At 42.3% G+C, this 72,089-nt stretch overlaps 1 protein-coding gene across 3 annotated transcripts; it reads right to left on the bottom strand.

The window, feature by feature from the left end:
- Positions 1–37,527: 37,527 nt before the first annotated feature.
- Positions 37,528–69,616, bottom strand: TMEM38B (transmembrane protein 38B). 3 transcript variants are annotated; one of them, XM_063129151.1, is made up of 6 exons: positions 69,485–69,616; positions 58,116–58,272; positions 48,685–48,869; positions 47,581–47,668; positions 41,224–41,341; positions 37,528–39,626 (listed from the first exon to the last, which is right to left on the bottom strand). In XM_063129151.1, the coding sequence occupies exons 1-6, from the start codon at positions 69,594–69,596 to the stop codon at positions 39,426–39,428; spliced, it is 861 nt and encodes a 286-aa protein (XP_062985221.1). In that variant the 5' UTR covers positions 69,597–69,616; the 3' UTR covers positions 37,528–39,425. The 3 variants fall into 3 exon arrangements, with proteins under 3 accessions (XP_062985221.1, XP_062985222.1, XP_062985223.1); XM_063129152.1 differs by having other exon boundaries at positions 69,473–69,559; XM_063129153.1 differs by lacking the exon at positions 58,116–58,272 and having other exon boundaries at positions 48,685–48,792.
- Positions 69,617–72,089: the final 2,473 nt, after the last annotated feature.

The raw sequence follows: 72,089 nt of genomic DNA, 5'->3' as shown, positions 1-72,089 counted from the left end.
AATGCAAAGGCCTATCACTTGCGCCCCAAAGTTATTTGACTAGTAAACAGGTGCAAGACTGTATTGTTCCAGGTCCAAAGTGTACTTATCAATTTCGCTTATCAAAGTATTCACTTATCAATTAATGAGCCAAAAATATTGTGAAAGGTACACACATCAAAATTACAGACTCAAGTTCAATTGGCAAACTTGAGTGAGGAGTTATCTTCCCAAAGGTATAATTCAAAATTGATCTTATCTAAACAGAAAAGTGTACATGTAAGCCTTTATGTATTTTCTATTTTTTAAAGAATGTTTAATAACGAGATAATTAAGGTGAACCCTAATTTATCGCACAGTTGATAATATTAGTTATGAAATAATTTCTACACAAACAGTATAAATATGTGCCGATTTTACAATGCAGGAGCTTTTAGAAGCTCACCAGGCCTGTTCAGCTAAACAGCTTTTTCAGTAATGAATAGGGAACTTAGTACTTAGCTTCAGATCTTTCCCTTTTAAGATGTTAAGACCAGAAAACTAAGAAGAAGACGAAATAGTTAATTCTATTTCTTGTAAAGTTAATAATACAGACCTTTTTCTGTTTTATAGCAGAAATGTTTTGTGTTATTTTATGCAAGTTATTTTTTTATGCAATGTTATACGTATATTTCTAATAAAAATAATAAATGGACCAAGAAAGATTTTCCTTTACTAATTCTTGTTGGTACAAAATCTGGACTGCAATCCACAAAACAATCCTAGGTGTACACTTTCTTTAGAAGTATTTAATCCGCTATAGATGGTAAACAGGCAGCGAAATGTTCCCAAAGTACTGAATTATAGGCAGATAGCTGAAACAAAGTCCAAACTGTAACAACACCCAACAGTAGTGCTACCTACCAACAAAGAAGCAGCCACTTCTGCAAGGAGGACATACTTTGCAGATTATAGAGTACAACATCCATCAAGCATTTGGTTTTTCAAGAGCACCACACACACATACATACATACACACACACACACACACACACAAGATTTATTTGTTTATTTATTTATTTCATTTCATTTCTATACCGCCCAATAGCCGGAGCACTCTGGGCAGTTCACAAAAATTAAAACCATTCAAAATATAAAACAACAGTATAAAACCATAATATAAAATACAATATAAAAGCTCAACCAGATCAAAATTACAAATTTAAAACACCGAGTTAAAATTTATTTATAGACTGTTAAAATGCTGGGAGAATGAAAAGGTCTTCACCTGGTGTCTAAAATCATATAATGTAGATGCCAAGCGAACCTCCTTAGGGAGCTCATTCCACAGCCGGGGTGCCACAGCAGAGAAGGCCCTCATCCTGGTAGCCACCTGCCTCACTTCCTTTGGCTGGGGCTCGCGGAGAAGGACCCCTGTAGATGACCTTAGGGTCCGGGCAGGTACATATGGGAGGAGGCGTTCCTTCAGATAGCCTGGCCCCAAGCCGTTTAGGGCTTTAAATGTTAATACAAGCACTTTGAATCAGGCCTGGACCTGGACTGGGTGCCAATGAAGCTGGAAAAGGACTGGCGTGATGTGGTCTCGTTGGCCAGTCCCTGTTAGTAATCGTGCTTCCCTGTTTTGTACCAGTTGAAGTTTCCGGACCATTTTCAAAGGCAGCCCCACGTATAACACATTGCAGTAATCCAAACGAGAGGTTATCAGAGCATGGATAACTGTAGCTAGCCTATCTCCGTCCAGATAAGGGCACAGTTGGTATATCAGCCTAAGCTGATAAAAGGTGCTCTTTGCCACTGAGTTCACATGTGCCTCAAGTGACAGTTCTGGATCGAAGAGCACCCCCAGACTACAGACCCGATCCTTTAGGGTGAGTGCAACCCCGTCCAGGACAGGGCAAACATCACCTTGCCAGGCAGATGAACCACCCACTAACAGTACCTCCGTCTTGTCTGGATTGAGTCTCAGTTTGTTAGCCCTCATCCAGTCCATTACCGTGCCCAGGCACTGGTTCAGAACAGCCACTGCCTCACCTGGGTTTGATGAAAAGGAAAGGCAGAGCTGGGTAGAAAAGATGGAGAAAAATAAAGACAGCCATGTACCTTTTGGAGAAGATTTTCACCCATCATCTCCAAATTACGACTTGGCAATTAAGGAAAGCTACCCCTTGACTGCTAATTCTCCATGTCTTGTAAAAGCCAAGAACATGCCACCTGCTGCCATCTTCTACCAGCCATCAAATCTGTACAAGCTTCTTGTGAGAGCAGAAATCAAAACATCAGCAATTCCCAATCACACCATTGTACATCCAGCCATTGCAATACCTGCTCTTATCTGTGTGAAACAGCGATATTAAAAAGCACAACAACTGGACAGATCTCTCTCTTATTAGGCTCATAGTTGTTATAGTGGTTTTAAATGTATGGTTTTGTGGTTTTTAATTTTTGTATATTGTTTTTGAGTGTCTAAATATTATGTAAACCACCCAGAGAGCTTCAGCTATAGGCTGGTATACAAAGAAGAAGAAGAAGAAGAAGAAGAAGAAGAAGAAGAAGAAGAAGAAGAAGAAGAAGAAGAAGAAGAAGAAGAAGAAGGAAGGAGGTAGGTGGGACTCTTAAGGAGGCCAAAAAGTTTTTTAAGTAATTGCTCAGGTGGTCCAGATCATAGGTGGAAACCTGATAACATGCCTCTTTGTTAAGGTCAGCAACATATTACCATAAAGGGCTTTTCTACATGAGGCTTTTAACCTGCACCTTTACTGAGGCTTCTGTTTCTTTGCAAGATCAAGATCAGCTCCTTCACACATTGTTTTTTCCAGGGTTTTCTTTCTCTCCCTTTCTATATGTTCCATTACACAACCACTAGGTTGCACAGTCATATAGTGGAATTGCACATATACACGAGGTTTCAATAATGCCATCGACAAAAATACCAGACTATCCTCATAAGGAAAAAAGCCGCAATCATGGTTGCAAAGCACGGGAGAGGCTTTGGAGGAGGATGCCATCGTGTATAGGACCCACAAACTAGCGTGAGTGAGGTATCACAAGCGCACAATAAAAGCCTCGTGTACAAAGTCTCAAAGTGCACTTTATCTATAATTCACTATTTTCACACATTAGTTTGTACAATTGCTTGTAGAATTCTCATCGGGTCCCCACTTCAGCAGCTTTCTTGGGTTTAAAGTCAACTGTGAAAGGAGACTACTATTTCACCACTGACAGCTGACAATTACATCCTGACCAGCATCACTGGAGATACCACAAATGTTACAAATACTGACCATGTGTATGCCTGATAAATTCTTCCAGCTTCTCTAAAGATATAGGCAAGTATCCTTATCTTGTTCAAATGAAATACATGGACAAAATATGGTGGATTTTACACAGAGAAGTCATTCTATGAAGGATAAAATAAATCCAAGCCAATATTTATTTTAAGTGTTGAGAAACATGTGCATTTACTCTTTCCCCACAGAGAACTGCGGAATTGCAGAGAAGAAATCTTTGCCTTAGGATTGCTTCTGGGAGTGATTAGCAGGTTTTACTTTTAACAATGATTTAATGATAACGTTAACTCACTGGGGATCTTTAACTTTCCCTGTTAGCAGGGGCAAGGCATAAGAACTACTGGGATGTTCCAAGCAGTCTTACAGGTGGAGGAATACAGATTTGTTTTCCTAATAACTGTACATTACAAAACTCGCCAGCACAGTTGTATCGACACCCTACATCAAAATGTGCCTACTTGATCATATACTGACAGTACCAAAAATATGTTTGAATTTCAAACTTGCTGAGAAGCCTGGGATGCAGGGATTACTTTCCCCGAGGGCAGATAAACAAGATGGATGAGCTAAACTCTGAATTGCTTAATGATCAAAATGCAGCAAAAACTGTCATCGAAAGGACTGCTTGGCTCATCAAAGCTGACTCTATGGTTTTTGCTGAGTTACTCCTGCTTTTACTGAAAGTATGGACAAAGTGAGTAATTAAGTTCACAGATCCGGGCTGTTGACCTGACAATTGTCTACCCCGTTAAATGCATGTCAAGTGGCTACTTGGATGTTATAGAATAAATCTTGAAAACAAGAGCATCAAGAATAGCCAAGAACTAGATGTGATAATTGCAGATAAAGTCCAGAACTGGATATGGTCGTAGGAATAAGATTAACATTGTGGATCAATAAAGAATCCAATATAAATTCATTAAGAATTCACCCCCTCTTGTATAATTGATAGCACACTGTACATTAACTTCAATGGAACTTAAAGCTCCATCACACCTACACATTTGTCCTGGTTTTCCCTCGAATTATCCCACTTCGTTTCCATAGTGTATGAAAGCTTGCAAACTTACACCTGTGCGCTTGTATGTCTGTAGCGTGTTGCTGTTATCCCGCTGAGGTTCACTCTCACCTTGTTGTTTTCACCATCACCTCTGCCCATTGATCTCCTTTGTACCTCCTCCTACAGTTCATTGGTTGGTGGTAGCTGGACACCGTGCCCTACCTACCTAGGTTGTTATTCCCTGTTGCCTAGGCTACGGCCGTTCCTGTCACCCTGCCTGGAGGCTTTGGAGTGTGAACACAGTAAAATCAGATGAAGGCTTCTTACCTTTGAGTAAACCCCATTGAACAGAGAGACTTACTTCTGAGTAAACAGAAATAAGACCTCAGAAGTAAGCATGGGGTTGCAGAGCACTTCTTTCCAGTTCGCTGTTTTAAGACTTAAAAAAGAAAGCTTCTGAGAGACCACACTATTAAAAATCAGTTCTATATGTGTTTACTCAGAAGTAACAACTGCAATCACAGCAGGACATGGTCGGTGTCATCTGAGTCCTTTGCATTCAGTTCACCGTGACAGCAGACTATAACGCTGGTGTGATGGAGCTTTTAGTCCCAGGAAAGTGTGTACAGGATTGCAGTCTCAATTCTCTAGTCATGGGAAGTAACACCAAAGGTGTAGTTATTGTTTTATTTTATGGTGCAAGCTCTAATCAGCAGATTAGCCAGCTAAGGTTTTCACTAGTTAATTGGTGAGGGCCAATTTTAATTTGTGAGGGCTCTGAGTTAAGAGTATACCTTTTGGAGGCTATCATGGTTCTGGTTCGTTATAATAAGGAACAGAAAATCATTTGACTACTTTGTAGAATGGGTGACAGCTTCTTAAATTGTAAGTTAACTTACAATTGGATAAAAAAGAAAATATAGGGCCAGACAACACGCTAAGTCATGGTTAGGCCACTAACCCTTCAGTAGTAAATGGTTACTGAGTGTGTTTAAATCGTGGTTATGTAGCCACCATGGTTAGGAATGGTTCACACACAATTTGCTAAGTCATGGTTCACGTGACACGCTAAGCCATAACGTTTAGCTCAAAATGCTTAACCACCGTGGCTTAGCGTGTCATCTGAACAGGGTCTGTGTCAACTAATTAGTTGGTTGGTTTACAGGTAGGTGGCTAAACAACTAAAACATTCTTTAAATCGGTTATCAAGCCTAGTCATTTTATATTTCAACTTGACTAGCACTTTTGGCAGACTTTAACAGCATGTGCTTCACATGAAAATTATTCTACTGCAACCAAAAGGAAGGAGCCTACAATTTAAGGGAAGCAAGGGGGAAAGTGATGGGGAAAGGATATGGGAATAATAACATTTTTAAAAAGAAAGATATATTTTGCATTATTTTCTAAGAAAATTGCACATCCTTAGCCTGGGGGAAAAAACAGTGTTTCCTCCTTCTAGGCAATTACAAACTTGTGGAACTGTAATAACAGAGTGTGGAGCAAGGCACCATCTACCTAAATTGGGGAAAACGGGTGGTGTTTGAATGTGAGCTTTTCACAGATTTAGGCTTTTGACGGACTATTGTTTTTAAGAGAAGCATTGCTTCCCATGGTGTAGATGATTTTTTTTGTCCCAGTATCAACTAGGGATGCTTGAGGAATTCAGCCCTAAAAAATTTCTATACAAAATGCCCTGATCCTCATCACTTGACTCAAAACTTAACTATCCAAGAGATTCTGCACTTTTCCAAATCTTGCAACCCAGTTTCCAGTAGATTAGATATATTGAGATATACATTGAAATACATATTTTAAGAGGATTGTTTTTTAATTTGTAATTTATTACAGAAACAGAATGAAACAATGATTTTAAAAAATGCCAGATTCATCTATCCCTGTTGCCAACTCTGGCCAAACAGGTTTTCCAAAAAAATAATAATGCAAAAGTCTGAAAAATATGCTTTCTAGAAGCAAAAGTGAGATGTGTAGAATCCTATTTAAAACTTCCTTCAGCTACCTGAAAAAGTTATCCTCTGTTGCCAGCTTTAGATACATTATTGTACCACTATCATTTCCCATAAAATCTACAGTAGATTTGGCCAGATCATCTACTATTGTTCCTATAAGAGCCAGTGTGGTGCAGTGGCTAAAGTGTTGGTCTGGGAGTCAGGAGATCCGGGTTCTAGTCCCCACTTGGCCATGGAAACTAGGGGTGTGATCCGCTCCGATTAGGAGCGTAGAAGCAGTAGCGGATTGGCCTGCTCCCCCTTACCCAGAGGCGGAGTAGGAGCGGACCGCGGACCCCTAGAAGCAAGGCGAAGAGAAGCGACCATTTTTCGGAGCTCCTAGTTCAGGCGGAGCGCTCCGGTCGCCATCTTGAAAACATTTCGCCATAGGATTGCATTGCGGCAAATAATCGCGGATAACTACGTTCTTTTTGAAGCTATCGTTCTGGAAATTCTTGTGCTCAGAGAGTCGTGGATGGGGGTCATTTTGAGACCACTCTCACCTCTCTGCGTCGTGCGGGTCGCGTGCTATATTTTTTTGAAAATCGAGTCAACCGCGCGGCTCAAACGGCGTTTTCGGCTTTTCGCCCATAGGATTGCATTGAGGGAAAGACTCGGGCATAACTGGGTTGGTTTTTAAGCTATCTTTCTGAAAATTCTTGTGCACAGAGAGTCGTGGATGGGGGTCATTTTGAGACTACTCTCAACTTTCTGCATCGTGCGGGTCGCGCGCTAGAAGTTTTTTAAAAATCGGCGGGAAAAATACCTTTTTCAAAGGGCTGAGGGGCAGAGTCAGCTCCCGGTCATGATCACATGATCCCAAAGTTGGAGGAGGGCATAGGCAAAACGGGTAACTTGGGATTCTGGGAAACTTCTCTTTCTTCATCTGAATGGGCTTTTCCCAGTGTTTTTTAAAACAGTAGCCCCACCAAATGCACAAACATAACCTGAAATCATATACTAAGCCAAGAATAAGAGATAGAAACACAGCACTGCTCCCCACCCTAACTTTGGGGAACAACTGAAAAGATGTGGTGCAAGGGGATGAGCTCCCCTAGGGCATCTCATCGTGGACGTGCCCCCACTCTCTCCAGCACTGGAAGGCCATTAGAGCCTTCCAAAGAGAGTAAAACGGTGGAGCAATGCCTATTATGAGTCGAAGTGAGCGTTTACTTCTTAGTGGTGGAGCGATGCCTGTTATGAGTTGAAGTGAGCGTTTACTTCTTAATCTCAGAGCTGTTGGTGGCTGTCTTGAGTTGAACTGGCAGCTGCTTCCCCCTCCCCCGGGCACGTCCCCCTATTGCTGGTAAAAGACAGATATAGCCTTTTAAAAAAAATTCTTCTTGCTGTTTATTGAGCAACACTGCTGCTTTTAATTCCACCCCTCCTTTGTTTATTTATTGATTTATTCCATTTTATATGCATTACTGGCTTATCCTTGGCTCACTTCCTTATGCCCCCAGAAATGCCAGCTGCATGCCTGCCTGCCTTCCCTCCCTCCTCCCCTGCCCACCTCGCAGGGATGTTGTGTGTGTGTGGCTTTGACTCAGGGGAGAAGTCCTTCCTGCGCTCACTTGGAGTTTTGGAAGTTCCAAATTTTGCAGGTTTAAGCCCCGCCAAAAAACAGGGGATGATGGGACTGCCTTGAGTCTCGGCGTGCGTATGTATCCCTGGATAAGCTGTCATGGTGGCGTGTTTGAGGTTTCTAACGTGCAAATTGATGGAGCTATGGAAAGGGGTGTGAATGGGGTGCCCGATTTTCAAAAATTCCCCAAAAATCAGGGGATGATGGGATTGCTTTGAAACTTGGCGTGCATGTGTATACCCCCATGAGGTGTCATGGTGCCAAACATGAGGTTTCTAACTTGAACAGAAAAAAAGTTGTATAATTTTTTAGCTTTCAATGCAAGCCTATGGGGGGGGGAACGGAGCTCCGATCCGGATCCGGAGCTCCGAGCGGAGCGGAAGTGGGCGGAGCGGGGGCGGGACGGAGCGGCCCGATCCGGAAAATGGCGGATCTGCAAGTGAAGCGGAGCGGGGGGTCCGTGCACACCCCTAATGGAAACCCACTGGGTGATTTTGGGCCAGTCACAGACTCTAGCCCAACCTAACTCACAGGGTGGTTGTTGTGAGGATAAAATGGAGAGGAGGAGGAGGATTATGTTCTCCACCTTGGGTTCCTGAGAGGAAAAAAGGTGGGATATAAATGCAATAATAAAATAAATAAAATACGACACAAAAATCTTGCACACCTACTTCTATGGAAACATGCATACAAGTGGCCTGAAAATGGCACTTTGAGCATCATCACACGGGGGAAATCGCATTTGCTTACCATTGCTTCTCTGCCCATGCGTTTGTCCCTCATTCCTTCCTCTTCTGAAAAAGAAAGTAAACAACTTGCACGTGGCCCATTCAGTGGGCTGTTTTGATCCCGCTGCTTCTCCTGCACAGAGCAGGAGATAGCGGCAACTTCTGGCTTCAAAAATAAGTTGGACTTACTGGGGTGATTTTTTGTGGCGCGAGAAAGTCTAGAAGCAGCGGGAGGCAGACGACATTGTGAGAGGGACCCGCAAAAATCCATGAGTGCTCAGTAACGGGCATGCAATAAAACACTTGTCTGATGGAGCTCCTTACACGGCTTGGAACCACAATACCTGATGGAACTCCTCTCCTGACATGAACCTACCCATACACTACGCTCAACATCTAAGGTCCTCCTCTGCGTGTCTACCTCAAGGGAAGCTTGGAGAATTGTAACCAGGGAGAGGGCCTTTTCAGTGGTGGCCCCTCAATTATGGAATGATCTCCCTGATGACGCTCACCTGGCGCCAACATTATTATCTTTTCAGCACCAGGTCAAGACTTTTCTCTTCTCCCAGGCATTTAACAGTATATGCTGAGTTGTTTTTTAACTGACCCCAGAATAGTTATTTTTAAATGGATATTGTCTGTTTTTGTTTGTATTTTATGCTTTTTATAGTTTTAAATTTTGTATATTTCTTTTTAATGTTCACTGTTTTTAACTTTTGTAAACCGCCCAGAGAACTTCAGCTATGGGGCAGTATATAAATGTAATAAATCATCATCATCATCTATGTTGGATTCCAATATAGCTATTTTGTACAATCACAATCAATATTAGGCTAGAAAATCCCTAAAGGGTCACACACACACCGAGAACCAAGCACAGTCAATGAGCATGGAATGCTGTTGGTATGGGGAGAAATGGAAAATCAGGGGGTGTGGGAATGGAATGAAATATCCTGAACAGGACCATTCTACCCTACAACACTTGGTTGCAGGGTCCACTTATTATTATTATTATTATTATTATTATTATTATTATTATTATTATTATTTATATAGCACCATCAGTGTACATTTGGGCTGGACTGAAAATCACTGAAATCCAACTTCTGAGGCTCTGAAACGGGCTGGGGGGGAGCAATTTATTTTTCCAAATGATTTCAGCAGGGCACTGCTTACTATGGAGTAGTGAGTGGCAGCAGGACATCTTTTTTTTTCATGTATTAACTTGGCCGGAGGTGACGTTTTTCTTCCATTGTCCGTGGCAGCAACACTAACAAAATACCTTTCAATGGCTGCCATTTCCCCAACAAGGCTTCAGGGCAACGCCTTATTCCAGAGGCATTCTGAGCAAGTAGGAAATGGCAGCTCCCAGTTGGCAGCTACTGAGAAAAGCACCAATGTTGCCTCCACGGTTCACCATCAGGAAACCTATATATTTCTTCCCAAGTAACAAATGGGAGGGAGGGGATGGCCCCTTCCATCAAAGCCGTTTGAAAAACTTTAACTCATCTCCATTACTGAAGATCAACAACTTTCACCAGTCAAATTCTTCACGGCATAATGGCCACACAAGATGGGTGGCCCATATTGTGTGGCCATTTTTCCCAGGGACATACACACAACATTCAATGGCATTTCTGTTCTGCAAGCATAGATTTGTATTCCTGCCTGCTACTCCTTTACCCCAAAGTCAGGCCTACAGAGGCAACAGAGTTCGCACACTCCCATCCTTCTGCCCCAGAGACAGCTTGGCTCACTCTGTGCCGGAATCCTTGTCCCCTTTAGAAGGTAAACGTCATGCTCCAAATGTTGATTTTTAGGTGAGAAAATATGCAGTTTTCAGACTTTTCCAGTAATCAGTGCTCCTGTGGCCCTGTACTATCAAATTTCAGGATAGTGCTGGAGCACCAGAAAGTACTTGACCATTCAAGAATACCCTATTGCTTTTCTGTCCCCACTTTCTATGTAGAGATTTACGATTCTGTTTCAGATTTTTCTAGTAATTGGCATGTCTGATGGTTCTTACATATCCCTCTGTCTTGAACCATGTCTATATTTCCATACATACCCCTCTATATTGCATTAAAGCCACTTGAAGAATAAAGGTTAGATTAAATTAGTAATGGCACTGTAAGGTATTTCCCCAGTGTGTGCATCGGACTACTACCAGTAGTAGTACAGGGAAGAATGGCACAGCAAAGAAGATTAAAACATTTCCTTCCTACACCCTCCCGATCCTTGTCTCTTTGCCCCAGTCTAATTAATAATGGTTTAAATATGATTTAAATATGATTTCAGCATTTTAATAAGATTTGATTGCTTGTATGCTTTAATTTAATTGTACACCGCCTTGGTGACATTTGTAGAAAGGCAGCATATAGAATGAATGAATGAATGAATGAATGAATGAATGAATGAATGAATGAGATCTGCATCTGGAAGGACCCACAGCCATCAGCCATATGCACACCAGAATGTGGATGCTACATGTCTCTGTGTTACTTTCAATGGAATGCACATTGAGTTGCGCAAAAGATCCACATCTCTTGAGACGAATGCAATATGGATAGACAACATTTGTACTTAGATACTCATCCAATATGGCCCCTTTCCTTCAGCTAGGAAAATGTCATGTTTCTCAGAAAACTCCTGCTTTCGATGGCTTGCTAAGTAATCTACAAAGCCTTTATTAAGCAACAAACATCTCTTCTACTTGAAGGGAGCTTAATCTCTTGGAAACTTCCCTCTGGGCAAAACTATGCAAACTAAGCAAGACAATTGTCTGCTCAAGAAAGAATAGGAAGCCCCTTCCCAAATGCCCCGTAACTTCAGAGAGCCTGGTGCGGAGGCAGGTTCTCGGGCAATCTTAGTCGGTCCGACTTTCTCATGCCTTCCTTCCGCCCCGTGCATTTTAGCTTCCGGCGGACCCTAGAATCAGCTAGCTTGTCAGGATGCTCTCCCCTGGAAGAAAGCTCACTTCCCACTGAGTGTGTAGAATTTGGCCTTGAGGAGATAAACTCTGGAGAGGGCTGACTCCCAGCTGGGGCATCACCCGTGAGAGCTTCCTCCCGCACTGGTACAGGCTGGCTGGTGTCTGGCACCGCCTCCTCGAGGTCTGAATTTGATTCTGATTGATTACCTGAAACACCTTCTCCCAAAACAGGAGCAGTAGGGTTAGACATGAAAGAAAGTAACCTTCTTGAACAGAGGGACTGTGGCAGTGGCTATCCCCAGAGCTCTATGGTCTAGTAAATATTAAGCAAACATGACCACAAATACTACAAACTAGGTGCACGGATGACCCAGCCAAGATTAACTACGTCCTGAAATTTTTCCTATGGAACAATAGGTCTTTCTTAGTTTTGGCTGGACTTTGTCTCTGCTGAGGATTTTCTAACATCCCGTTCTTTTAAAGGTGCTCCTGAATCTGTAGTATCCCCTCATTCAGTATCTGCATTTTAAATTCCTCACTAGAATATTTATGGGTTGATTAACGCTTCTTGTAAAATCTATTGTGGATGGCAGGGCTTCCCAAACAATTTTGCCAGCTTTTATTTGCTGCTGTGTTATAAAATTCTCTCTTTGCTGTTAAACAGTTTTACAAATGCCCACATCATCTAATCATATAAAGACAACTGAAATTTTATTCCTCGATTCTAGCAAATAGGTTAATTTAATCCAAGGTCTGTGGAGGGAGAGAAACACACATTACGCAAAGACATTGCATTTGTAAACTTTTTTAAAAATTAATGGAATTTTTACTCACCCTCAGAATCAGGCTGGAACTGGAAGGTATTTCCTCCAGTACCTGGGAGGTCAGCTGTTGGAACAGGAAATGCAGCCGGCAAAAGCCAAGGGCCAGACCCATCCAAGCAAATAAGGATGGTTTGTTACTGCTTTCCAGTCACAATGCATGAAGTTCCACATTGCTTTTCCGTTCTGCATCTTTGGGTCTTAGGCACATGCCAGTCCAGGTAGATCCTAAACCAGATAGCCCTGAGGTTCTTGGTTCAAACCTTGAAGTCCTTGACACGCACTTGGAGAAATTGTGTCCTCAATAACATTAACTGATTTATTCTAGGGTTGAGGATCAGTTACATGAATGCATATTACTATTAAACTTTATTCAGTTTTGTAAACAATGGACTATGACTAGATCTACACTACTTCTTTATAGCCGTATTGAAGTGCACTGATAACTGTTGGGGCACAGGACACATTCCATACACCCCTTTCATAGTGCTATTTCCAACATAAGCAGTTCAGCACGTTTTAAAGCAGAGGTGTAGTTTTCAGTCCAATTTGGCCATGGCTAGACGAGCGGGGTGGAGGGGTATGATCTTGTGATTTTATGATCGCAAGACCATCCCCCTCATCTACACGTGGTGCACGACGTGCCAGAGGAAAGAGGACGTCGTGCCCGCCATTTTGTTTGTTTTTTCAATCGGAGAAGAGCGCACAAGCGCTCGTGCGCAAAAGGTTAGTTTTTTAAAGGGAAAAAAAACCCTCCCACTCCCACCCACCCCCGATGGGCACAGAGCTCCTGAGGAGCTCCACGCCCCATGCACAGTTCCCAGCTCCTCGCATTTACTCACGAGCAGGAGGAAAGAGATGCTCAGGAGCCCAGAATTGCACTCGTTGTGGCGAGTGTTCTGTTACTCCCTGGCAAGTGTGACAAGAAAAGCCCTGGGCCTTCTCTCCACCTTGGGAGGGGGCAGGGATCATCCAAGCAGTTGCTCTGCACTCAAAGGTGCAGGATAGATAATTATTAATATTATTATTATTTCTTACCCGCCTCTCCATTTGATCGAGGTGGGAAACAACAGATCCCCGCCCTTCTGTCCCGATCCAACCTGCAATGGGGTTTGCCATTTTCGGTGCCAGCCTGCTAAGGTGCTCCAAATGCTTCAACAGGCTGGCACCGAAGCAAATCCCTCCTACGCTCTCTAACTCCAAGTCTGGAGCTAAAGAGGAAGGCAGGGATCATCTTTGCAGCAGCATTTGGCCTCTTTGTCAACTGCAGGGAACACCCCCATCCTCCCTTCCCAGGTACACATCGAAAAAGCGCAGTTTGGGGGAGAATACATGATGTAGCTGCAAGTTGGGAGCTGCGTCATATAAACAACGGGGTGCAACTGCGCAGCCATGATGGGGTTTGTAGAGCCTATAGACAAGCCCCCAGCAATAAAGGTGAAGCTAGGGAGGTAAGTATGGGACTGCCCCTGAACCCACACAGATACATGCAGTACAACGCCAGGAGCTTGGCTGTCAAAGCCAGGCAAACTGTGCAGACCCCAAATGCTGCTCTATACTTTTGTAAACGATCTTTGTGATAAATCTCAACTGGCAAAATTCTCCCCCCCCCCCCCCGCCGCCCCATTCGGCCTAATTCTTCGCTTTTCTTAATTCAAGTCTGTCATTCTGCAAAGAAAGTGAATCTGACCCACTTTCAGAAAAGCCTTACAGCATCCTGCAACAATTTAGGTTAAAATACCCAGAGGTCATTGTTTAAAATGAAAATCACCTAGCATAATAAGGGACTAATGTCACATATAGCACCGTGAAAGCAGCAAGGATGACCACATAGCAGAACTAGACAGGTACCACTTAAGAAGAGATTTTAAAAAACAAAAAACCCAGTATTTTGAATTGTACTAGGGCCAAAGAACCAGCAATACTGGCTCTGCTCACCCACACAGTGGTGCAAGCTGAGATAAGGGTGAAGTGTTCTTTAATCCCCTCTTCCCCAAAGTACACAGCAACAAAGGCTTTTACAAGTTTCTCCCCTTCCTTGCCCCAGCTGCTCACTCCCATTTGCATGTGTCCAGGCTCAGGCATGGAGGGTATACAAAGGGGAGAACTCTGATAGAGCCACTGTTGCTGTTCACACTGGCGTCGTATCCAATAAGCTTCATCCCACGTACCTGTTTCCCTTGAATTATCCCCTACAGCGCAAAGGTGTCGCCGTTGTTGTTGTTAGCTAAATCACACCCCGGGCGGCAGCGCTCCTAAGATCCTTTGCATACCAGGAAATGGGTTTAAGGGGGGAAATGTAAAAAATCAACGGATGACCCAATCAGATTCAAATTTGATATGCTTAAAGCTCTCCTTAATATCTATTACTGTGCCAATTTTGATGTCTTTATCTTTAAAGCTTATGCAGATGTAAGCATTTGTTTAATTTTTCTTTAAACATATCAAATCCTGCTCCTGCGCCCCCAGTGGCCGCTCGGAAAATAACAAATGATTCGCTCAAAAAGTAGTACCAAAATAGCTCAGGTCTTTTGCCTTTGAAGCACAATTACAACAGGATGCATGGGAGTACTTCACAATCAAAGCAGATTATAAACTGGAAAACTTCAGAATACTTCATAATAAAAGCCTATTATAAGCTGGAAAACTTCGGAGTCCTTCTCACGCAATTCACAGTGATTGCACAGTACAACGTTGGTGTGATGAAGCTCAATATTCATCTAATTTAAGTCCCATTCATTCCAATAGGCCTACTCTAAGTAGGACTAATACAGGAGACAATCCAAGGTCCTCCTCTGGGTGCCTACTCCGAGGGAAGCTCGGAGGGTGGCAACAAGAGAGAGGGCCTTCTCTGTGGTGGCCCCCCAACTGTGGAACAATCTCCCTGACGAGGCCCGCCTGGCACCGACATTGTCATCTTTTCAGCGCCAGGACAAGACTTTTCTCTTCTTCCAGGCATTTAGCAATATGTAATAACCGTGGGTCTGTTGTTGTTGTTTGGCTCATCGTTTTAAAAGTTGTTATAGTGGTTTTAAATGTAGTGTATTTTGCTTGTTTTTGTGGTTTTTAATCTTCAAATATTGTTTTTAAGTGTTTTTATCTTATGTGAACCGCCCAGAGAGCTTCGGCTATAGGGGGGTATACAAATGCAATAAATAATAATAATAATAATAATAATAATAATAATAATAATAATAATAATAATAAGTGAGGTGAGACAATTAAGAAGCCCTTTGCCTGTGCCTTGGCTCAAGAAAATACTAAAAGATGAGACAGGTTGTGTATACCCAATTTAGGGGTTGCTCGGTCCATCTCCTTAAGCCGTGCTAAGGACCCCGAAGTACAGAACAAGACAGGGACACCTACAGCGGCTGCAACCAAGTCGGCTTTACTGCCTGAACCTTTATGACAACAATATAAAGCAACTTCCACAACACCAGCAAGATAAGCTCTTTAAAAGAAAATATAAAAGCATTAGCTCGGCAATTCATCCAAACTTCATCATGCATCGTAGACATTTTTTTGAAGTTTAACAAAGAAAAGCACATCATTAAAGAATACTGCTCTATCACCATTCTTATGCAAATCCTTCCAGATAGTTGGGTGGAAAAATTCCATCTCGGCACGCAGCGAGAAATAAAATGTTGCCGGGTGGAAATTTCTGCTGTACTGAGCGCATCTATCACTTGTATAATCCAAACTACTGTATATGTGCCCCGACTACAGAATTAGTATCGATCCATTCACCATGTAAACATCAAGTACTTTCTATTATTACCTGAAATAGCATGCTATCACAATTTCTATTTCCTTCCCCCCTATCTTAAATAGAAGTCTTGCACATTAGCTCTTCCCTTCGCGTACGTTTTTGCACAGCTATCTAACTACAGTGTTCAAGGCTCTCTTTTTTTTCTGGGTTTCCTGCAGACATCTGCAGTATTACCGTCAAAGCACTTTACTTTCAAGTCGCCTCTGACGGAAGGCAATGCAACTTTCATTTACCCAGAAACCTGTTCCTGTGACTGGGCTTGGCATAAGCAGGCCCTGCAACCTTTGTTTCAAGGCCGTCTTTGCTGTGACTGCCATTACAAGCAACTACATCCACTGAGGCTTTCCAAAAACTTACTCAATGGCTTTCCAAGCAGCCCAGCTAAGGTAAGAGTGAATCACTCATATCAAAGATGGCTGTGCCCTTTGAGAACATGGAGGTAGGAAAAAAATGTGAGGCTTTCCTTCCCACTTCATTATGTTTCCCCTCCTTGCTCCCCTAAAAAATGAAGAGAAAGACTAATAATGCTTTGGGGATGCTTAGAAGACTTAAAAGATTGCATTCGGCTATTACACAGTTTGGCTTGGTAAATAATTTCCTGAATTTCATCAATGAATATTACCTGTCGTTTATCAGCGTTTAGCTGAGATACATGGGTGTTATTATCCACTCTCCACCCATGACCACTGCAGTGAACAGTCCCTGCCCCATTAAAAAAAAAAAACACCCCAAAACATTGTTTCCAAAGCCTAACAAAAAACATTTTTTCCTCTGCCTGCCTGTTCAAAAATTAATTCTCCACTTTCCCTTAAATTCACTCATGCTGGCTCTCCTTCAGTACAACCCTGTGATGTCTCCATCCTTCTCCCTCCAGCTCAAAGAGACAGGAAATGGAGACTGAAGGCCCAATATTTTACAAATAATCGTCATTTGAGCTATTGTGCAGTCGGAAGCCAACTGTTATGATGAACCAGTCTGCCTCCAAAATAGTTATGCTATCCCTCCTCCAGCTTGCCAGTCCTGGGCTAGGGATGATGGGAGTCGTAGTCCAATACACCTGGAGGGTGCCAGATTGGAGAAAGCTGCTGTAGAAGTTACACCTTTTAGTAGATCCATCTTGACTCTAGCGCACATGCATGCAAATGCATTTGCCTGAACACATAAGCATCACAAAACGCACATCTTGAGATATATTTTGGACCACTGATAGCCTAGTGAATAAACACCCTCCTGGCATTTAAACTAGTAGAAGACAGGTTATGGCTGAGTAACTTAATGCAACATAAAGCAGACAGAGCATAGCCTTCAGCAATGAGACAAGGTGCTCAGGAATGCTCAGGGCGACCTTCACCCTGAGTATGGCCCTAATGTTCGAGGGCATGCGCCTAAGGCCTGGGGCTCAGGCTTGATCTTTAGAGGCATGCTGGAAGTGAACCTCATTGCGTATTATTATTATTATTATTATTATTATTATTATTATTATTTATTTATTTATTTATTTATTTATTTATATAGCACCATCAATGTACATGGTGCTGTACTGTCCCAATGTTCCTCTGTAACTTCAAAATGACAACGATAACAACAATCCTACCTCCATTTAATTTTTTAGGTCCTGTGCATATGCAGTAACTTGAAATTAAGATTTATTTATTTATTTAGAAGGTAGGCATGAAAGCAAGCACATTGAAGGTTTGCCCTTGTTTTTCAGATAGTGCTACGGTAGCCTGTGCACCTAGAGCTGCATGGGCTGGGAAGGCAGGCACTTTTTCTGCCACTCCCCCACATGGAATCAAAAGAGGTACAGGGGGGGAAATGTACCTCCTTGAGTAGCCACGAGGCCAGAGATCAGGTGGGTGGGGTAGATCAATATCTCCCCTGCTGCATTTGTGCAGTCTCTGCTTCCTGACCACAAAACAACTTTCATTTGTAACGCAGATGGAAGCAGGGCTCCTGTATCTTTAACAGTTGTACTGAAAAGGGAATGTCATCAGGTGTCATTTGTATATATGGGGAATCTGGGGAAATTCCCTCTTCAGCACAGCAGTTAAAGGTGCCCTGCCCTCTTTTAAATCTGGTCCTCTAGTACAGCTCCTGCAGCTTTAACTGTTGTGATGAAGAGGGAATTTCACCAGGTTCCCCATATATACAAATGACACCTGCTGAAATTCCCTTTTCTATGCAACTGTTAAAGATACAGGAGCCCTGTCCTCCTTTTCATAGGGTCACCCTACATAGTGGATATGACATAGGGCGACCCTATGAAAAGGAGGACAGGGTTCCTGTATCTTTAACAGTAAAGTGGAAAAGGGAATTTCAGCAGGTGTCAATTGAAGAGGGTGAAAATTCCCTCTTCATCTCAACAGTTAAAGCTACACTAGCTATAGTAGAGTGGCCAGATACAAAAGAGGGCAGGGCTTCTGCAGCTTTAACTGTTGTGATGAAGAGGGAATTTCACCCTCTTCAATTGACACCTGCTGAAATTCCCTTTTCTATGTTACTATTAAAGATACAGGAGCCCTGTCCTCTTTTTCATATGGTCACCCTATATGACAGGACTGATTATTTTTTACCAACATACATGACAAAGTTAAATGTTAGGCACTCACTCATACTAAAGCTTCATTGCACATCCAGAGATAGACTTGTATTCTTCTTCTGAACTCTTCCTCTGCAATGTCAGCTTTGTCCTAATTGCCCAGGTAAGTCATATGTTAATGGACAATTCAGGTTCAGGCAGCAATGCATTAAAGGCTTGTTGCAAAAAATTGTGTGCCACTATGTTTGTATTGTGCAAGGAAAAGGAGGAAAGATTTCCTATCAGAAACAAATTAATGGACCTCCGCAGCTGAGAAAATATGAAGCGATAGATCATTAGCACAGCAATGAAAGCAGTGTTTCTCCTGCACAAACTCTCACCCTTGCCCACTCAATGAAATAATCAAGCCTTACACATAATCAACAAACAAGTATCTGAAATCAATTAATACACAACAGCTTGCTTTGTAGTCCACCATAAGCAACTTGATTCCAATTAAAGTTTTCCTTTCAGTTGCTGCAGTTGATTGTACTACTAATAAATTCAGGGCTTTCTGGAATATATTTTAAGGACATATGTACACCACAAACCTGTATCTTCTTTAACTATCGTGGCTTCCCCCAGAGAATCATGGGAATTGTAGTCTGATGAGGGTACAGGGTATTGCCATTAATTTGCATGATATATTTCAAACCTATGATATATCTCATGTCCCTAGTGCAAGCTGTGGATCAGTCTCCTCACCCTAGGGATGGCAACAATTTTTACTGCCCCCGCTCCTATGCCTAATAGTTGTCAGATGTGCTGATATTAGTGGGTGATAATATGCCTGCATAACAAGTTGCACAGAAGCCGTGCAAGGCCATTTTTCTCAAGCAAGTTGGCAAACTCATTTGGCCTTCTTTGTGAAATAAGCTTTGATGTTCTCATTATTCCTTTTATTGGGGCTGTTGGAAAATATGTAAAATCAAGACAGTCAATGTAAGAACTGGAAACTTCTCGGACAATGTGAAATTAGGGTTGCCAACTTTTCAACCAGCTATTGCAGCTATGCCTTTAATTGTGAATTGAAGCAACTGAGTATAGGTCTCCATTAACTGATAAATAAGCAGGTGATAAATGTTTACTTCCATGCCATGAAGTTTTGTCTACCAAATTCTGAAGATCAAACAGCTGCTGAAAGGCACAAGAGCAGACAAGGCAGTTTTTGATTTTGCTGGTCAGCTAGCAAACACACATGAAAGTTTATCTATTGATGTTAGTTATTTATACCCCACCCTTCGACAAAAAATCCTTCCCAGGGTGGCTTTAGAATAAAAATAGAAATACAACAGAACAAAAATGATAAAATGCATACAATAAAACAAAAAGAGTAATCTGCTTGAGGGCAGATGGAGATAAACTCCTAGCTGATGCAACCAAACACTGGTAAGTGCCTCTATAGTAAGGCATATTCAGGGGCACTGAGGGCAGCAAAAAGCAACACTTTGCTGCCACTATTAAATCATCAATCTGCCGCCCAGCGGAGCTTTTCAGAGTTGTCCAGAGGCTATTACATGCCAGCCCCAAAGACATGGTAGAACCATCTGAGGCCCACTGTAATGAATTTATATTCCAAACTTCCAGAATAAAATCTTTGGCATCTGCCAGGCCTTAGACTGCAGTGTTATAGCAGGTGAATCAAGCGAGGTATCCAGAGCACAGCCTTGTACAGTTTTCTTGGATAAGTTTCAGTTGGTACAGCTTGAGGATGTTGACAAAGGGCTTGGACAGGTTCATGCAACCACCTCTGTATTGGATCCTTGCCCCTCTTGGCTAATAAAATCTAGCAGGGCTGGAACAGCCAGCGGGCCAAGGAAGTGATTAATGCCTCTTTGCTAGAGGGAGTGGTCCTGGGCCATCTGAAAGAGGTGGTAGTGAGACCACTACTGAAGAAATCTTCCTTGGACCCGGAAAATCTTAATAACTACAGGCCAGTGGCAAATGTTCCATTCCTGGGCCTTGAGCAGGTGGTTGCGGGCCAGCTCCAGACACTCTTGGATGAGGCTGATTATCTGGATCCATTTCAGTTTTGGAGTGCATTGTCATCAGTACGCTGATGACACAGCTCTCCTCATCTTCATCAGGTGAGGCTGTGGATGTGCTGAACCGGTGCCTGGCCTGGATGAGGGCTAATAAACTGAAACTCAGTCCAGACAAGACTGAAATGCTGCTAATGGGTGGTTCTTCTGACTGGACAGTGGGTGTTCAACCTGTTCTGGATGGGGTTGCACTCCCCTTGAAGGAGCAGGTTCGTAGCTTGGGGGGTTCTCCTTGAACCATCTCTGTCATTTGAGGCTGTGCTACCAGCTTCGGATGGTGGCCCAGCTATGCCCCTATCTGGACAGGGATAACCTAGCTTCAGTTGTCTATGCTCTGGTAACCTCCAAATTAGATTACTGCAGTGCACTCTATGTGGGGCTGCCTTTGAAGACAGTTCGGAAACTGCAGCTTGTGCAAAATGCAGCAGCCAGATTGGTAACTGGAACCAGAAGGTTCAAGCATGTACTGGTCCACTTGCATTGGCTGCCTGTATTTTTCCAAGCTTAATTCAAGGTGCTGGTTTTAACCTATAAAGCCTTACACGGCTTGGGACCACAATACCTGACAGAACACCTCTCCCGACATGAACCTACCCATACACTACGCTCAACATCTAAGGTCCTCCTCCAGATGCCTACTCCAAGGGAAGCTCGGAGGATGGCAACAAGGGAGAGGGCCTTTTCAGTGGTGGCCCCTCAATTATGGAATGATCTCCCTGACGAGGCTCACCTGGTGCCAACATTGTTATCTTTTCAGCACCAGGTCAAGACTTTTCTCTTCTCCCAGGCATTTAACAGTATATGCTGAGTTGTTTTTTAACTGACCCCAGAATAGTTGTTTTAAATGGATATTGTCTGTTTTTGTTTGTATTTTATGCTTTTTATGGTTTTAAATTTTGTATATTTGTTTTTAATGTTCACTGTTTTTAATTTTTGTAAACTGTCCAGAGAGCTTCGGCTATGGGGTGAAATAATAATAATAATAATAATAATAATAATAATAATAATAATAATAATAATAATGGAACAGCAGTTGGCAGAGCAGCATAAAAACCAATTGGGCCCTGAAACTGACCAGGAGAGAGTGCAGATACCGCAAAACTGACAAAGTGGGTTCCCATTCCGAACATGGTCCAATTAGTACACTTGCATTTTGCACTAACTAGTTTCAAGCCATCTTCAAAGGATAGCCCCACACATTATGCATTACAGGGAGGCTATTGGAAGATGGATAAGGTAGGCTATGTCTGCCACTCTGGAAAGAATGGCATTCAGATGTGCAGAGTTCACACTCAAGCCTTTGCAGGATTGGGGGAGCTAACTAAAGACCTTTGCTAACATAAACGAAATCCTGCCTTTCAGCCTGCAGCTCTCAACCACAAGGTGTTGATGGGCTGTAAAGTTGCAGAATCAGCTGAGAACTGGGTTGGTTACAAAACAGATATTTGGATCCAGTGTGGTGTAGTGGCTAAGGTGTTGGACTGGGAGTTGGGAGATCCAGGTTCTAGTACCCACTCAGCCATGGAAGCTCACTGGGTGATTTTGGGCCAGTCATAGACTTTCAGCTCAACCCACCTCACAGGGTTGTTGTGCGGATAAAATGGAGAGGAGGAGGATGTACGACATCTTGGGTTCATTGGAGGAAAAAAAGGCGAGATATAAATGCAATAATAATAATAATAATAATAATAATAATAATAATAATAATCCTGAATGAAGACTGGAGCAACTGGTGTATTCCCTAGTTCAAATCACACCTCAGAACTTAATGCAGTATTAGTGTACAAAAGCTAATTTCTGGGCAAGATATTACTACCAAGGACAATTTGTTCCCTACCAGAAAAACAGATAAGGTTAGGGCACAATCCAACTGCAGTTGGGCACCTTTTAAGCCCCGTAATTTATTTTAGTAGGAGAGATTAGGGAAGTATTTAACCCTCCCACTGAAAGTAGAGGGGTTTAACATGTGTTGGAGACATGTCTATGACCGAGAATAGTTATAACAGATGAGAGCATTAAGCAATTTGCATGGGGATGTAGTTAAAAATATATCAATCCTGCCATATATGTATGAGTATCCAGTGCATTTGAAACTAAAAACAGTTGTTTAAATATAATGAATCTCCCTGATTTCACAAGACCCCAAAATTTAGAGAATTGCAGTTCCATGCAAACAAATCCGTGTTGAAAATGGCCTGGGGGAAAATACCGCATCGTTTAGAGCAGCCATCCCCAGACACGTTGGATCGCAACTCCCAGCACCCTCCTGTCTGCATGCTGTTGATACTGCGGGATTAGGCAACTCCCACAATCCCTTACCATGATTATTATGATTATTTATTTATATAGCACCATCAATGTACATGGTGCTGTACAGAGTAAAACAGTAAATAGCAAGACCCTGCCGCATAGGCTTACAATCTAATAAAATCATAGTAAAACAATAAGGCGGGGAAGAGAATGCAAACAGGTACAGGGTAGGGTAAGCTGGCACTGGGTAGGGAAAAACTAACAGTAGAAAGTAACAGTAGAAGTCTGCACAACATCAAGTTTTAAAAGCTTTAGGAAAAAGAAAAGTTTTTAGTTGTGCTTTAAAAGCTGTGGTTGAACTTGTAGTTCTCAAATGTTCTGGAAGAGCGTTCCAGGCGTAAGGGGCAGCAGACGAAAATGGACGAAGCCGAGCAAGGGAAGTAGAGGCCCTTGGGCAGGCGAGAAACATGGCATCAGAGGAGCGAAGAGCACGAGCGCACGGTCTTCCCCTGTCCTGCGAAACTGTCATTTGAACAAAATGGAGGCAATAAATAGCATCATTTATGCAGAATTTATAGGCATCAGTGACATGTCATTTCCTGTAAATGGTGCTATTTACGGCTGCCATTTTGTGCAAATGACAATTCACATTGGCCATGCTGGCTGGGGGATGCTGGAGGGCACCCGGTTGGCAAAGACTGCTCTAGACCAGGGGTGGGCAGAGTGTGTGTGTCTCTCTCTAGAGTTCTGGGACTTCAATTCCCAGAATTCCTAACTAAGTGGCTATGCTGGCAGGGCCTTCTGGGAGTTGAAGTCCCAGACATGTGGCGCTCTGCCCTCCCCTGCTCTAGGCTAAAGAAAGTGTCCTTTTCCCACCTGTAGGGGGACACAGTCGCTAAAGCGCCTCCTTGCCCCTGCAGGCGGCGCTGTGGCGCCCTGGCACTTCCGAGAGGAAAGGGCAGAAGAAGGAGAACAAAGGGGTCGCCGAGGCTGCTGCTGCTGCTCCGAGGTTCACACGGAGCAATGACGGCTCTCCACGGAGAGACAGGGAGAGAGAGAGAGAGCGCGGCACAAGCCAGAGAGCCCCCAAGCCAAAACGGGTGGGGAAGGACGACCTTCCTTGCATTTGCATGTCTGCTTTAAATAAATAAATAAATAAATAAATAGAGGCGCATTTGCATTTGCAAGGCGTTCTTCGGCTGAGGCGCGCCAGCGGCCGGCCGCCTGCTGAGGAGAGGCGGTCCGCAGGAGCCCCCTGCCGGCAAGCGGGAGTTGGGGAAGGCTCGCCGGGGAGGCGGAGCTCGGAAGGGACTCCGCCTCTGGAGGTGGGCGGGGACGAGCTAGCCGACCACGTGGGCCCTTGCCCGGGAGCCCCAGGAGCGCGCGCGCCCCGGGGCTGCAAATCCCAGCAGTCGTTGGCAGCTGCTGCCGCGAGGCGCCCCTTGCGTGGCAGGGAGGGAAGTGGCGCCCCGCGGGCCGCTTTGGCAGCTGCCCAAACCTCCCCCCAATGCAAATGCTCGGAAATCGCTGATGGTGCAAAAAGCGCGCGCTCTGCCTGACGGCCCGCGCTGCTCCCTACTTCCTCGACGACGTCGCCGCCTCCCCTGGAAGCAGCTGCCAAAATAAATACCGGGATCCGGAGTGGGTCTCGATTCAAGGAGAAGGTTCCGCTGTAGCGCTGCTCGCCGCTTGTTCGACGTCAAAGGCAGCCGGGGCGTTGCAGGAATCCTAGTGATCGCCGCCGCGCACATGTGTGTGTTTTGGGGGGAATCATGTCCCACAGCTTTCCGTGGGAGCTGTTTTCTACGAAAACGTGCAGGGATTGCAAATCGCTTCTGCTGGGAAGCACAGTTTTCTGCCCGGAGGGTTTAAGAGGAGATTAGAACCTAAGGTTCAACTCCCATCAGCCCCAAGCAGCACATAGCATATGGTCATCAATAATGTTGGGAGTTGGGTAGTTCAAAATTCCTGGAGAGCCTAGAGTTGGGAGTAAGGTGACCATATGAAAAAGAGGGCAGGGCTCTTAACACTTGCATTGAAAAGGGAATTTCAGCAGGTGTTATTTCTATATATGGAGAACCTGGTGAAATTCCCTCTTCATCACAACAGTTAAAGCTGCAGGAGCTGTACTAGAGTGACCAGATTTAAAAGAGGGCAGGGCACCTGCAGATTTAACTGTTGTGATGAACAGGAAATTTCACCAGGTTCTCCCTATATACAATTGGCACCTGCTGAAATTCCCTTTTCTATGTAACACTTAGCAGTCCCAACCGGATGCCCTTCGGATGTTTCAAACAATAGTTCCTGGCATTCCTGTCAATTGGCCATGCTGGGAGTTTTAGTTTAAAACATCTCAAGGGCACCAGGTTGGGGAAGTGTGCCATAGCATATGACACTACACCAAATAGCGAGCCAGTGAGTTTAGTGGTTAGAGTGTTGGACTAGGACTCGGGAGACCTGAGATTTAGTCCCAATTAGCCATGAAGCTGACATGGCCAGCTACAGACTCAGCCTAACCTGCTTCACAGGGCTGTTGTGAGGATACAATGAAAGAAGAGGATCATAGACATTGCTTTGGACTCCTTCAAGAAAAAGGCAGGATATAAATGTAACAAATAAAATAGGACTGATAGGTGATGACCCTGTTCACACTAAGTGGCTTAGAGTGTCGTGTCAACCATTCCTAACCATGGTGGCTACAGAACCACAGTTTAAACTAGCTTACTAACCATTTGCTGCAAAAGAGTTAACGGCCTAACCATGGCTTAGAATGTCATCTGAACAGGCCCTATGTTTGGCTTGATGGGTCACATTGTACAAGCTTGCACTACTGCGTACGACTACTTGGTTACTGGGAGAAATAAACAAAGTTCATCTTGTCCATAATCGTAGTTTCATACTTCTTCGGATCAAGCACAAGTCACATTGCTGAAAGCAAAATACCTCATTATTTTTTTCTCAGGAAAAGCAGCAAGATTTCAAAATATAGGAGGAGTAAAACTGGAATCAAGAGTATCCCTCACTCTTCTAATAGAGATTGCATTTCCCTGCCAGAGAAAGGAAGCAAAGTCACCTCTTGCTGATGCAATAAATAAATAAATGCACACAAAGAGAGTGGGAAGCTTTTTGGAAATGCGAGTCGATCCCAGGATATGATGGAGATGAGTTGTTCTAACTTGTCTTACCCATCTATGTTGATTTTTTGTGATCTCAAGAGAAGGAATGCTCAGATCAGAAGAGTATTTTTGGCAGATGTAGATGTAATTAATATCTAAATGCCATTTTGCTTTCCCAGAACAGGGTAAATGTTTTTTCTTTCTTTCTCACAAACAAGTTTCCATGTCTTAAAAAAAAATTCTGATTCTTGACAAGCTGCATGGTAGAAACCCTAATCCAGCAGGTTAAAAGGGTCTTCTTGTTCCTGTTGCCAAGGCCTGCACACCATGTAATTTGCCAAGCTAAGCACAGGGTACCAGACCCATGTATGGTAGCCCATCCTGCATCTGTTTCTCCTCCCCCAAAATATATCCTTTCTTTCTAAAATGCTCATTATAAAAACCCTGTAAACCATAGATGCTAAAATTGCCTTATACTGATGTAGAATACCATATTTCAGAAGAGGGATAATAGGGTTGTCCACTGATTCAAGAACGCCTAGTCTGCCTTTAAGTGATTAATTGATTAAGGGCGCAATCCTATTGTATCTTCCCTGTGTCCTTGTAAGTACCCAGGGAAGATACAATAGGAGGCTGATAAATAGCCATTGGAAATATCCAACTCAGAGGCTGACAAATATCCGATGCAGAGGGGGAGGCATGTTACTCCTCCTGCTCTGCGTACTAGCTAGACAGGCATTTTCACCCATCTAGCAGATCTTTCAGGGACGAGAAGGGAAGGAAACTGGAGCAGCCATAGGCTATGTCATATCACTGCTTCCCTGGTCTTCTCCCATCCCCGCCCCTGGGAACACCCCCTTTTCCCCGTCTCCATGCTGTTGTGGCCCTCGAGATGTTTTGGCCTACAACTCCCATCATCCCTCACATTGTCTAGAGCTGACGTGAGTTCTAGGTTAAAATATCTGGAGGGCCACATGTTGGCTAGCACTGATACACGCTTTCATACACAAGCTACCACTCGCTATTGGAAGGAATGCCCATCTTTTCATTCCGTTTTGGTTCACCCTTTTGGTTCACACCAGAACCATAATAGCTTCGAAAACCAACAAGTAGACCTCAGCATTTGCCTATGAAAATTGGCATTCACTGATTACTCAATTAAGGCATGTTGATTAATCTGCTGATTAAGCCTACTAAAATTTTCAGTTCTAATGTTTAGTTATTCCAGAAAATTAGAACCCTATGGAATGTGGAAAAATTACTGAGTTTGAAACAGCAAGGGTCCACCATGCCATAGAATGGATTCCCCAGCTCTGTTTTCCCTTATACTCAAGATGCCTACCTTCAATAGACTGAAACGTTTGAAGAGGAAAGAAAGCCTTAACTGTGGCCCTATTCAGACAACACACTAAACCATGCTGCTTAACCACAAAATTGTTAACCATTTTGTGGTTAAGCAGCATGGTTTAGCATGTTATCTGAACGGGGCCTGTGTGTCTGAGGCCTTAGCCACTATCTTTCCAAAGCAATCGCGTCAGACATGAGGACAAAAGAGAGAGAGCCTAATGTTTTAATCCCAGTGGGTGGAAAGGAAAACTTTTTGGCAGTTACCAAGTGGAAAAAAATCTTACAAGATGGCTTTCAAACTAGGAACGGGTTCCTGCTCAACAAGAAGGGCTGATAAGTATGCTGTTAGCTATTTTAATGCCCCCGCAGAGCTGGCCAAGCCGCTGCTGAAATGAGATTTCCATCTGACAGGAGGCCTTTAAGCTCCGGCTCCAGATAAATCCCGCTCGAACTCTGCAGAAACCAATTGTTATCTGCGTATGCTTAGGGAGGCAAAGTTCTGACAGGACAATTAATGCATTCCAGGCCAAATTCTCTCCTTTATTCCGTTTACTCATGTGTATATGCCCAAGTTCATTGGTCCATTTCTATAGCCAAGCAAATGCCTTTGCATTGTGTGTTGTGTAAGATATCTGCCTTGTGACATTTAATAGCCTACGGTAGAGAAGGACAACCGGTGGCTCGGGACCTCAATCCGTCTTCTGGGGGCTTTCCCTTTGACCCACAAGCATAGCTTCTCATTCCATCTCCCTTATGCCCCATAGCTATTTTACCTTGCATGAATTCTTCCCCATTGTGAACAGCAACCATGGCCTAGACAGTCATTTTCACTTCGGTCAATGTTCTCCAACTGGGTACCATCCAGATATTTTTGACTACAACTCCCATCAGTCATGCCCTTTGGCCATGCTGGCAGGGGCTGATGGGAATTAAAGTCCAAAACATCTGGAGGGCACCAGGTTGGGGAAGGGTGACTTATGTGCTCAAATGTTTTCCCTGCCATGGTGATGGAGGGGGGAATTTTCATCAAGAAAGCAGCATGGGGAAAAGAAGGAATAACTGCTCCTACAGCCCTAACCTGGATCACACACACACACACTGTAAAGTGGTCCAATCATGGATGGATGTCATCTCTGCCATGTGAACCTGTAGAGGGTCTGCTAGATTGTTGAGGGGCCTGTTTTTATGATCCAGACCCGGAAACTGATGAATCCAGATGATTTTCTGAGGTCTTGGGGGGATTTTCCTGCAGGCCCTGAGCTATACTTGGAATTGAGGGCATGAGTCAGGCCATCAATATGATCACTCCCAAACATACTCAACCCAATCCCAGAGCCATATCGCCCTGTTGGTATTCTATGAAGCTGAAGGTGAAAAATCAGTTGGCTCAACAGTTAGAGCAATAATGGTAGAAGAATTCTAGTGACCGAACCCAAGTGAGAATCCATCTTTGCCTTTACTCTTTGGCAGTGAAGAAATCTTACTCCTCTATCATCATTGCGTTTGCACAGTGTGAAAGGGGTGAAATCTTTCAGTGGTGAAAGGTTGAATGTGGGTTGTGAGGTTCAGAAGTACAAGACCTCAAACACTTGCTGTGACCTCAAACGCTTACCATAAAGCAAAAAGCCTTATTCGCTGTGGTTAAAGCCATGGTTTAAGGTGTCTTCTGAACATGGCCTAGCTTTCTGGCTTAACCACTGTGGTTAAAGCCATGGTTTAAGGTGTCTTCTGAATGGGGTCATAAAGAGTTATTTGTTTATTAAGCAACTTATTGTAATTAATAAAGCTTTACTGTTTATAAAATCCTACACCTGCTTGTGGCTGCATAAGGGGGGTGGGTTAAAAAAAAAAGGAGAACATAAGGTTAAAGTGCAAAGTTTGTGATGGGTTGGATGACACAATAGTCAACCGTTGACTATTGTGTTGTCCGGCGAGCCTTTTCCACACCATGTTTGGTTATTTTCCTGAAATAACCAACACAAATAATCAACAATGTACAGCATTGACTATCTGCACAACTGTTGCTTATTGTGTCCTGTGGTGGGCTCCGTTGACTATTTCACATGCCTACTGAGTTGCGAGGCAAGAGTGACAGAAACCCATCCCAGGAAGCCACGGAGAGATGCCGATCATGGCGGCCCCTGGATGGGGAGCCATGATTGGCACTTCCCAGGACGTGCATGTCCCATCCTTGCATGAGCTGCCACTTCAGGGACAATGGGGACAGGGCAAGGATCTCTCCTGTGGCTTTCAAGCCACAAGAGAGATCCTTGTGCATCCCCATTCACCACCACTTTGGGGAGAATGAGGAGGGTGGGGCACAAGCGTCTTGACAGCCGCAGGAGAGATGCTTGTGCCCCGTCCTCTCCGTCCTTGGCGCCCCACTCAGGGATGGGACATGCACATCCCTGGGAGTATGTGGGGCGCTGCCAAACCTGGTGCCCCACCCAGGGATGGCACATCCCATGAGAACCTCTCTTCATGCTAGGTTCTGACAGTAGGAGGATATGGCACAAAGGGGGGGGGGATTTCTCATGGGAACCAGCACTGCTATTCAGTGGGGAGGGCAGAGAGGGGGTGGGGTGGGCAATAGTCAATCATGTGTTAATAGTCAACACCATAAATGACTATTATTATTATTATTATTATTATTATTATTATTATTATTATTATTATAACTTTTATTCATGGCTACCCTGAATGGGTTTTAGCCGAACACATATTATCACACATTATTACATAAAAAATTAAAATTAGCCGAACTTTGTACAGCAGTTACTCCCATCAGCACACATCTTCTACAGTAAACATATCCTAATTTCTCATTGTACTCTGTATATCTATGGTATATCTATTGTTTACAATCATCCACCTGAATGTGTTCCTTCCTAATTTTTGCAGCTCTTACAGCAAAATAGGCCAAATTCAGTAGGGTCGATTTCTCTGCCGTTAGTAGGTAGCCTAATTTCACTTGGTCTATTAAATGCACCTTAGGGGCTAAATACCTAGCTAAATATTTATTCCTAGGGCTATTGTATAATCTGCAGTATAATATATAGTGAACAGAGTCCTCCACCTCTTGTTCTCCACAACAGCAAATTCTTTGATCTCTGGGTATATTATTAAATCTTCCTTCTCTAAAATTTGTCTGCATGGTATTATTTGTATCCCGCCTTTTGCCCAATACTGAGCCTCAAGTATCATGTCATGTGTGACTCCATGGGGAGTCATCCGTGGAACCCCATCTCCCCGCTTAATTGACTTCACAGTGGAGTTGCAGTGGAGCTAATATGTGGAGGGGAAGAAGCAGGTATGCTAGTCTTCCTCAATCTGGTACTTTCTTCCAGGTGTGTTGATTGCAAATCCCATCATCCCCATTCACTCTGTGCTGTTTGGGGGTTATGGGAGTTGTGGTGCCAAATATTTGGGGGAAGACTGATGTTTGAGGAGGTGGCATAAAAAAAGTCATAACTCTCTGTGGCAATAGAGTGACCGATTCCTTATCTGTGTTACATTTCATTGTTTGCTTCCTTAAGGCCTAAACCCAACGCCAACCTATAAACAGATTAAATTAGGGGGCTATCAGTTTGATAGTCAGTTTGAATGTTTGGAGGAACATTCAGACTAGGCGAATTTGTTCAAGAGACCCTTCCTCCGAAGCCTTCCCAACTGTGTGAATATGTGAAGGAATGAGCTAGGAGCCACTCCAGCAGGCCAGGCTATTCTTCCAGCTGGATCCTCAGCAGGCCCATATGGGCTTATAAACACATGCTGGGGGGAAAAATCAGCTCTAAATAGTTTGCTTATGAGACTAAACACAAAAGCGGCAAGGCTGCCTCATGAATGGAGAAATAAAAGGCATCTTAAGACATGCATTTAACACAATCGGCTGTAACGGCGTTCTCAGCTGCCCCCTCAACCTTTTATAGCCTGCCATTACGGCAGACATGCTGACAAATGGCGGAGCCAGACCCTGGGAATTGTCGAGTTCTGGGCACGGTGTTGGAGAGGAGTGGGTCAAGGTTAGAGCCAGGGCTGAGGGGGACAGGGAGAGACGTTCACATTTCTCTCCCTCCCTCCCTCCCTCTCTGGCCCTCAGCCCGAAATGCTCAAATCAGCCAAGAGGATTTGGATGCCCAGTTCTCGTTTCTGTCGGAATGGTTAAGAAAAGATTCCAAATCACTCTGGCAGCTCGAGTCTGCTTCCCCCGCCCCTCAACATTCAGTTTTTAGTCTGTCTGTACAGGATGCTGCTTACATCAAATGCTGGGTCCAGATCAGTCAAAATCTGAATGGTGTGTCCTCATCTCATCTCTGCTGCCGCTGCCGCCAACGCCACTTCATCTCCACCTGGCATGGAAAGGGCTGGCAATTAACCGTCCCATCCTGGCAAACCTCACATTTGTATAAACAATGCAAGGCTTTTTTAGCACATTAAATGTTTGCACCAGGTTGAAAAGGAAGCTAAATTCCCTGCCACAAAGCACTCCCCCACCGCCAATGGAAACATAGCAAATAAACGTCACAGCTATCATTGATTCCCCCTTAATCCATAAAAGGGGATCCAATTTTCTACCACCAGATTATACATGTTACACCCCTTTCCTCAAATGGTGGGAGGAAAGTCTGTTTCCTTTACAGAAAAGAGCTATGGCTATCTCTCCCCAGTCTCTCGCTCTCTCTCCCCACCCCCCTTCCATAAGAATCCATAAGCGATGTGCCCCAGATGAAAACACAAAACTTTGAAACATAGAGTTGGGATGGGGGCAGGGAGAAATTGGAAAATTGTAGTTAACTTGTAAAAGAAGTGAAAAATCATAAACGTTGAATAGCAAGAATAAAAAAAATGCATTGACAATGGATCTCAACAACAATGTACGAGTTGAGCAGGTATTCTAAATGTACATGTTGAGCAAGTATAACAGAGGCACCAAATCAAGCTCACAGGCCTTTCAGAATGGATAGTAGCATCAGTATTTCCCACTACTAGCTTCTTCCCAAAAACCCTCCTAGCAACTCAGCCTGCTCAGTGAAAACTCTCTCACATACTTTTCAGACTGCATCCAGACAGGTGAGTGTTGCACACACACAATCCAAATCCCTGGAACAGAAAAAAACAAAACAAAACACCCAGCTATTCCTAAGGGCATGTCACTGTGCCATGGAGAGGATGGAAGTACGCCTTGAAAAATTACACCGCCATGGTTGGGTTCATCTACCACTGTACATCTGTTTAAGTGGAAAAGCTGTATCCAACTTGGATTCCCCCACCTCTGTGAGATCATGTTAAGGAAGACAATAAGGCCACACCAAGTTTCCCTGATGTACACGGGAGACCAAGATTCCCTGTACAGTTAATCCCAGAAGTATCACCAATGCTCTGCAAGTATGCTCCCACCCACAACTGCTGACTACCTGGTCAAAGAGGAAGATGGGATGCCAACAGGCAATATTAACTGGTCTACCTCAAAGAGCTTTTATACAGTCATGGATGTTTATGAGTTCTTTAGATGACATGATCTCCGTTTTGCTTCTGTTTTTTAAGAGCACTTCCCAGGGGGCTTAGAGCGGGAAAACGGTATTATTTCTGAAAGCGAAAGAACTATTTGTGTATTTGTGCCATTCTGCTGCAGCACACCGCCACCTAGAGGTTATAAGGTGGAAAAGCAGGAAAAGAAAAGCTGTGTAGAGCTTATATCGCATTTCTGCGATGAAAGTAGATACAGTGATTAACAGCTTCGGGTAGAAAGGTTCTAAGGAGGGTGTTAACTATTATTCTGGGAACTGATCAATTCGAGTGGAAAGAGTAAAATGTGTTCAATTTAAATCTAGCAGTTATGGGGGTGGAAGTGCACCTTTGATACCAAATCTTAGGAAACACTGGTCTATCCCATCAGAGTATGTTGTAAATTACTAGGCTACAGCAAACCTAGAAAGGCAGGACAGGGCAGGAGAATATAACTGCGGTCCCAGTGTACAGTGAGGTGGGGGGCAAAAGGAGGAAGAATTGTGCAGTTGAACATTTGGTATTATTGCCAGTCATGCAAAAGCTGCAGCAATGTTAAAACAAATGGACTATCCTATACATGAATATCAAGGAATATTTTCACAAGTTTATGTTCAGATGGTATTAACACCAGCTAGACTTATTAAGATGTATACGCAGGCTGAATATAAATGTTGGAGGTATGACTCTGGACGAGCAAATAGCTAGCATACCTTTTGGACTTCTCTAATGATTATTGTGTTCTGTGTTCTATGAGATCAATTTAATTTTGGGATATGTCCTCCTTAAGGACCCATTAGCAGGTATTTTTGAGGATCTTGAGGGCATAATGGTTTGTGACGATATTAAACGGTGATCCACCACTTAGCAGCAGCCCAAATGGCAATTGGTTTTAGTTGAAAGTAGAAAAGCGGGATACAATTCAAACAAATAAATAATAACACACACCCCAGTCTTCCACATTAGGCTCCCAATCCAGATCAGGGCCCCTGTAGTCTAGAATCTAGACTAAAAATGAAATGGGGCGGGGGAGAAACACATTTAAAGTAATGTCTGTTTTGGCCCTCAGCTACACACGCCATGGGTTTCGCTGGACCTGCTATTTTTCAACCTCAGCGTTCACACAAACACAACCCATAGCATGGGAATAGCAATATTGGCCTATCTTGTAGTGCTGTTGTGGCGACTCCTGAGGCAATGTCTGTAAAGTATCTTGAACACCCAAAGTGTGCCATGTAATATTATTTTGTAAACGAAATTTTGCTGCAGGTATCAGCTCCAGGGTGGTACTAAAAATGCCCATTTAAACGATTTACAAGTCAACTGCCTTTAAATAGTATCCAAAGTCTGCTTTTGAAGTGGGCTGGCTCTGTGTGTAAATGACATGCAAGGCATGTAACACAGCCTTTGTGTGGAAAAGGTCCCAGATTCGATCCCTGGCGTCTCCAGGTAAGGCTGAAAAAAAGTGCTGCCTAAAACTGGAGACTTGCTGCTGCTCAGTGGGCCCGTTCAGACAACACGCAAAGCTATGCTTAGCCCACTAACCCTTTTGCAGCAAATGGTTAGTGAGTGTGTTTAAACTGTGGTTATGTAGCCACCATGGTTAAGAATAGTTCACACAAAATGCCAAGTCATGGTTCACAGGACACACTAAGCCATAATGTTTAGCTGAAAATGCTTAACCACCGTGGCTTAGTGTGGCTTCTGAACAGGGTCATCGTCAACAATACTGGCCTAGATGGGTAATGGCCTGACTCGGTAGAAGGCAGCTTTTTATGTTCATATGGCCAGAATGTATGCTCAATTTTGAAAACTGCTTTCTTCAGCTTTCTCCGTCCTGTTAAACATTCGAGAGTAATATGCTGAAAAACTAAAACGCACTCTTAGCCTCACTTGGGAAACACTTTCAGATTGACAGAATGCTTGCAGGTGGTCCAAAGAGAGCAAGCGAACATTAGTAGGGCAGGCCACACTAGCTTCTGTGCCCAAGCTGCTACGCCGTAACTGAAGAGAACTAAAAAGCATACTTTAAATACCAGGCTACTAGGAATGAAGCTACACAGCTCAAGTACAAAACCCAGCAACCCAGCTGCTCAGTACGACAGGCTGCCGCGAACATAACCCTGCAGAATTCTTCTCTTCTCTGCTCACCTCAGAACACAGAGCTTGGCTCAAAGGTTCTGCCCTGATGTTTAAAGCTCTCCATGAGATTGGCTCTACCAATCAAAGCGACCACTTCCCGCTCCCAAGTACATGATCTCATACCAACTGCGATTCACTGGAGGGGAAAAAAATGCAATTGCCTCCAGACAGGAAAGCATTGGAAGGGCAAGGTGCAAAACTGTTGAAACAGCCAGACTTAAAGCTGACGCTCTTTTCCAACAAGCAGTTGGATGGCCAGATCTGAATCAAAGCAGAACTGCCTTCTTCCGTTTGGCACTTGGTGTTTTCTACGTAGTCTATGTACACAAACGTCTAAGAAGTCCATAAGGAATGGTGCAGAAAGCAGATTTGCTTAAGCTCCCCCTGTGTGTTCTTGTATAATGAAAGGATAAATTGTTCTGTGCTGTTTCAATCCTCCATCCCTCCCATTGTGTAGGTGTGTGTGTGCACGTTTTCTTCATTTGGTTTTTTTGCTAAAATGGCAATAGGATGCATTATGCACAAATTATAATGAATGAAGTGAAACAGTGCATATCCAAGCTACGTTTATGTTGATGAAACAGTGTTAACCATTTGGTATTGTTTTATTCATACCCCTGAATGGTTTTGAATCGAAAGGAAATGTAAGATACCATACCCGTGACACTCCATAGGAATCCTTGGGGTCATTACAGACCCCAATAATAACCCTTCATTGTTATTCTTGTACTATAAGCCCATAGTTCTTAATAGAATTTAGATTTTTTTTAAAAAAAATATTAAATTGGAGTCATGCATCTCATAGTTTAAAATAGGGATGGGAAACTTCTGCCTCCCCGTAACATTTTTGCAGCCCTTGCCACTCCCTGCCGAATTTACCATGGAGGAGCCCAAAATGTGGGAGATTTTGCTTTAAAACCAAGTGTTTGTTCCCGTGCGTGCCTTGGTGTTCAGCAAAATCACGTTTGCTATACTGTTGCTGCGCTGCCAAATTCAGCAGTGTTGCTCACCCCTGGTTTAATACAGCCTTTCCCAACTGTGTACCTTCCAGAGGTTTTAGACTACAACTCTCGACATTTCTGATCGTTGCCCATGCTAATATGGGCTAATGGGAGTTGAATTCCGAAATATCTGGAATGCGCCATGTTGGGGAATGTTAGTTTTAAAAAGCAACACAGAGTAGCAAACTAACTGGAATTGATTTGGCCTTGATATCAGGTTACTAATAGGAGAGTTACAGTGTGACATAGTGGCTAAAGTGTTGGACTGGGAGTCGGGAGATCCGGGTTCTAGTCCTCACCCAGCCATGGAAACCCACTGGGTGACTTTGGGCCAGTCACATTCTCAGCCCAACCTACCTCACAGGGTTGTTGTTGTGAGGATAAAATGTGGGGGACGAGGAGGATTATGTACACTACCTTGGGTTCCTTAAAGAAAAAAAGGCGGGATATAAATCCAATAATAAATAAATAAATAAATTTAAATCACAAGCGAAAAACAACATTTAGGATTTCATTCAAAGAAATGCCAGCTCAACATGATGGTCTACAACATATGAGTTCAGCATGCTTAGTTCTGTGTTAGATTGTAGCTGTGATGTTTCTCCGGTAGGACACCCAATGTTGAATAAATGTTCAGAGGTCAGGCAGTTACCAAAGAGAACGAAAAAGAATTCAGTTTTTGTGAGCTGTCCAGAGAGCTTTGGCTATTGGGCGGTACAGAAATGCAATAAATAAACATATACCAAATCTCATAGCCTAAACTAGCAGGCTCACACTGATAAAGTGACATTGCAGAACCATGCTACTATTTTAAAATGAAAAGAATGTGTCAAAGCCCCTATGGATCAAGAATGTAATTATTTGCTCGCAGAAGTTGTTAACAATGCAATTTTTCATGTCCATATATCTGCCCATCATACTGCTAACAACACAGACACAAACTGTTTTCATTTTTGTTTTTAATAGCGGGGTTTTAAAATGCACAGTGAATCCAAATACAAAGCAGGCCATTTTCCGCCTAACAACTGTAAATATCTTAACAATAATTGTAAATATACTTTCACCTCAGTTTGTGCTACAAGGACTACAGTGCAATTACTACAAGGTTGTTGACAACAGCACCAAATGCAGTACAAAAATCTAGTACCAAAAAGTCATACAAAAATGTCAGTGACTTTACCCACACATACAGAAGTCATAACTGCTGGAAGCACATTGTTTGCTGGTGTTTGTCTCAAGTATTTTTCAGCTGCCTGCTAACCAAGTTCAGTGTAATGCTACAAGGACACTTCTGAGGTACTCACTTTCTGAATCCTTCAGTTACATACTCTCAGAACAAACCATTGACCAAAAAAGAAACTAAAGGCCTAAAGTTACAAGGCAAAAAAGTGAAATTGTCATTGGGAAAAATGACTCCCCCACAACACCCCATTTATGACCTGGATGTAAGAAAAGCCAAAAATCATAATTAAAGTTTCGAAATGCTTAGCTAAAGAATAGAAACATTTTAAAGTAGGCCTACACTACTTCTGACCTACCAAGCCAAGCAAGTGATTGGAAAGAGACTATCCTACAATTGGTGCCTTCTTGTTTTTCTTTCTAGGCAATCGGCCTTCAACTCCCATCATCCTTCACCATTGGCTATGTTGCTTAGAGCTGATGGGAGTTGTAGGCTAAAATATCTGAAAGACCACAAGTCTGTTGCTCTTGCCCTACATGGTTTTTGTAGTCTCAGGCAAGCAGCAACAGTAGTTTAGCAGAGTCCTGACAGTAACCATACATGGCTGATGGACTATGTTTGACTTGGTGGGCCAAAAGTTGTGCAAGTCCGGCCTAGATTTAGCTAGCATTGAGATGCCAATTTATCTGGGGAAAAGAAATGCATTTTGTTAGAATGCATTTTTTCTGTAAATAACACATACACACATATATTTTTCATGTACGCATCCAACAGTGTGCTCCCACTAGCATTACCGACATTGCACCATTTTTTTGCACTATATAACAGGCACTACAGGGGGAAAACAGCTATTTGGCAGCAAATTTCAGCAGCAAATACCTGCTTTTACCCATTGTACTAGCTACCTTGCGCAAGCATTGATTTCTAATAATGCAATATCATGTGCGCTAGTGCTGATACACCACTGAAAACTACCCAAAGTGCTATATTTTGGAGGGGGGGTCTGAGTCCTTTCTACAATACATCCCTGGCTTATTAAAAAGTGGTACTGTTTGAAAAACGCATGCTCAAAAACACAAGCCATATGAATTCCACTTTCAACAGGTTTCGTTGCTCCATTTTTTAAAAAACCAGCAAAGAAAAGTTGGAGCTCATGCTACAAAACACTTAATATCCCAAGTGGTTCAAGTGAGTACATGTAGAAAAGTTTGAAAACCTGGTATGAAAGTTTTGTGAAAAAAGCCTATAAGATAGCTTGTGACTCAAGCCGAGTGTGAAAACCACTATAAATTTGTGCCTTCAAGACAATTCAGTAGCAGTGTATCAAGAATTAAGTGGTTTTGTTGGAAGACTAAGCTGGTTTGTTTTATCTGATAGCACAGTTTAATTACTGTTCTTTTCAATCACTGAATACATTACATTTTTTATGAAAAAAAGTGTTCACATTGCTCAACTAGATTAAACCCTTTTGTGTATTGAAATATTGGGAGAGCAACCCTTTGCTATTAAAGAATGAAATGTCAGGGTACAATTCAGCCACAATTAAGCACGATGAAGTCCCAAAACACACATGCTTAAATCTCTCCCACTGGATTTGAAAGTGTCCAACCACGGCTGGACCATGTCCCAAATATGTTATAATTAACAGAAATTGTCAAGTCTGGCTGTTGCATTGTGCTGCTGCCAGAAAATATTTTAATCAAGCTTTTTAAAAGTTAGGGGTTTTGTTTTCTTAACTAGAAAACCTATTTCACCTCCATAACATTTCTCATACAAGTAAAAATCGCAATATATTCTCTTATCATTTACATTAGAAAAAGAAATCTAACATGATGCATCTTATCCAAATGTGAATTCTAGTTTACAAAACAAAACCAAAAAAGCTTCAGAGGCTACACAGAGCCACATGGCGGCAGTAGTAGTAGTAGGCAGTACAAATAGTTCATGGGCAATGTAGCCTGCAAAAGCTCCACTGAACAAGAAAACTTTTACCATTGACAGAGTTCAGAGGCTATTGTAGCTAGCTTCTTGCTAGGAATTTCCTCATACACAATTGTCATTTCACATCATTAGGAAAGAGAAATATTAAATATTTATGGGCACATACAAACAAGCCATTTTTAGACCCACCCACCCAGCCAGCCCTTGGCAATGCAATTATTCCGTTTTCTTTGCCAGTTTTTTCTTAGCACCATCACCAGTTTCTCGGTTAGTAGCATGGTCAGAGGTCGAGGAGGTGCCATTATAAGGCACTTGGGCCTTCGAACTAGCTGGGTGCTGACTAAAGAGGAAGCGGCCCAGTACCATCTCAAGCGGCGCAAATGGAGAAGTCACGCGTTGCGTCAGCATCATGGCCGCCTGCAACAAAACACAGCAAGGGCATCAATTCTGCAACGGAAACTGGACGTCTCCCTCACAAAAGTGGCTCTCTGTTTTTATCATCTTTGGTGGACTTGTAAAAACGCCAAAACATTTTGGACCCAAATACACTCTTCAATTCAAAAAATATTAAAGACAAATATAGAAATGAAACCGGAAGCTTTCTTACTTGGATTAATGGACAAACAACTAAAAGAGAAGGGGGAACATTATTTTTGTACATGACAGCAGCAGCGAGATTGTTATACGCACAAAACTGGAAGAATGCAACAATACCAACAACGGATGAATGGATGTTGAAGATGCTGGAATTGGCAAAGATGGCAAAACTCACAGCGATAATGAGAGAAAGATCAACAACTATGTTTATGTTGGAATGGAAACCTTTGATTGAATATTTGCAAGAGACAGAGAAAAATGATGTATTTGTTTGTGGATTTTAGTATTAAGATGGGGAAAGAAAAGAGAAAAAGAGAAGAAATAAATTTGATTGATGTATTAATTGTAATTAAAGAATTAGAGAGAAATGAAGTTTGATTCTGTGAATCCAATGTATGAGATTCGGATAAATCATAAGAAAGAATTGTATTTGATTAACATATTAATAGTAATTAAGAAGTTAGTTAGCATTTCTGGCATGAAGAGGGCCAAAAATATACTTTAACCTTATCCTTAATTTTTTTTATTGTATTTTACTGTAAGTGTAGTTATTTTGTGTATACCTTTGTTCATATGTATTATGTGTGCTGTAAAGATTTTGTGTTTGTGATGTTTAAAATAAAAAATATATATAATTGAAAAGTGGCTCTCTGCAGAACTGCCAGCCAATTAATGCCACCCGCATGTTTAAAATAAAGAAATACACTTATACCGCTCTTCCTAGCAGCTCAGAATTGTATACAATAGCAAAACAAACAAACCGTGATGAATAATAAAATCAGCAATAAAGCAAGTCTAAAAAAAGACTAATTAATTAATTAATTACATTTTTATACCGCCCAATAGCTGAAGCTCTCTGGGCGGTTCTCAAAAATTAAAACCATTAGGAACATAATAAAACAAGCTAAAAACCCAAATACAAAAAAAAATACCCCCTACACACACACCCTCCCAAAAAAGTCCAGTTCAGTCCAGATGGATCACGGCAAAGCCGTTGCCGCCATGTTGGCCAATTGTGAAAGTGAGTCCCATGGTGCAGGTTGAGAATCTGAGGTGGGTCTGAGGTTTAAACCAGTTAAAGATCACTGCTCTAGAGGATAGATATGTGTGTGTGTGTGTGCATTTCAATTTGTTGTCTACTGGTTTCAGCATACATTCAAAATGTTAGCACACGATTTTGTTTCAAATTTCTAGTGATCCAAGGAAGAAAGCATTATTCAGGATCGAGGTCACCCTACTGATCTTATGTAATTTTAAAGCAATCATATCTGGCATATGAATGTGTGTAAGTGAACCTATCCGAAAATAAAAGATACACAAGGTTTTTTTTTTAAAAAAATGTAGAATAGCCGATATGTACCTATGAGTACTTATACCAGCGCAACTTCTCAAGCACCACAAATTCCAACATTCTTACCTTTGTGATCACCAAGAAGACGGTGTAAAAGAACATAAGCTGATGCTTTGCTACTGGAAGGTAACCAACATGCTGCATTGTGAAAAGTACAGCTCCTATCAAACTTGCTTGCACAGGGCTGAGGAAAAATAGAGCACAGGAAACAGAAAAGGTGAGGCATACTTCTCAACAAAAAACAATAATGTACATAGACCTCTCAACATTGCTGCTAAAAATTTATTTGGAAAGAACCACGAAAGAGCCATTTAGGATCACAAATGTGGTTTTTCATCAGTATACCAATCAGTTAAACATTAATCGACTGGTTTGTAGGGACCGATTTTAACTGGCTGGCTGCAAGTTACAGGTATAATTGTTGAATTTTTAACAGAGCAATCCTACACACATTTACTTGGGAGTAATTCCCATGGGACTTATTTCAAAGCAAACATGCACAGTAAGACTCTCTTAGTCTTGGTGTGTTATGGTAATAAAGAATAAAAGGGAAATGTTAAAGATGGACTTCCCTTCTAACAATGATAGTGCTTGATGCTTTTATCTTTGACCATGTTTTCCACCAATGAGCCCAAAACAGATGTGGCTTAATGAAACACAGAAACCTGATTAAACAGCAATTAAGATGGGGAAAGGGAGGAAAGAAGCATAACTCTGTGAATCCAATGTATGAGAATTGGGTGGACATGTAAAGGGTAATTAAGAAATTAAGGGGCATTTCTGGCATGAAGAGGGCAAAAGAAAAAATTATATCCTAACCTCACCCTTAAATGGTTTTTAATGTAACTGTTGTTGGGATATGTATCCTTGTTTGTATGTATTATGTGTGATGTCTGTTTAGATGTTGTTGGAAAAGTAAAAATTTACCAAAAATAAAAATAAAAATAGAGTAACCAGATTTAAAAGAGGAAGGGCACAGGCAGCTTTAACTGTTGTGATGAAGAGGAAATTTCACCAGGTTCTCCATATATACAAATGACACCTGCTGAAATTCCCTTCTCTATGCAACAGTTAAAGATACAGGAGCCCTGTCCTCCTTTTCATATGGTTCACCCTAGCTAACCAACCTATCGTTTCCTGGGTCCCTTGGTGTTACACATTGGCCACTTTCTAGTCCTCTCATATAACAGGTTGATCTCAGGGAACCATAGTAGCCAGGTTATAGGTGTCGTATGTATATCCCCAATCTCTGGCTTGTAGCCATTTGCTTTACCCGCAAAGCTCAGAGACTTTCTTCTACAAATTTGGCTTTACATGCACAAGCAGAATTTATCCTTGAGCTTACACATTCCCTTCTCCTCTCATGCTCTTCCTGGTTTTTAACAAACCATAGCTTGCCCACAAACCAGGACCAAACCCTGGTTTGCCAATTTATTTATTTATTTATTTATTTAATTACATTTATATACCGCCCCACAGCCGAAGCTCTCTGGGCGGTTTACAACATTTAAAAATAGTAAACATTAAAAGTATACAATTTAAAACCACACACACACACACACACACACACACACACACATAAAAACAGTATAAAAACAACAGTATCCATTTAAAAACAACAATTGAGGGGTCCATTAAAAACAAACTTAACGTTGTTAAATGCTGTTAAAATGCTGTTAAAAATGCCTGGGAGAACCAGGAAGTGCAGAATATGCAATGTGCTAGCCATGAGTTGGCGCACCAAACTAGAGCTCAGTGGCAGCAGCCTCCCGAAATTCTCCACCCTATTTGTAGGTGGCAAAATGGGGGGGGGATATTTTGCCCAATATTCTCAGGGCGGGGAGCGATGAATTCGCTAACAGTTCAAAAAAAAGAACATCCTCAGCACGTTCTTTGAGAAATGTTGGCTCTGCTTTATTTATTTATTACATTTATTTATTTATTTATTTAATATACCGCCCCATAGCCGAAGTTCTCTGGGCGGTTTACAAAAGTTAAAAACACTGGACATTAAAAAAGTATACAAAATTTAAAACCATCAAAACATATAAAAACAACAGTAAAAAACAGTATCCATTTTAGACAACAACAGTTCTGGGGTCCATTAAAGAACAAACAAACTTAGCATATGTTGTTAAATGCTGTTAAACGCCTGGGAGGAGAGATAACAATGCCTGGTGCCGAAAAGATAACAATGTTGGCGCCAGGTGAGCCTCATTGGGGAGATCATTCCACAATTGGGGGGCCACCACTGAAAAGACCCTCTCCCTTGTTGCCATCCTCCGAGCTTCCCTCGGAGTAGGCACTCGGAGGAGGACCTTAGATATAGATGCAGTGTATGGGTAGGTTCATGTCGGGAGAGGCGTTCCATCAGGTATTGTGGTCCCAAGCCGTGTAAGGCTTTATTGGTTAAAACCAGCACCTTGAACTGGGCTGGGAAACGTATAGGCAGCCAATGCAAGCAGGCCAGAATCAGTGTTATATGTTCGAACCTTCTGGTTCCAGTTATCAATCTGGCTGCTGCATTTTGCACAAGCTGCAGCTTCTGAACCGTCTTCAAAGGCTGCCCCAGGTATGACAAGCAATGCTTTAGGATTGTACTAGCACTAAACTGCAGCAGCGTAATTCTAGACAACTACCGATCTACATAAGATATAACCCTTTTTAAAAAATCTGATCGTTCCCAACTCAATGATATTGCCGCAAGATGAGCTTCTTACAAACATTTCTCCTTTTAGAGGCTTAAGATTGCTGCTTTAAAACATTTAAATCTCTGTTTTTCCTTGGCCAGCATATCTTTTTAAGAGAAAAAAAATGTGTCTGTGGTGAATTAAACTGACAGAAATTATATTTCTCATCGTAACTGAAGGATTTAGGTCAAACTCCCTCCAAAAAGAAAAAGACAGCTCTTACCACCACAAAAGCTGGGCAGGGGTCGGGGGTGGGTGGGTAGGTAGGGGGGAGGGAGAGAGAAGAGACAAAGCTTATTTTTGGCAATAGCTCTGCTTGCATTTCTGTGTTTCTCTCCTGTCATTCTTTATTACCTAGGATAGTGGCATGGAAGCAGGGTGCCGTAAGTGGTTTGGCGCCCCTGCTGCTTTTATCACACTAGAAGTCACAACCCTGTTTTCAAAATAATCGTTTCCACAAAAAAACCTGTCAGGAAGTCACAGAGAAAGGGCAGGGGGACTTCAAAATGCCCACCGTGAGCTCTTTTTCCCTTTTCGGTGGTGGGCTATGGACTGCCAGCCAGTTTCAGCTCTTACCTCCTGTGGCAGACGTTTAAATTGGGAGTGATTTAACATTCCCAATTTAGCTTCTGCAAGCCTGAGGTGAAAGCTGTAACTCAAGCAGTATTCCCCATGTGTCAGAGGCGCACTAATGCAACTTTCTCCGTAGCCGGCTCTCACATCCTCAGGAAATCTAAACTTTTATTCCTGCTTAATTTTAGCCACTGCTCTGAAGTCAGCATATGTTAGAAACTAAGAAAGGGTCCATCTCTATGAACCACAGGGTCCTTCTGGATGCATAAGTAAAGCCAGGCCCAGTACACTGCAAGGACCCTTTGCAAGAATCCTGTCAGTGTAGAGGAGGTGAGGATTTGGAGAGGGGCAGGTTAGGTTTAGCCCGCGCCACAATTCTGCCCCCTCCCCAACTGCAGCATTTTACTTTGCTTTTCACCTATGGGAATACTAGCTATTTCTTATGCAACTGATTATGTTGGAGGTCATCATTGCTGTCAAGGCCCAACATACCATTGCTACTCCACATACACCTGGTAATTCAAATGTCTTAAAGGGGGTTGGATAAATTCCTGGTGGAGAAGGCTATCCATGGCTACTAGTCCTGATGGCTATGTCCTACCTCCAGTATCCAAGGCAGTAAGCCTATATATATATTGGTTACTGGGGAACATTGGCGGGAAGGTGCTCTTGCACCATGTCCTGCTTGTGGGTTTCCCATGAGAAGCTGGCTGGCCACTGTGTGAACAGAATCGTGGATTAGATGGACTCTTGGCCTGATCCAATACATCCAGTACAGCTCTTCTTATGTACTTATGCTGCAGGTGAGGGGAGGGAGTAATTTACTGTCCCCAACACTCTTGCCACCTGTGGAGCCATTGCAAACGCACTGGCCAGAGGAAGCCATCAACTTACATGGGAACAAGGAAAAGGTATTTTAGTATATCCCACTCGATCACCCTAACACTAGGCCCTTAAAACAGGTTGCAGAATATATTGGCTTTTTAAGACTTGGTTTATTAAGCAGAGAGAGTGAGATTCAAGCCCACACCCACAATCCTGCACTCACATTCCAGTTTTGGTAATTTTGTCATGGTTTGTTTAAACCGCATTCTCCAAATTACAACCGAACCAGAAACTGTGGTTCAATCTTGGCTTGCAAATCCTGATGTATCATAAGAGGTATGTATCATAAATTATGATTTATGCATCATAATTTATAAATTACGATGTATCATAATTTATGAAGCCACAGGCAGAAAGAGACACTTCTCACCACTGCTGCCACCAGAGAATCAAGCAACAGCTGTGGACCAAGGAACACTGTCTAGCCAAATAAGTAAGAAATAGCTGCAAACTTGAAGTCTTCAAGGCAAGTGTGATCCTTTCCAGAGCAGGATAAACACCCATGCCTAGATCAAGGCCACCCACCACCATCACCCCTCTTGCCTGGACTGAGTTTCTCTTAGCCTGCATCCAGCCCATCCAGTTTCTCTTCATTAGCCTGCATCCAGCCCATCATCACTTCCAGGCAACTATTCAGGGACTTCACTGGCTTACTGGTAACTGGAAGCAGAGGAACCATTCAGCTGGATGCGATTGTCATACTTATGACAGCCAAACCTCCAAATGGTTTCTCCCAGCAGATAAATGTAAGTGATTAAAAACTCACGGAGGACAAGACAGAACCCTGTAGCAACGTCAGGGACAAATCCCAAGGGGTGGAGGAATAATTACCACCACCACCCCTCAGCATTAACTTCTGCTATTGCCACTTGAAGACGTAAGATGGTCCACAGGACTCTATCGCCACCATGAACCCCAACGAAAAAAGACGCTCTCCACTTCAACAATGTGAACTCTCCCCTTAGCGGACAGGGAAGGGGCAACGGAGTCTAGGCAGAGGGCCTGCTCACAGCAGGCTATAACTACTTCAATACTGCTTGCAAGAATTCAAGCAACGATGCTTGAAGAGTCATGGTTGAGCATGGTTGAAATGTCTATACACACATGAGACAGTCTTTGTACCTCTCAGAAGTAAACTAGTTGTCCAGTCCCAACTTTAAAAACAAACAAACCAGCTGCATGGGCCACATTTCTAGTGAGAAAAAAATAATCTTTTTCCCATTAAACCATTCACTCCTTAGCAAAACAAGAAAAAAATACTCAAGGTTGATGTTAGCAGTGGTGGTTCCTTGGAAGCTTACCAGGGATTCCTGATAAAGAGAGAAACCTCTGAAAAGCTCATATGCCATTTCTAGAAATGTGAAGGCCTGGAGAGAAACAGGGGGAAATGTGGGGGGAAATAAAAAAAAATCAGAGAGGTTTGATTTTTCTGGGTTTTTCCCATTTCTAACTCCCACCCTCCAAGCCTTCACATGTCTAACCATTACCAATTTTCCCTGTAATGTGCAACTCAAACGGGACACACTCAATTCTAGTTCTGGCCAAAATATTCAGCCATAGTTTTCCATCAAAAAGACTTCTGGGCAGGGGGAGGGGCGGAATATTTCAGAGGGCACAAATTTGGCCATTTTCATGGTAATCAGCGAATGCCACTGGACTGCTGACTGCAGCTCTCCCACGGCTTCATGTGGCAGTAAAGGTGCCTTTTTCAATTAAGTAAAAAGGGGGAAGCAGAAAATTCTCTGCCACCAGCTCTTATGTTAGTAAGCGCCCACTAAAAGTTAACAGAATTTACCCACACCCACCCAAAAAGGCAATGAAAATATCCCACATTTTTGTGGGAGACAAAGGCCCTTTCTACACCTAAGGATTATCCCAGGAAAATGGAGGGATCATCCCATCCCTGCTCCCGGGATCCCCTGTGTGTCATTTGGATGTACAGGGATGATCCCGGGACGATTCCAGGGGAAAAGGCAGGTGTAGAAATGGCCAAAGTGGAGAGGACCATTGAACTCGACACTCCTCAGTTCCTGGAGAGCAACAGTGACACTCTGCCATATGCAAGGAATCTGTGGCAGATGCTTATGGGTTCTTCAGGAGACAAGGTGGTGTGGAAAGTGCCCCCTCAAGGCAGAAAGTTCAAAACACGTGGTTTTATAGCATTCCTTTTTGAGAGTCATGTTTCTGAAGCGCTACTCATAGAGTTCTTTCAATGCAAAGAAAAAAGAACATTCCCAGAACTGTGTCAATTGTTATGTGCTTTTCACTGACTTACTAGGACATCTTCAGCAGTTCATTAGTTTCAGGCTTCCATACACCTCTCACCAACTGTTCAAAGTTGGATATTAGACCGCCACCAGCTCCTATAATTCAATAAAAAATTATTACACGCGTAAATTGGTTCAAAGGGTCTTTATCAGCTCAATCCTTCTTCTAGTTAGGACAGCTGCAAAGCTGTTACATTATTTCCAACAGGAGCAAGGTATGGCCCTCAAGTTATAGACATGAATGCAATGACCTACTTCACAGTTATCGAAATTGGATCCTCAATTTGAGGCGCCTTAGAAAGCATCCTATTCTGAAGCAAGCCTTAGTATTTCCTTAAAAAATAATAATTCAACCAGAATCATCTGAATTTCTATCAAAGCCAAACAGAGAGAAATGGAGGCAGTAGCCCACATCACTTGGCTCTCTGGAGTTCAGAATTCATAATTGTCACATTTAGTAAGACACCAGTAAGTTTCCTAAGGAGATGCTCTTATATGTTCCTTTAGAAAACCAAGCAAGATTTATACAAAAATGTTTTTCTTAAAAGAGGAAAATTAAGGAAAGGGATTTTGTCGATATACAGACAAGGAAAAGCCTTTGTCCAACAGACAAAAACATTTTTCCAGCAGCTATTGCTATGCATAGCTCAGATGAAAGGGACTTCTAAAGTTGAAATAAGACTTGCACATTTGTGTTTGCAGTAAACATGTTTTCTATGTATCAGCATATATAGTCTGATCTCATCCCAGTGCACCATAGCTACTACAACAAAAGCAGTATCTCTTACCTAAAAGTCAAGAAATCGCACCAAGAGACTGAGGCTACAACCCTAGGCATGCTTACCCTTCATCTGAAATCAGTGGGATTTACTTCTGATTAATTAGCAGGGTTGGGCTAATTTACTTGATTTACACTGATTTACTTCTTTTCACGGTCCTGAGGGGCAGCCGGAAATGGGGTGTAGGGGATATTAATAGGTTAGATTTAAATCTGTCTTTTCTCTGAGAATGATCCTGGTTGAAGTACCATTTATTAGGGATTCCCTATTAAAGCAAGGTTTGAAATGTTAAAAAAAAAACAATTTGAAAAAGGGAGGTATTTTACACATTACCTCTGGCCCAGCCAACTACTATCATGATCATCCAGGCATTTTTGTAGTGGCTGTGTGCATGTGCAATTCCGCCTGTTATTTTCCATGTTTTAGTCACTTCCTTCATTCCTGCAACCACCAGTCGTATAGGTAGAAAAGAGAAACAGCGGTAGGCTAGATCATGTGGGCAGTAAAATACAAGATACCTAAAAAATTGAGGGGGGAAAGGTTCAACCTTAGCTACTTCAAGATGTTTAGAAATGAAAGCATGCTGACAAGCTGAAACAAACTCAAAACTTTTTTTAAAAAACGCAGATGTTAACAAATAATGATGTAGGGCAATCAACAGGTTAAATACATATAGGGCCCATTCAGAAGACACTTTAAACCATGGCGGTTAAGCCAAAAAGCCAGCCTGTGTTCAGAAGACACCTTAAACCATGGCTTTAACCATGGTGAATAAGGAGTTTTGCTTTATTTACCATGGTTAAAGCTGTGGTTTAAGGTGTCTTCCGAACACAGTCCGGCTTTCTAGCTTAACCACCGTGGTTAAAGCCATGGTTTAAGGTGACTTCTGAACGGGGCCATAGTCAAACAGGCTTTCAACTAATTGCATTTCATTACATTTACCTATTACAACTGTATTTTATGACGCTTATATTTTTTATGTTTGATGGCGGTACTATTTATTAAATATTGTGATTCTGTATTTATAGGATGAAAGCTGCTCCAAATAAAAGCTGGCCTGTAAATAAATAAATAAATAAATAAATAAATAAAACTGTGCTCCGATGATGGTCCCTTTCCAAAATACTGCAAGGAAGAAATAGTTTCTCTTAAGCATAGGAAGGGAAGGAGATAGAACGAGGGAGAAAGAGAGATAAGCTACAATTTGTTGCTGGAAAAAGAGCCCATCAGTAATATGCTCCCTTTGGAATAGTTTGGGAATCTAGAATGGAGAATCATCATAATCTATATCAATAGTACATTTGGTGGCTGTGTGTCTATCAGTAGAGCAATGATATGGGTCCATCAATAGTCCACTCAGGGAACTCTCTGGGTATTTATTTATTTATATTTATTTATTACATTTATATACCACCCCATAGCCGAAGCTCTCTGGGCAGTTTACAAAAGTTAAAAACAGTGAACATTTAAAACAAATATACAGAAATTCAAAACCATCAAAAGCATAAAAACAGCAATATCCATTTAAAACAACTATTCTGCGGTCAGTTAAAAGAAAACTCAGCATATGTTGTTAACTGCCTGGGAGAAGAGAAAATTTAGCAGAATATTTCTTTGTAAATGAGCAACCAACCAAACCATCAACACCAAAACTGCCCGTTGAGGACTGAATGTTGCAGTGCCCTAAAATACGGAAGTCGAATCTCTTTCAGCCTGAGGGCAGGATTCCGTTTGGAGAAGACCTCAAGAGCTGCATCCCAGCGGTGGGTGAGGCTGAAGGCAAAAGGGATGAGGCCAAAGACATCAAAAATACCAGCATAATTTAGCCTAAAGCTCTTACTGCCAATAACTAGGCCTTAGGGGAGGCATTCTAACCTTTTAGAACTGGGGATGACCAAATCATCAGTGGTCAAAGGAAAGGCCATGGCTTCTGGAGAACCCCTTGGCTTGAGGTTCAGCAGCACTGCCCTACAAGAGCCCTGCAATGTTGAGAGCAGCTGAGCATCACTTGAAGACAGTGACGGGGGACACATATTGGGAATTGGCCTGCTCAGGCTGCCGACAGAGAACATCATAGAATCAAAGGTGGAGAAAGAGTTTGGGGGATGTGCCCTGCGAGGCCCACATCTTCCAATTCTAATTCCCCTTCACTACCGATCTCCTCATATTGCATAGGGAGAGTTAGGTCAAATTATCTGCCTCCCTGCATTGTAACACTTGGGTTTATCAGCTTCCTGGTCATCAAACATCAGCAGTAAGCACTAAAGAGAAATTGTGCGACAGTGCCAGACTGCTGTGCTTCAAGGCCGGGCAGGCAGTAAGCAACTCATCCAGCCCCAATCTCATGCTACTGCAATAAAAGGGCAAAGGGAGAAATGTTTATTTCTCCCCTTGTATAAGCCTATTTCAGTGAAGCCAAAACAGCTTTAAAAAGTACATTTTGAATCCCAGGAGCACTGGATAAGATCCAGGAAAACATTAATAGAATGCATCACCAGCTGTGCACAAAGTCATGTTTCCTTAATCTTTGCTATGCATGCTTTTGAGATGTAGTGACTGTACTATTCCCATATACAGATAAAGAATGGTGCCTAACATAAAATGACTTGACCTAGGCCACTACACGGAGTCTGTGACACAAAATTCTTAAGTGTTCATAAGGGAAATGGGTAAGGAGTGTACTCTGTATTTGTATATCCACAGACACATGGTCACAATATAGTGAGAGGAAAGGATCAGTGCAATGGGCACCCAGCAAATTTACATAAGGGCTGCACTTCTTCTATTTGATGCACAAACTCTCTCAACATTAGAACCCTGGGTCAGGCCATGAAACTGATCAGTGGGAGATTCAGGACAGAGAACAGAAGTACTTCTTCACACAGCACCTACAGTAAACTACGGAATTGACTTACACAAGATGCAGTGATGGCCACTATTTTGGATGGCTTTAAAAGTGGATTGGAAAAATTTATGGAGGATAAAGCTATCAATGGCTACTAGTTCTGTTGGCTATGTGCTATCTCCAATACCAGAGGAAGTATGCCTATGTACACCAGTTGCTGGGGAACATGGGCTGGAGAATGCTCTTGCACTCATGTCTTTCTTGTGGGTCTCCCATGGGCAACTGGTTGGCCACTATATGAACAGAATGCTAGACTAGCTGTACCCTTGGTCTGGTACAGCAGGACTCTTCCTATGTTATGTTTTTAAGAGTGTGACAATGGCAAATTGTGAAAACACACAGAGACTAGGCTGTAGGAGCAGGAGTGAAGGGAAGCAGGGCCATCATCAGCGCTACTGAGACAACAGCAATGCTTGGCTCCTCACCTCCTTGAACTGTTTTCTATTCCAGTTGGCCTTCATAAGAACTTAGTAACTCAGAACTAGTGCCTGGGTTTGCTTTTTTCTTCCTCATTTTTAACCCCTTTTCCTTTTGTTTCATATCTTTTAGACTGTAAGGCTGATGGTCTTATTATTGATCTTTGTAACCACCTGAAGAGTGGAAAAAGTCCTTCAAAAACAAACAAAGGTTCATCTTCGGATGAGGTCCTGTCCAGCTTAATAATACCTCATAGGTTTGACACTACTAAGACAAAATTAATGCTCACACTTTTGTTCACATTGCTATGGCACCATTACACCACAGCCTTAACTTGATGCTATGCTTTTGTATTGCCAATGACACAATTGTGTGACTTCAGTAAGAGAGCCACAAGTAGTTAGCATCAATGCCATGATCAGTTAAAAATGATTTTCATACCACACCCGCCTGCCCACACTGTGAACTTGTAAAATTCCAAGACTCAGGAAAAGTTTGTAAGGATTCTCAGTATAACTGAGTTGCTTTTCTGCATTAAAAGTTTATTTATTTCTGCTTGGAAGGTTTGAGTAAACTCTATAAGGATCTGCATTAAGTAATATGCTGTGGAGAAGAGGGATCAAATTTGATATGAGCAATCTGTTTTTTAAAAAAATATTGTAACTAGAATGATGCTTTTCTTACTAGTTTTTTTTAAATGCTTTTAAAGAAATCTCTATATCTTATTCTCCATGATGTATCAAGATCTGATTTTTTTTAATTAAAGCTCTTCAAGTTTTTATTTATCTATGATTGTAAGCCAGCTTGTGCCATTTTCCTGATAGAAAGGCAGGGTACAAATCACATAAATAAATGAATAAAATAATAATTAAAAAAATAGTAAATACTACCGCAAAGCCACAATATTTACTTATTAGATGTACATTCCTTTCATACAAAGGCTAACAATGTACCTACAAAGCGCATTGCATGAACTTTATAGGTAAACCAGTGGATTCATTATTATGTCTGAGGAAAAACAGTATACAGTATGTGAATCTATTGCATAGCATTAGACAGTTATACAACGACTGACCCTTTGCAGAATGTCTCATGATATTTCCAATAGGGACCAGTAGATGTCACTAGCTGACAACCATTGCAGAATTCTTCAAGGTGATGAAAGTTCCCTTTCAAATTTTATATAATACTTAAGCAGGGCTTTACGTTAAAACCAAGATTACTTTATAGGAAATAACATTAAAGTCTGAAATACTTTTATAACTAATAAACCATTCCTAAGTGAGGCAGATTTTACACAAAAATGGATTGGGGTCACATTCAACACGCGCTGTTGGTGCTTATGAAGTCTTATGAAGATACCTGGCAGATATAAATAGGTCTGACTGCAAAAATAAGCATTTACTATGTCTCATTGGTTCTGGTTTGTTTTCGTGCATTTGATATAATCTCCCCGCCTTTCCTTTATTTTACAAGGACATCTATTTCCCCGCCCACAAATCCACACAACTTCATGCATTAAGGAGCTGCACTTTCCCTGACCAACTCCTTCTGTACCATTTTAAAATCTCTTCACTGGCTGCCAATTAGTTTCCGGGCAAAGTGTAAAGTGTTGGTTATCACCTTTAAAGCCCTACATGGTTTGGGTCCAGGCTCATGGTGTGGGTCCACTCCACACACTCAGGTCCTCTGGGAAGAATCTACTTCAGTCAGCAAAAACTAGATTGACAACTGTTACCCAGAGGACCTTCTCTTCTACTGCTCCCAGACTGTGGAATGGCCTGCCAGAGGAGACTCATCAACTTAACAGTCTATCAGCATTTAAGAAAGCTATCAAGACTGATCTCTTCCGGCAGGCCTATCTAGTATAATTTTAGGATGTTTTTAAAATGATTTTAGGATGTTTTAACAGTGTATATTATGTTTTAATTCAGTTTTATGTATTTTATATTTACTGTTGTTCCCCGCCTCGATCAGAATGGAGTGGCAAGTAAGAAATAAATTTTATATTATTATTATTATTATTATTATTATTATTATTATTATTATTATTTTAGAGGAAGAAGAGGAACTATTTTCAGCAAAGTTAAAAAGCCCACTCTTCAGTATATTAAAGCAGAGGTGGGGAACTTTCAGTCCAAGGGTCGAATTCTGACCTGGGAAAGGTCTAAGGGAGGAGGCTGCATTCTATCTGTGGGTGGGGCCAAAGGCAGAGTGGGTGGGGCCAAAATGCAATTCTTATTTATTTTAAGCTTACTCGGAAATAAGCAGGGCAAGCCTCAGGAGTAAGCAGGACTGAATCACAGGGAAAAGCTCTTATCTCTGATCAGCAGCTTATCTCTGATCCAGACAGGGAAAAGCTCTGATCTCTGATCAGCAGCTTTTCCCTGCTGAGCGCTGAGAAATGGAGCCTTTTTCGGTGCTCAGCAAGGAAGAGATCACTTCCTGATACAACATAAGAGGTTTTCCTGCCGGAAGAGGGAGCCTGGCAAAGACGCTGGTGGGCTGGATGGGAAACCCTGCAGGCCACACCTTCCCCATGCCTGCATTTCAGTCCTTTGATTTTATAACCATAGGTTCTTACAACTGGAAGGAGAAGGAACGCTGGGACACATGGCCCTACGCCTCTTGAGTTACTAACTTTGCAGACAGGGAGCCCAGGAAAGGATGTAAAGGAATCCCAATCCTCAAAGTTTCTAAAGTAAAGTTGTGGGTTGCCATTATTTGTAGACATATTTGTGCCCTGCCTTTTTGCCCCCAAAGGGAACAATGGAATGGGGATCTCTCCACATCTTGTCAGAAGTCCCCCGCCTGAGAGTGAGAAATCTGCCCATTTGGGTGCAGGACCTAGGCATGCTTTCATCGGCCCACGAGTGAGCAGCAAGGGATGGAAGGGGTGGATTAAGGTAGGGTGACCATATGAAAAGGAGGACAGGGCTCCTGTATCTTTAACAGTTGCATTGAAAAGGGAATTTCAGCAGGTATCATTTGTATATATGAGGAACCTGGTGAAATTCCCTCTTCATCACAGCAGTTAAAGCTGCAGGAGCTATACTAGAGTGACCAGATTTAAAAGAGGGCAGGGCTCCTGCAGCTTTAACTGTTGTGATGAAGAGGAAATTTCACCAGGTTCTCCATATATACAAATGACACCTGCTGAAATTCCCTTTTCAATGCAACTGTTAAAGATACAGGAGCCCTGTTCTCCTTTTCATATGGTCACCCTAGTTAAGGTTGTCTCTATTTACACTGGGGACTTGGCTTCCCTACCTTAGTGGGGCACCGATGGGGCTCGTCTATGCCAGACGAAAGAGGAAAAGATCATAGAAGCATAGAATAGCAGAGTTGGAAGGGGCCCACAAGGCCATCGAGTCCAACCCCCTGCTCAATGCAGGAATCCACCCTAAAGCATCCCTGACAGATGGTTGTCCAGCTGCCTCTTGAATGCCTCTAGTGTGGGAGAGCCCACAACTTCCCTAGGTAACTGATGCAGCCGTACATGGTGTAGGGTGGTGTAGCCAAACCAGCCTCTGCTGTTTTGAACAAGAAGTACCATGCTCCTAGTCAAAGTTAGTCCCAAGGAAGGTGCTATTTAGTTGCAAAGAAGCATGTGGTCTCTCATGCCTCCTAAAGGCTGCTATAAGAGTTGCAACAGAAAAGTATTTCAAAAGTTCTAATGGCAGATTTTAAACCAGGGGCTTCAGATTTGATTGTAGAGAAGCAAGGCCTTTAAAGTGCATTTGTTATGGCTTTTTGTTTGTTTGTTTTAAAAATTCATTACAGCAAGTATTTTCAATAAAGGTCATGTGATCTTTTACACACACACAGTGATCTGTGCCTTTTGCTTTATATAGAGAGCCCAAACATACGCAAACAGCTACCTTACACTCTTAGGGAAAGTGTTTTTCACGCTAACACAGATATACCTCTTAATGTAGGAAATCTGTAACGCATGAATCTGCATTCAAGGCTGTCCTTATCATATACTGGGAGGAAACAAGACAAGGGATTTCATTAAATTTTTCCTTGGCCTTAACTTGCCTTCGTAACAGGATTATTTATTTATTTCTTATGGTTGTTTGCAACAACAAGACATCATCTAAATTCCCAAGCAGTATCCGTGCATATATAAAGATAAGTTTGACTGTATCTTGCTCCTGCTTCAAGAAATAGCTTGCAGCTCATATTATAATTTGAGATTCATGTGTTGGAATATAATTATACTATAATAATTACACACGGGGTTGGATTCTTAATTGCTTCTCTGTTTATGTAAGTGGGGGGACTGGTTATGGAGAGACAGATTTCTGCCAATTCCCCAACATACACACTCATCTCCAAGGGACTTGTAACCCACAGGAACAGATATTGGGAGGGCAGGAAAGGATTGCTGGAGAAGCCCCCTCTCACGAACATAAACTGTTCACAGAAGGAAAGTTAGCCCCTAAGCCATGGTTTACCATACATTTTATTTTTCATTTCGTTATTATTCAACTTAAGTAGAATGACTTAAGCTGAAGCCTATTCTCACACCCATGAAACATCAATAAGTTGATCATAGTACCAAATGAACTGAAAAGCTAATGTTCAGGGATGTTTTGCCTTCACTATGTCCCACCAGCCACCCCTCGTACTCAGCAAAGCACAGCAAGATGTGAGCTACAGACAGTGAGAGGTTAATTCAACAGCTCATGTCCCAACCCCTGACAAAGGACTGAGGTTCAAGAGTTCAAGCCTCCATCGAAGCTGTTTGTTAATGAGCATCACTAATTAGTGAGAAGTCCGAAAAGGAACAATATGTACAGATAAAAGGACATCAAATTCTCTTTTGTGCCAATTGCAAACACTAGTAAGTACTTGTTGCTGGGTCTTGCAGCCTGTAGAAAATTCACACAGAGGACGTGCAGCCCTAGTTTACAGCAATCACTAGTTTGTATATGCATTTTCATGCTTCTTCCTGACTTAAATGTTATCACATTTTGGGCAATCACATAATCAGATTATTGGCTTCTATTTACACTCCCAAGAAATGATGTGGTCAGCGTAACCTGGTCTATGCTTACTTGAAGCCAAGCCCCACTGAGTTTTAGTTGGGGTTTACTGACAAGTAAGTATCATAAGAGTGCAGCCCTTGTACAAAGGACATCAATGAGTGCACTCAAAATAAATCTATAGAACAGCAGCTGCTACAGGTGGATTGTTTCTGCCAGCAAGGGAAGCCCCATTTCCTCCAACCTTTCCTTAAAGACAGATGACCTGCCAGCGATTTGAATTCTGATCTGAAATTGCCAATCCTCCTGCCTGAAACATGGGACAGATCTACACCAAGCGGGATATAACTTGTTGAAAGTGTTTCGAAAATGCTATATGGGATGTGTCATGGGCCTCAACTGTTGTCAAAACCATTACAAACTGTTATAAGGCAGTAGTGTCGATCCTTAAAAAAAAGTTTTTGAAATAATGAAAAACTGATGGGGGGAGGCGGTAGAAAAACAGGAGAAATCATGATGTCACAGCTATCAGCCAATTGGGACTGTGCATAGCCAGCTGTGCTGAAAAACCCACAGAATGATAGATTATTTATTTATTCCAATCCAGAACCTGAATTGGAATAAATGTGTGTGTTCATAATGTGGTTAAATGCAGTGACTGACTTTTTTATGCATGTCTACATACACCCAATGTTTAGAACTATAAGCTGCACCCAATGATATCATTGCACTAGGGTAAATGACTAATGCAAGCAGAACCCAAGTTTTGAACTACCTGTAAGGGGGGAATCCAATGAATATTCCGCTAGCAAATCTCAGGTTTACAAATTGGTTTGCTAGCGCTTGTGCGACAGGAAAAGGCAGTGGAGCTCCAGTAGCACAGCAATGTCTTCCGCTAATGGTAACATTCAATTTAAGCTTTTGTATGTTTGTTTTTTTTAGTTTTCTTCCTAGGCATTCAAAGTGCATAAAATTACACGTGCAACATTTCGTTAATTCATTGGTTAGATTAATTAAAAACCTTTTGATCTATTAAAATGTGCCTACACAGCAGCTTGCATTAAAAAGCATATACAGTACTTATAAAACCATGAATATAGCAGGCACTAGATCAGAAAAGGCATTTTACTGTCTCTCTCTCAGACTGAAGAGAGTTTCTTCTATGATGGTGTTTTTGTCTTCCAAATACTGATTTTATTATTTATAAGTATAACCTTTTAAAACTCAAATAATAATACAACTAAGATTCCTTTAATCAGTTAATAGCCCCAAAGTACACTTTAAATCACCAACTCCCACCAACACTAGCCAGCATAAGCAGTGGTGAGAGCTGATGGGAGTTGTAGTCCAACAACACCAGAAGGACATAAGTTGCCCTGCTTTAAATCATGTAACTATATTTCCTAGTCTTTGTTCTTAAAACAACATACTCTATTTTTAAAGTGGCTTACCAGACCGACGAGGCAAGGAGAACACTTGTGGTGTTGGCAAGAAATGCAACTGGAGGTTCTGCTAGCATCAGGGAAGATAAAACGGACCCTCCAAAGCAGTAAAGCATCGCGCTGAACCAGCATGCAACTGGGCTGTGAATCGATACTTCAACGGCTCCTGAAAACAATACAAAACAAAAAGAGCTGTTTATAAGGAGTTATGCTATTAAAACTTCTCACCTTCGTTCTTCTCAGAAAGGGCAGTCAGTTCAACGCAGGGCTCTTTAATTTACTTAGTGGCTCAGTTCAGACAACACGTTTCTCGACAGTGGTTTCAGAACTCCACAGTGGAGTTTTTACACCAAGGTTGAGAAAGTTGTTATAGGGGTTTTAAATGTATGTGTATTTTGCTTGTTTTTGTGTTTTTTAATCTTTGTATATGGTTTTTAAGTGTTTTTATCTTATGTGAACTGCCCAGAGAGCTTTGGCTATGGGGCGGTATATAAATGCAATAAATAATAATAATAATAATAATAATAATAACAACAACAACAACAACAACAAGGCAGTGTAACAGCAAGAAATTTAAAGGATTAAAAAAGAAGTATTGACTGACAACTTCTAGAAAAGTAGCTGTAGTAATAAAAAGCAAGTCCTGTGGCACCTTGACGACTACCAAATATATTGCAGTTTAAGTTTCTGTGGTCCAGAGACCACTCTGTCAGATGCAAGAAGTGGCCCTCAAAGTAGATAGATACATGCTTTATAGTTGCAAAAAGAAAGAAAAAACTTTATAGAGAAAAACCAAACAACGCAGTAAGGTTTTACTTGTTACATTATATGAATGACTGGTCTATAAACGCTTTGGAATGTCTTCCATTTTCCCTGCAAGAAACTGAAATCAATAAAGATGGTGAATCCATGTAGTCAACTTCATTATTATAACATCCTACTTCTGTAAGGACATGATGACCCTTCACAACCTCTTGATCCAGTTTCCAACACCTATGGGCTTTTCACAAACACGGCTGCTTAAATCAGTTTTGGTATTCTTGGGCATGTGAATCAAATGAAAGAGATACACTGAATAGAATCCAGAATGCTTCTAGATGGACAGTTCCTAGGGCCAGCAAAGAAGACACATTGTGCAGCCGTTCTGTTTTTCCCTCCCGATCAAATGTTCTGTGGTAAGATATCCCACCGAATTCATTTAGTATTTCCCGTTAACTGGGCCGAACATTGGGCTCCAAGCCAGGCTTATCAAGAGCCTCTTGCGTATGGTGAGAAAAATCAATCCCAGGAGTCTAGGCAGAAATGATTTTGCATTCCCCACACACACACACACCTTTTTTAAGGCTACAAATGACTTGCATGTGAGGGGATTTTGAAATGGACTAATAAAAAATTCTAGTAGACCTATTTGCAAGATTGTTTCAGGTTTGGTCCCTGTTCAAGATCTGTTCCTCAAACATGATAAAATATCTGTGCAAGCTATGAAAACTATCTCAAAAGAAGATTCTTCAAAAGCTTCAGTTATTACTGGATGTGAAAAAATGAAGGCCGTATTTATAATTTGGATCATTTCGCTGTTTGGCACAAGTTAAACTGAAAAGTGCCATTCAGAGTACTGAAGGTAACCACATCCGCATTATAACATGTGCAGGGCTACATTCAAAGGACAGGTGAGGTACAGCTCTTTCCAAGAAAGAAATCTTACCATTACAAAACTCAATACTAATTTTAAATAAACAAATGTTATTCTTTCTTTCCAAGAGCGTGCAAACAAGCAAGCAAATTTCTAAAAAAACCTGAATGGGCGGGTTCTCACATAACACTAAACATGAATTCTGGGTCATTGTGATGTGTGAACCCTTCCACGCTAACAAATCATAGTCTGTTAGCTACAAACTACTGAGAAAGAAAACCCAGGATTTGTTGTTCGGTTGTGAACTCTGGATTGTTTAAACTATGGTTTAGCATTACATGTGAAACAAGAGCTGTGGGATGTTCATGAGTTTCTTCTACCAGGCAACAGAGGCAGCAGGCAAGAGTGGTTAAAAAAAACCCAACCTCTCTACAAGCCAGTACCACAGTACTGCAAAGGCATTTGGGATATATGGAGTGGATAAAGCGGGAAGGAAACAAACAGCCCCAGGATTGAGAAAACAAAGCACTGCTTTGTTAGATTTTCTGCCAAACGAATCCTGGATAGGGCAAAAAACATGGGCTAAATAAACCATGTGCTTGCGTTATATGTGAACCAGGCCAATAATGTAGTCGAATGCTATGTTAAACAGGGGAAACCAGCACTGACTTCTAGTAATTGGGTTTTAGCCATCCACAAGACATTTGAAGTAGTCATGAAAGATCCTTAGTTCGTTTTGGGTGCAATCCTATGGGATACGTCTTGGGGCATGTCTACACCAGTCCTATATCCTGGGATCATTCCTGTGCATCCAAATGCCACACCAGGGATCCCGGGAGCAGGCAGGGACAATCCCTCCATTTTCCTGAGATAAACTTTAGGTGTAGAAAGGGCCCTGGATACTCACAAGCCTCCAAACTCAGAGGCTTATGGGTATCCTAAGCAGAAGAGGAGCCGCCTCACACCTTCTGCTCCACATTTAAGCTAGACAGGCATTTTCATGTGTTTAGTGGGAGCATCAGGGAGGGGGAGGGAAGGAGACTGGGGTAGGGTTGCCAAATGTCCCGGAAAACCAGGAATGTCACAGTTTCCAAGCATTTCCAAAATGTCCTGGCCGGTCAGTCAAGAATCCCAGATTCCTGGTCCAGCTGGCCGGAGAAATTCCAACCTCCGAAATGGTGCCTTGAGCCTGCTCAGTGGAGTGGCAGTAGCAGCAGAGAAAAAGACGCATATATCTGGCGCCTTTTCCAGAGCACCGCTGCTCCTCCACAGGCTCAGCTCAGTCACTCACCGCGACTCACCTTACTGCACCTGCGTAGAAGAGGAACAACAGCAAGGAAAGGCACACGTGCTCTCCTCAGGCTGCCTGAGGCCCATGCAACGCAATAAAGTTTGGTGAGCTTGGCTGGTTGTGGTCACAGCTTTAGGGTAAGTGCCGGGCAGAGCTACTGGGTTATTTGTGGGGGAAGGGAGTTTTGTGGGGAGTGAGTGGGAGGTGAGGGGGTGAAGGAGAGGAAAGGAGAGAGGGGAGAAATAAAAGAAAAGTCCCCCCCCCCAAAAAAGAAAACATTGTCCTAGTTTTGTGGATTCAGAATATGGCAACCCTAGACTGGGATGGCTAGAGGATTTCTCAGATGGATGCCATCCCAGTCTCCTCCCTTCCCCGGCCCCGGGAACACCTCCTTTTCCCCATTTCCACACTCCATTTGGTGAACGCGGAAGATAGCCAGTGTGGTTCTTTCAGCACTGGGAACAAGGGGGAGAGGGCAGCAGGGAGCACAGTTTCCTGACTCAGAGTTTAGAGCCAAGAAACCAGGCCAGGAAACCGAGCCGTCCTATGTCCGCACCCCCATCCCCAACCAAACGCTATCAAAGGGTCAAAGGATTGCTCCCTGTATTGCTTTTCATTCTTATCAAGGAGAAAGATGAAAATCAAATACAATCTGCAAGAAATACATAAAAATACCCAGTTAGATCTGTAGGTGCACATACAACTTAACTCTGTGGAAATGCTTCTGTAAATGCTAAATTAACAATCGTGTACGTAATCAGCAATATCTAAATACAACTGGTCGAGTTTTCATATATCTGCTGCATGTCACTATGATTGTTAATGCTGGGAATTATCACCGTTCAGTTCACATGATGCCCATCAATATTCCTTCTAGCATAAACGCTGTCGTTAATTAAACTTAATTGTGTGCTTGACAAGGTTAACAAGGGAGATAATTATCTGGATGAACTATCAGGTTTACCAGATGACAAGCCAGGAGCACAGGAGTATTGTTCAACCCAAACGCCCTGTATTTTCTATCTATTCGCAAGGATTTGCAGGAAGGTCAGAAGACAAGCAAGCACTTATTTCACAAATGTGATTTGCCCCATGAAGTGAAGACATTCAGAAGCATGTTCTGAAATTGAGAAGGACACTTTGATCCCTCCCTCCAGAGAGAGGAACAAGAAGCACCAGGTAGTGTGAACCACCCAGGGAGCTTCAGCTATTGGGTGGTATAAAAATGCAATAAATAAATAAATAAATAATAGTTGCGCTGCTTCTATCCAAGCAGCAGCAAGGGATTGGAAGATCACCCTGGCCCCAGCTGGCCTGTATATAAGTTACACCACTTAGTTTTGGAACTATCAAACTGACCGTTTTTCTCTTCCTTTCCCCTGTAATCACACCTTTTTCCTTGTGTGCCTTGCAATGGTGTAGTGGTTAATTTTGAAGTTCAGGCACTCATCCTGGCAGTCCCCATAGCCAGGCCCCTAAGGAGAGTTCCAAAATGCAGACAGGTGTGTTACTCCATATCTTTCTGTCTACCTACCTATGTATATTTATTTTCTATCTATTTATCGATCTGGAAAAATCTATTCCCCACCCCAGCTACTAGGAGGATTGCAGCTAAGCTCAGAGGGAACAGGGGTAGTAGATGATCTCATCACCCCTGCTAATCAAAAAGTCCCAAACACGTCGAACCTGTAAACTCTGGCTCCACTACACCACTGGTGTCTTTTCTGTTCATAAGCCTGAAGGCAGGGCCTTTATCATTTTTTTTAAAAAAAAATGGCAACGATTTCCCTCTTCTTCACATCAGCAGTAGATACTGGGAAAAGACAGTTGCACAGACCTGTGCAGTCTTCTGCAGTTCTCATTCCTGCAAGACATGTGAGAGTGTAGAAAGGTTGGGGAAAGGTGCAGAACGATCAAAGAGTGCACTCCCTGAGAAAAGACTGAAGTGTTTCAAGCAGAGATGGGCAGCCTGTGGTTCTCCTAATGTTCTTGGACTCCAATGCCCATCATCCCCAGCCAATATGGTCAATGGTCAAGGATGGTCAATGGCCAGTTTTCCCACCCCTGATTTAAGATTACTGAGAAGGAGACATGAGAAAGGTTTATAAAAGAAGTAGGGTCCCCAAACTATTTGTGTCAGTGGGCATATTTGGATTTTTTAGTGTGTCATCGGCACTGTCACAAAATGGCTGCCATGGTTGGTCACAAAATGCACATTTCCCAGAAGGCAAACAGGTGAGACTAAAAGAAAAGTAATCTGTCCAAGAACCTAAGTACAAGGTAGACGTGGGGTCTGAGCTCTAAAACAAAAAGCCACGTTTTAGAACCCCAAAAAAATTGGTGCTGGAGGGAAGAGCTTTGCTTTGCAGAATGCCAGCCTCCCCGTTATTATATCATTTAAAAATAATAATTTCAGAGATAAAATAGAAATCAAGAAGAGCAGGGAACCTGGCAGGCACCAAGAGAGGTGTCTGTGGGAACATTGGTGGACACGAGTTCCATGCTGGATATCTAAGATGTATAGAAAATGGGAAGAGATTTTTGCCCCCTTCCTCTTTAATACTACTAGAGTTCAGAATTACCCAATAAAATGGTACGATTCAAGAAAGACAAAAACAAATCACTTCTTCACACAATACATAGTTAACTAGTGGGATTCGCTGCCACAAGATTTGGCAACAGCCACTGGCTTAGACGTGGCTTCAAAGACAAATTCAGAGAGGGCAGGTCTATCAACAGACCTGTGGTCAAGAACTAAAACTGGAAGCATCTGAATGCCAGCTGCTAGGGGCAAATAGCAGGGCCAGGCTCTCTCCTTCATGAGCTGCTTTGTGAGTTTCCCAGAAGCATTTGGTGGGCCACTATAGGAAAGCGGGGGCTGGAGAAGATGAAACAAACCCATGAAATGCAGGTGTCCATGTGCCCAACTTCGCATGATCTGAATTCAGACACAGAGGGTTATTTAAGGATTAAACAGCTCTTGCATAACCACCACTTTGTTGTAGGGTTATGCTAGGGTTATTTAACCCTGAAATAACTCTCAGTTCTAGGGGTTGCATATTCAAAATGTCACCCACTGCGAGCTGCAAGTTAGACATAGCTTCATAATCCACCTACTTCCATATCTGCTGAACCACACTTAACCACAAAAATAAACAATGCCATTTCCAACAATTACCAGGAATAGAGTAATACAACAGAACAAGTTTCTTCATTATAGAATAAGGGCTCTTTTTTGCCTGTGAAGATCATTATTATTAATAATAATAATAATTTGAAAACCTGGAATCGTTAAAGGCACAAAAAAACACAATTTTGTTTGCATTTACTACTTTATTTCCAAAACAGTAGAACGAGCCTCCACCTTCAATTTGCTGGCCACCAGTAACATATCTTTGGGCTCATCTACACCAAGCAGGATATTATACTATGAAAACAGTATATAAAAGGCAGGAGTCACACTACTACTTTATAGCGGTATTGAAGTGCCCTGACAACTGTTGGGGCCCATGACACATACCATATACCACTTTCATAGTGTTACATCCTGCTTGTGTAGATGTGTCATGGCCCCAACAGTTGTCAGTGCACTAAAGTACCACTATATAGCAGTAATATAGATCCTGCAGTGTACTTCAATACCACTATAAAGCAGTAGTGTGGATCCTGCCTTTTACATACCACTTTCATAGTGGAATATCCTGCTTGGTGTAGATGAGCCCTATATCACAGACCCAAACTGGGTTAAACTAATCCTGTGACAGAGACTAGGGGTGCTTCCAGATAGAGGGCTCATAGTGCTACCAATCAAAAGACAATACAAAGCTATTTCGTCTTTTCCTCCTTAATGGATTTTCTGTAGTAAGAAAAAGAGGCGCAAGAGATTGTGGCAAAACATAGGAAGGTTACAAAAGAAAGATGACAATGTCTGGACTCCTTGGAAAATGCCATTAACGAGGCAGGGCAATGGCACAGTAAAAGCCTCATCTGCAAGCACCTTAGAACCCTAAACAGAGACTTATCAGACACTCAAACCAGAATTATTTGGAGGGAGACACGACGATTAAACCAATATAAAACTAGCATGAATTTATGGTGCAGAAATGCCTCCAGGGCTTCTGTAGCATCCATTTCCTCCTCTGTAGAGGAAAATGACAGGACAAAGTATGTGCGAGTCCAAAAACATACGTTAATGATTAGAATACTGGTATTTTGTTACTTTGCTGATACAGGACTAAAGTTTGCTGCTTCAATAAGCTGCCATTTAACTTGACATTTATAACTGTATTGCGAGCCAGCAGGATGAACTAAAGTTAGTGTTTAATGTACCACCAATTTGAGCATTGTCTTGTCATTTCTGTTTACCCTGCAAGTCTTAACAACAAGGAAGCATCATGAAGGTATGCAGCGTGTGATCAAACTAGTGTCAAGTAATCTTCACACTATTATTATTATTATTATTATTTATATAGCACCATCAATGTACATGGTGCTGTAAAGATAACGCTGCTAAGAGGAACCAGCTATACAATATACAAAAACATGCATGATGACGCTCTGGCCTTTTAAAAGAAAGAAATGTCTCTGGGAAGGCTTTTGAGCAGAAAAGCGCTAGGTACTCTTAAGTCCAGGATCCCAGTTTATTTAAAGTAAATATAGACCTCCCTTCATTTCTCAATTCCTGTGTGGCTTAAGACACAACAAGAAACTATCCCCGACCCAAAACCCACAAAGTAAATAGCAGATAAAACAACAACAAATATAATAATAATAAGAATAATAATAATAATAATAATAATAATAATAATAAATGTTCCTAGCAGGATTTATAGCCTGGGATACAAAGAACAGTAAAACTGGCACTGTATGCCCAGGACAACTTCTCAAACAGCACCTCTCTTCTGCCTGCCTGCCATGCCATATGGAAAACAACTTTTCACACTTGAGTGTACTTTCAAAAGCAGTTTCTGATATGGCCTGCGAATTTCCTGTTCAGCGTCCTGGGTATGCAAAGCCCTTGCGCAAGGCTGCAGTAGCTTTTTTTTTCCCCCCAGACCTTGCGTATGCATATTTTAGGGTTAGGTACACCCTTGGAAAACAAAATGAATACAGTAGACAACAGGTTTATGAGCTCTTCCTCCCAGGCACTGCTACAACCTTTTGCTTATACAGACTACACACGCAGTACCTCTTGCAGTCCTACGTCCTCTCTTTGCCACACCCACATAGAGACCCCATTTCCACAAACTTTCTCCATGTTTTCCAGGCTTCTCGGTGCCAGCAGGGTGTGGCAGAATGTGCAACTCCCTAAATACCCTCAGCCTGATCTTGTAGCTATGCTCGGGCTCCAATCCATTATGGGCAAGGAACAGAGGGTCACTAAAGGTTCAGAGTTTTACTGACAGGTGGGTGAGTGGGTGGGTGGCAGAAGATGAGATCAGACAGAAATATAAGCATGACAGGCAATTAGACAAAGGAAAACTGGGTTTAGATGGAATATAGGATGGGCCAGATCCCAACCATTCCATAAGTACCAAGGGGCAAACCTTTTTTTTTACTAAATATTGCAATATTTTTTTTACTAAATATTACAATACTTTGTCCAGGGATTTCTGCTTTCCCTGTTTCAGGGACTGTTTCAGGTGAAACAGACAAATGTCTAAACCGTCCACATTATATATGGGGTGAATGACTTATCCTCCAGTCCATCTGGATAGCATTTGATTTGGCATTAGAGGAAGTTACCATTCCACGGTACAAAAATAGGAAGTGAATGAACACACTGCACCCGTTACGTAAGTAGGTAAGGGAAAATATTCCACAAATAAATCTCCCAGTGAATGTTACATAAAAGAGCCCTGCTGGGTCAGACCAAAGGTCCATCTTATCAGACATTCTGCTTGCAACAGCCTCATGCCCCTGCAAATTCATGAAGAGAGCATAAAGCCGATAGGCATACCCTGTTTATACTTGGGGCACAGAAAATGAAGGTTCCATTTAACTAACATGATAAATAGGTGCCGGTAGGCCCATCTTCCTCTAATTCTTTTTAAAAGCCAAGTTGGTGTCCATCATGACATTTTGCAGTAATCATTTCCATAAGTAAATTATGAGCTGGATGCAAAGAAGTACACTGAAAGGAGGAGTCAGAGAGGAGCCTTCTACACAAGATCACAGGGGTTATGGGTTATAAAGATGATTAGACTGTGTGTGGCATGTTCAACTGCCCCCAGTGTATGGTGTTTAATTTCTGAAGACAGTGCAACTTTTGGAGCTCAAGCACTATGGGGTCTCACAGCCTCTGCCATATAGCAGTTCAAAGCCTGAAGCTACAAAATGTAACAAGCTTGCTGAAGCTAGAGTTAGTCATTTCATGGATGGGAGACAGCAGATGATTTATTATTATTTATTGCATTTTTATACTGCCCAATAGCCAAAGCTCCCTGGGCAGTTCACAAAACTAAAACCATTCAAAGTATAAAACAAATAGTATAAAAACATGATATAAAATACACATTAAAAACTGATTAAAAACATAAGCCCTATATATATATATATGCTGAAGAAAGCATGCTCTAATAAAATAAAAGCCCTTCCCCTCTAATCTGCCAATATGTGATAGTGCTGAAATCTACTCTGCACATGGGTTTCAATATGCCTGTTGTAATGTCATTTTAAACCTAAGCAAATACCGTTTTTTTAAGAGTCTCAGTCATTTTAAATACCTGTACGTTGTTTTTATGCTACTTGGTGCTTGTTTTATTTCTGCTGACAGCTTTTATACTGTGGTGTTTTCATGTTCTTTCTTGCATTTATTTCATTCAAACTTTTTAATTTTAACATTTGTAAGCCAAATAAACAAATGGAACTGTTTCAGGCACTCTCTGAACCCTGTCACAGATTTAAACCCTAGCAACTGCTCTCCCTGAAGTATGTGAGCTGATTACAATCACAAGGTGTGGGAAGAAAGCAATTCAACACATGCACTATTATTCTTCCCATGTGCTTTATATGGAACAAGAACCCTACTTGATAGACCAAAGGTCCACCATGCTGTTTCCTACCAGATGCCTCTGGAAAACCAGCAAGCAGGACATGAAGGTCCCACAGCAACAGGTGCACATTGCCTCTGAATAGCAGAACCCATATGACCACCATCAAGACTAGCAGTGTGTATTTTTTTCCACGGCATTAGCCCTAAGCTAGGTGGTGGTGAGTTAAACACTTCTTACACCAAACTGAATATTTCTCACACCAACAATATTATGACTGGATTTTCAATTTGTTTATGGGGGATAAGACTTTTATCTATTACTATTTCTTTTCAGTGTTTCCGAGGAAGCAACACACAAAAACAGGAATTATATACCGGTAGGCTGTTTAAAAAGGCCCATATACACTGAAGAAACTTATACACTGTAAATTCCTACTGTAACCACATTATATTGTATTGTTTATTTGGTTTTGAAATACTGAAGAGACTTATACATGTCTCAATACTATTATTACAACAACTGTACAACATTGCAATTGTTTATAACATTTGTTATCTGCTAATGATTGTTTTTGTTACAATAATGTTGAATTTTTGTTATTATAAAACCTATGGTTCATTATAACTGTTTACACCGTCTTTTAACATTTATATTATAGTACGTTGACCATATGAAAAGGAGGACAGGGCTCCTGTATCTTTAACAGTTGCATAGAAAAGGGAATTTCAGCAGGTGTCATTTGTATATATGGAGAACCTGGTGAAATTTCCTCTTCATCACAACAGTTAAAGCTGCAGGAGCCCTGCCCTCTTTTAAATCTGGTCACTCTAGTATAGCTCCTGCAGCTTTAACTGCTGTGATAAAGAGAGAATTTCACCAGGTTCTCCATATATACAAATGACACCTGCTGAAATTCCCTTTTCAATACAACTGTTAAAGATACAGGAGCCCTGTCCTCCTTTTCATATGGTCACCCTATATAGTAGTTGTGTGCCTTGGGCACTATTTTGTCTGCATTCCATCAAGACTAACAGCCATTGGTGGACCCCTCCTCCATACATTTGTTTTGAAGTTAGCACTCACACACAACTCTTGTGGCAGCAAACCTCATAAATTCATTACGCATCATGATTGTAAACTGCCCCAGTTGGGGCATTTGCCAGATGGGCGGTATAGTCAGTTTAATTAATAAATACACCCACTTTTGTTTGCCCCGACAAGCTAAGCCCAAGTACTTAAAACAGGATATATGAGCCACCCTTCAGCAGAAACCTCTTAAAACAGCATGCAGAATAATACAAAAAGGGAGCTGCTAGCCCTGGCAGCAGTTTTAAACGCTGGCTGCCCCTCTTCCAGAAGTCACTCTGCACATGTTCAGAAGCTGCTGCTTCCTGAACTCCCCTCGATTTGAACGCCCGGGACACTTTCACCTGTTCGGACCACTTACTCACTCACTCACCCCGCTGCTCCTTCAGCGTCATCACGGAGGCCGCATAATGCGCCAGGTCGAAGAAGGGGAACATGGGCAACCGGGAGAAGCGCAGCGGCACCTCCACTAGGAACTGCTCCATCGCGGCGGATCCTACCACGCATGCGCCGACAGGAGGTAAGGCGGGTAGAGAAGCCCAACAAACGAGCTGAGCTCGGACGACCAGAAGGGGATGGGCTCTGGGGCGGGGCTAGAGGGGATTCTCCGCCCCTACGTTGTCAGGCCCCTTCCCCATCGCCCCTGGCAGCGCAGGCGCACGCGCGGACAGGTTAAAATCCCTGTATAGTTTTGCCCTGTAGAAACCGCCGTCAAGGCGCGGGAAGAGCGCTCGCGCTGGAGGCGGAGGAACTGGCTCCGCCCACTACTGAACGCCGCGTCGGGCTGAAAGGCGATTGGCTGGGCTCGCGCGCGGTGGGCGTGGACAGAAGAAAGGAGTTCAGGGGAGCTTGTCTGCCTCTTGAGTTGCAGGTTGTGTTGGGAGGAGAGCGGCAGTCCTGCGTACGTTTATACGGTGGGAGTAAATGCTATTGAAGATAAGGTGGGGGGGGGTGTCTTACTTTTGAGTAAGTGTGTGCAGGATTTGTAGTGCCGGTTTTGCTAGTTTCAAACTTTAGAGTTTCTTTCAGCGTCCTTGAAAATTGAGTGAACATGGCAAAGGAAATAAAAAAGAAACCTTGAAGGTGAAACGAAGGACACACATTGTGGGGAGCTACAATTCTGCTTGGTTTTAAAAAATACGTCTGTGTAAACTTTTTTTCCTGTGCATCAGAGCTAGATCTGGGTCTGTCCACTTAATTCATTTGAGGCATTGCGACTACTTAAGGCAGCAATGCTGGACACGTTTATCTGGCAGTAAGTCTCAATTTAATGTGATGTACGTACTTCTCAATGCAGATGCGTAGGGTCCCCTTTTGACATGTTCTTCAATCTTAAATCAGGCCAGTGAGTGGCTATTTTTCAAATATCTTCTTACGTTGGAGGCATCATATTTAAATAACAGGGTGATTCAATGAATGGGAGAAGTGAAAACATGGGTAAAAGATCATGGGTTTACTGGATATGCTTTTCTCACCAGGAATCTAGATTTGATCATTCTGGTAAATTAGAGGCACACTCCTGTGCATGTTTAGACAGGGGGAAAAGGCCACCAAGTCCCAGCATTCCGTAGCCAGTTTTTTTATTCTGTGTAGACAAGGATAATTACTATATTTTTGAAATTGTGATCAGAAATTCTAAATTGGCTGGGTAATTGACGCTTCCTGTGAATTTCTAAGTGAGCTTGAACAATAAGGAAGTAGAACTCTCTGTGTTCCCCTCCCTCTAAAATTTGCATTTATATACCACCCCATAGCCGAAGCTCTCTGGGCGGTTTACAAAAGTTAAAAACAGCAAACATTAAAACAGTCCAATATACCCACTCCGATTTTATTTATTTCTCTTTCTTCTGACATTGCTCTGGAGCTATCTCCTCTATGCTTTTTGTCCATATCCAGGTACCCATGAAACTTGAGGTTTCCTCCATTGCTCCAAAAATGCCTTGCCATTTCCATAGTGGCATCCTCACACCTTATTTGGTGAACTGTAACTCCCCACCTCCATCTGCTCTTGTTCTATCACTGTTAATAGGAATAGTCTGCCTGTCCTAATAGATAAGGAGTGGTATGTTAACCAATCAGGGCCAGCCTGAGACGTCTGGCTGCCTGAGGCAAAAAACAGGAGGGTGCCCTTTTCCTCTCCCCTCCCAATCCCCTTTCCTTTTGTATCATTTTTTTTTAGATTGTAAACCTGTGGGCAGGGACTGTCTTAAGAAATATTTTTGTAAGCCGCCTTGAGAGCCTTTTTGGCTAAAGGGCGGGATAAAAGTGCTAAAATAAATAAATAAATCCACTGCACCTGAAGGCAGCAAACTAACTTAGGGGGCACAGAGCAGGATACATGGCACACAGGTTTTTCCTCCAACACCTTGCTGCCGCCTCCCAGCATCTGCTCCCTGAGGTAACTGCTTCATTTTGCCTAATGATAGGGATGGCCCTGTAACCAATGCTTTCTTTCTACTGGAAGATAAGCCTTTGTCAGCGTGCTTGAGCTGATTTCGCCACTGTAGTCTGGTTCATTGTATAGGCCAGAGTCCTGGGTTTTAGGAAACTATGCTGGTTGGGGCTTATGGGCGTTGTAGTAAACCAAAACCCAGACTTTAATATCACCATGGTGGCCATTACTAGGCTGGTCAAGCCCGCCCCACATTCCCATGCCAATCCTGCACTGGGATCTGCCACATACTATGTCCACTCTCTTAATCCAAACTGAAGCCACCACTGACAGACAACCGTGCTGACATTGGAGGCAATGTAAAAAGTCATAAAACGACACATAAAAAAAGCACAGTTTTGAAGAGAATAGTATGAGGTGACTGCGAGTTGGCAGTTGTGAAAAATAAACAGGGTGTAACTGCGTAGCCACGATGGGGTATATAGAGCATATAGACAAGCCCATAAAGATATTTCAATAACATATACTGGGGATATTCACTTGAAAAATATGAATTACAACTTTGAAACTGTCAAGCTTGCCTAGT

The sequence above is a fragment of the Elgaria multicarinata genome, chromosome 6 (assembly GCF_023053635.1).
Source record: "Elgaria multicarinata webbii isolate HBS135686 ecotype San Diego chromosome 6, rElgMul1.1.pri, whole genome shotgun sequence".
NCBI classification, from domain to species: domain Eukaryota; kingdom Metazoa; phylum Chordata; class Lepidosauria; order Squamata; family Anguidae; genus Elgaria; species Elgaria multicarinata.
The sequence above is the reverse complement of the archived record's forward strand: the minus strand, read 5'-3'. Positions and strand labels throughout refer to the sequence as shown.

Coding starts and splice junctions, on each gene's coding strand:
- TMEM38B (XM_063129151.1), bottom strand. CDS start 69,596: ATGGAGCAGTTCCTAGTGGAGGTGCCGCTGCGCTTCTCCCGGTTGCCC. Junction 58,273..69,484: donor GACGCTGAAGGAGCAGCGGG/GTGAGTGAGTGA, acceptor TATTGTTTTCAG/GAGCCGTTGAAGTATCGATT. Junction 39,627..41,223: donor TCTTCTTGGTGATCACAAAG/GTAAGAATGTTG, acceptor GTTTTGTTGCAG/GCGGCCATGATGCTGACGCA.